Source organism: Sminthopsis crassicaudata, chromosome 4 (assembly GCF_048593235.1).
Source record: "Sminthopsis crassicaudata isolate SCR6 chromosome 4, ASM4859323v1, whole genome shotgun sequence".
In the NCBI taxonomy this organism is placed as follows: Eukaryota; Metazoa; Chordata; class Mammalia; order Dasyuromorphia; family Dasyuridae; genus Sminthopsis; species Sminthopsis crassicaudata.
The window spans coordinates 61127341-61199429 of NC_133620.1; the positions used below are offsets into that span (position 1 = coordinate 61127341).

Consider the following 72089-nt stretch of genomic DNA (forward strand, 5'->3'; position numbering starts at 1 on the left):
GGTTTTGTATCATCTGCAAATTGATAGCATGGCATCTATTCCTTTATTCAAGTTTTTTTTTTAATTGAATATCCTAACTAGTGTTCCCTTTCAGTGGCAGGATTAATACAATGTAGTAATTACTATTAATAATATATATCAACATATAAATATAATAATGATGATAATAATAATTAATACATTATGTAATGTAATAATGACTGATGATGATAGCACTTTTAAGGAATTGATGTTCAATGAGATAAGTTGATCTTAAATTATTTTTCCTTAAGTAATTTTTTTTTGCTACTTTACCTCCCTGCTAAAAAACCTTTAGCTGATCCCTATTTCCTTTCATATTGATTGTTAATTCCTCTGGATAGTTTTCAAGTCCAGGCTTTGTTACTGCAATAGTCTCCTAACTGGTCTTTCCACTTCCAGTTTCATCCCCCTCAATTTAAATACTGCCAGACTCATTACCCTAAAATATCTTCTCACTTCCTTGCTTACAAACCTACAAAGGTTTATACTGGTATTGTTTATTGGAACAAGTACAAAAACCTGGCTCTACTTCATCAAGAGAAACCTTCTCCAGGCTTGAATTCCCTCCTAACATAAACAACATACTAATTTCAACTTCCTTTTTCTATCTGGAATCACACAGCTATCTATTAAATATCTGAGCTAGGAGAATATATAGAAAAAAAGAGAAAGTCAAGGACATAATCTCACAGGACACCCTTAATTTATAAAGTGGCAGGAAGAGAAATCAATAAAGAAGACCAAAAAAGAAATCTTTGCTCAAGTAGAATATGAGTCAAGAAAGAAGAATAACATTAAAAGTGAGGGAAAGTATAGTCAGTATCAAGTGCTATAGAAAAGTTAAGAAGGATGAAAACTGAGCAATTAGATTTTCCAAGGAAGAAATCATGAATCAGCTCTAATAAATTCTCTGAGTTTCAGGATTATGATCTATGAGAGAGAGAGAGAGAGAGAGAGAGAGAGAGAGAGAGAGAGAGAGAGAGAGAGAGAGAGAGAGAGAGAGAGAGAATCACACTTACACCCCCAAATTCAATAGATTTTTGTGAAGAAAAAAACCTTATAAGCCTTAATATACTATTAAAAATGGTAGTGGGAATCAAAGATCCTAGATGACTGAAAACTTTAATGATGCTGAGAATGTGAAGGCAGGAATTGTAAATTACTTTTTCTAGGAGTTGATCAGTGAAGGGTAGAGCATATTTGGGATTCTATATTGAAGGAGAAACAAGGACAAGGAAAGAATTCTTGCTTTTATGTCTAGCTTGGACAGAACATTATGATAGGAAGTAAGAAAAACAATGTTAAAGAATTAGAAATTATAAATGAGGGAGCTAGGTGGGCAGTGGATCAGCTCTGAAGTCAGGAGGACCTGAGTTCAAATGTGGCCTCAGACACTTAACACTTCCTAGCTGTGTGACCCTGGGCAAGTCACTTAACCCCAATTGCCTCTGCAAAGAAAAAAAATCAAAAAAAAGAAAAAAAAAGAAAAAGAAATTATAAATGAGGAGGGATGATCAGTGGAGTAAGATGGTAAGAGGAAATGTGATCAAGAATATATATGGACGGGTTATCCTTGGCAAAGTAGAAGGGCATTTTATCTTCTGACTATGGAACCAAAGAGAACATGGGTTACAATACCATGGTTTTTACGAAAATAGCCTTCAGGAAATTTGATATTGGACTACAAGTGAAATTAATGTTGTTTTTAAATTCAGACATCTCTGACGTGCTATTTCACATCTCTGAGATTGACTAAGATAACAGAAAAAAAGATAGTGATAAATGTCGGAAGGGATATGGGAAAACTGGGACAACTATATTGTTGGTGGAGTTGTGAATTGATAAAATCATTCTGGAGAACAATTTGGAACTATGCCCAAAGCATACCATTTGATCCAACAGTTTCTCTACTGAGTTTGTAACCTAAAGAGATAATAAAAATGTTTGTGGAAGTCCTTTTTGTAGTGGCAAGGAACTAGAAACTGAGTTGATGCCCATCAATTGGAGAATGGCTGAATAAGTTATGGTATATGAATGTAATGGAATATTGTTGTTCTATAGAAAAAGATCTGCAAGATGATTTCAAAACTGATACTAAGGGATTATTCCCAAAAAGTTATCAAACTGTGCATACCCTTTGATCCAACAGTGTCACTACTGGGCTTATATCCCAAAGAGATATTAAAGAAGGGAAAAGGACCTATATGTGCCAAAATGTTTGTGGCAGCTCTTTTTGTAGTGGCTAGAAACTGGAAAATGAGTGGATGTCCATCAACTGGAGAATGGTTGGGTAAATTGTGGTATATGAATGTTATGGAATATTATTGTTCTATAAGAAATGACCAACAGGATGAATACAGAGAGGCTTGAAGAGACTTACATCAACTGATGCTGAGTGAAACGAGCAGAACTAGGAGATCATTATACACTTCAACAATGATACTGTATGAGGATGTATTTTGATGGAAGTGCATTTCTTCAACATAGAGAAGAGCTAATCCAATTCCAATTGATCAATGATGGACAGAATCAGCTACACCCAGAGAAGGAACACTAGGAAATGAACGTGGACTACTTGCATTTTTGTTTTTCTTCCCAACTTATTTTTACCTTCTGAATCCAATTCTTCTTGTGCAACAGGAGAACTGTATGGTTCTGCACACATATATTGTATCTAGGATATACTATAACATATTTAACATGTATAATACTGCCTGCCATCTAGGAGAGGGGATAGAGGCAGAGAAGGGAAAAGTTGGAAACAGAAGTGAATGCAAGGGATAATGTTGTAAAAATTTACCCATGCATATGTACTGTCAATAAAAAGTTAATAATAATAATAATAATAATAATAATAATAATAATAATAATAATAATAAACTTATACTAAGTAAAGTAAGTAGAACCAAAAGAACATTGTACACAACAACAACATTATGTGATGAGCAACTATAATGGACTTGATTGTTTTCAACAAAAAAGCCAATTCCAACATACTTGTGATGGAGAGAACCATCTGCATCCAGAGAGAGGACTATGGGGACTGAATATGGTTCACAACATAGTATTTTCACCCTTGTTGTTGTTGTTTGCTTGTTTTTTTCTCTCGTTTTTTTTCTTTTTTGACCTGATTTTTCTTATTTGGCATGGCAAATGTGTAAATTCACTTGGAAGAATAAAGAAATTAATATTATTTTGCATCCAGAAAGAATGGACTGATGTTTCTTTGTGACAATAAAATGTCATGCCAAAAATCCACTGAGAATCATGAGGGCAGAAAATATGACTCATGGGGAAAGGCAAAAAAAATTGAGTTTATTTATTCAGTGAATAATATGGATTCTATGTAAGAAAGAGTACTTGAATAGAAGTGCGTACCAAGAGGTCAGAATGATTAATAATAATATCAGGTAAAGAGGTCATATTGAATAAAGCAGTCATAAGCTGTTCTCTGTTTCCTAGGACAAAATGAAGTCATTGGTTTCAATGTTAATATAGAAAGCTCTAAGTAAGTTTCTTGACAGCAAGAAATTAGAAGCATCAAGTCCGGACTATTCAAGAGTTTCTCCCTAAACATTATTAATAAGTGCTCACATATTATGGTTACATCTAATGGCATAGGTTATGGAAAACATACATTTTCCTACCTCTCTGCTAGAAAGAGGGAGAAATGTTTCCTCACTTCATCTGTATATTGTTTATGTTGTTGTCCTAGTACTACCTATTAAGGCCATTATGTGAAGGGTTGACAAACAGAAAAACAATAATTATTTTAAAAGTTATCTATTGGAGCCTTTAAGCAAACAACTATGAAAGTGGTAAGAACTTTGATCTACACAATAACCATTCATAATTCCAGAGGACTGAGGATAAATATGTCATACTCATCCTAATAGAAAAGTGATGAACTTAAAGGACACAATGAGACATTTTTGAACACAGTCAATAATGGAATTTGTTTTGCTTAACTGCACATGTTTGTTATAAGGACTATGTTTTTCTTTTTTTCCCAATAAGATGGGGAAAGGGGAAGGAGAAGCATCACTCCAATATGGAATATTATATTGTCAAAATTAATTTTAAAACATTCTAGTAAATCTCCAATTAATTTGAGGCTTGAAACTCTTTAGATAGTCTCTCAATCTCCAGTCCCCTTCACTAGCCCTACCCCATGTTTTTGATTTTAATAATCTTTTGATCCTCACAACAAAGTAGGTTCTTAAAAGATGAATTCTCTTATGCTCATTTTATAGACCATGGAACTAAAAATGAAAGAGACAAAGAGACTTACCCATAATCACAAGGTTAGTAAATATCTAAGGCAGATTTCGAACTCAATTTTTCTCACTCCATGTCCATGACTCAATGTACTGCACATCTTAGCTGCCCAGTTTTAATTACTGATTTGTTGAGGAGGGGGTCAGTATAGACATAAATAATGTAAGTTTGGGAGTTTGTTGGAAAGCATCTGTTCTGAGACACACATATATATGTGAGTAATATATGAGATTATAGATATTATGTATAACATAAAATATGTAGATTATATTGTGATAATAAATATATATGTTAAATTATATTTTTAAAATATTTAAAGGGTTTTTTTAAAAATTTGACACCAAAAATAGTTAAGCCATTCTAGAGTCAGGAACTAGACTAAAAGATCATTATGCTTCTTGATTTATCTGCCTTCCTGTTGACTATAGACACTCTCTCTCTTCTCTCTCTCTCTCTCTCTCTCTCTCTCTCTCTCTCTCTCTCTCTCTCTCTCTCTCTCCATCTCCATTCTTACTCCACTGTCCTCCAAAGTTATCACCTCAATTCTCAAAAAACATGAAAGTTAGATCTGAATAGGTTAGCCCCCAAAATGCACAATTTAAAACCCTTTGTGTGCATTGGAAATGAAGAGTCTGAAGAGAAAAGTAAAAGCACACCTCAGCCTTGAGCAGAATTGCAGTGAAACCCATTTGCTTTGTTGCTCACATCTCCCAGGCCTAGTAGCTTCTACTCTTGGGAAAGAAACACTTCTTGTTATCTTAAACCTGTCAAACACATGCCCCCAGCCTGCATTTTGCAATGCCTCAGGAAGTCTCCAATTAACTAAAAATTCTCTGGAGGCCTCACCCTCAAAAGTTTGACACACTGGCATCAGCCCATGTTGTGATGCAACTACTCTCTATCCCTTTTCCTGTGGTTTTGATAGTATGAGTTGTATTATGTGTAGGCAATCTTTGAATAAAGCTGATTTCCCTAATCTGTCAAACAAATTTATCATTGCATGAAGGGCTTAATGTCTTAACTTTTCAAATAACACTGGCAGTTTTACATTGTCTTTTAATGTCTTGAATCAAAGTTATATATAACAACAGGGAGTTGAGACTTTAAGACTCTCTAGGAGAAGGAAGAATGGGGAGGATGTTTCAGCATCATCCAATGATTCATCCAATCACACTACCTTCTTTCTCCTGCACACATCACTCACTAAAATAGGAAGGAGAAGCAGGTATTACCTAACTAACAGAAATAAAGGGCCACAATTGCAAAAACACTGGGAAATCATTTTAAATAAAGTGATTATCTCCATGATCCTCAGAGTTAAATTGTGCACAAATGAAAACAAAAACAAAATCTCCCACATTGCACAGTGATGGTGTGAAATAAATTACTAGGCTTTTTGAAAAAGATTTCCCTCAATTTCTAATTTTATTACCCCCCAAATACCCCCCAAGCCCTCCTAAATATATTCCCGATCAACACTTAAGCAAACCAGAGTTATAATTAGCATAGGACTAGAGGAACTTTATAATAATCAGTATTAATAAGTCCCTACTATGTGTTGAGCACTGTTGTGCTAGGTGATGGGGATATAAGTACAAAGAATGAAACAATCTCTGCTCAAAATGGACACTCACACTGTAAGGGAGAGGCCAGTAAGAAAGATGATTCCTTCTCTGGGGCAACCATACAAGGCACATAGGACTGGGGGAGGACCTTGAAGCACAGAGGATTACCTATGGTGGTATAATGCCAGACACTAAGATAAAACAGAGATTGGTTTTTAATCTCTTAATATGGAGAGTTTGGGCTAATCAACCAGATGGAACTCATATCCAAATCATTCCAGCCCAGAGAAAGTGAGGCCGGGAACTTATATAGGGTTTTAGCTAACTAGGGTTTACAAACAGATCACATAACCTGAGTATACAAGGCAAAGACATTGGGTGGGCGGACAAGCCATAATTCCAAGAAAGGATCATAACTTAAGCCTGACAGGATAAGGGGCAAGATAATAAGGTCGAGGGCAGGAAACAGTGAGACAAGGGGCAATACTCATACGGAGGGGGAATTATCCTAGCAAGGATCAAGATAATACACCTGGATTTTATGACACAGAGGTATGTAAAGGTGATCAGAGCTCCAAGGTTTTTCCTGACTCAATTCTCCCAATCCTAATGGCAAAGAAGAGGAGGTGCCCATAATAATTTTATTCAGGGCATAACAGTGAAAGCAACTCTACCACCTCCATTCCCATCTTGACACTTGGAGCCTACTTTCCTTCATCACTGCACCTATGTGACTACACCTGACTGAAGCTGAGTCCTCTTCTGACCTAAGGACCTAGGTCATATAGAACACCTAGGATTAGTGACAATTGCAGTGTGTTCATGTTTCAATTTATCTCAAACTATTTGTCTCCACACTTTATTTCCTTCCTCTCCCAACCACACATACTGGTTCAGGAGATTCTGTTGTAAAATTTCTAACATAAGCATTTCCCACTTGGAAACTGGCAAATGCTACAAATCAAGGCTTGATGTATTGTTTCTTGCTTGTTTTTAGATTTAAGAAAGTAATGGTGAAAATTCTGAGAATGCAGTTTAAACTTAAAAGTATCATGGACACATTTTCTCCCCTGAGAGCAGGTACTTAAATATTTGTGAGCACACCCCTATTATTCAACTAAACTTGTCTCAGATACCAGAATTTCCAGTTATAATTCTGAGCAAAACCACCTCCCAGCTGCATTTGTCTAGATGGTGCAAATCACTTTCCTCTTTTAATCCTGTAGTTCACCAATCTTAAACAGAAAATAGAATGACTAACTTTTATTTTAAATATTTGATACCATCATTGCCTATTGTCCATGACCTGATTTCTGTTGTCCTTAATGCTGCCTTTGTTTACATGGCAACATTTTAGTCAATATTTATATTATTTTGGCTCTCTTTTTGTTTCTTTATATTATTCATAGAGTCAACCCCCTATAGTACAATAATCATAAAGCTAAAAACTTAGATATAACAAATACCTTTGAGGTAATGTAGTTCAATCCTCCCATTTTATAGATGAAGAGGGGGAGGCCTATGAAGGTAAGGTAGCTTTCCCAACACTGCACCTTTTCTAGAGGCAAAACCTAAACTCAAATCAACATCTTCTAAGTTCAAATTCAGCGTTTTTACCTACATGATACTGTCTAGTAATATCAATGACTAACAATTTTCTGGCACTATAAGGTTTTCAAAGTATTCTAATTATTTCATGTTATCACCAAAACAAATCTGTGAATTAGATGCTACAGATATTATCTCTGTTTTTGAAATGAGAAAAAAGGCACTAAGAAATCCAGTGATTTGCTCCAAATCATCCAGATTGTAAGAGTTAAAGAGAAGATTTGAACTTATACAACTTCTTTCCTTAAGTTTTGAACTCTTTCCCTCTATCCCTTTCTGTCTCAAGAAATTGGTGGATTTTTTTTTTTGGAATCAGAGAATCTCACAACTGGAGAGGATAAAATGAAAATGAAAAGGGGAGCAGGCAGTTAGGAAGAGAGAAAACAGAGAGCAGGCAGTTAGAAAGGAACAGAGAAAACAGAACAGATAGCTCTAGAGTAATAAATCAAAGTAGTGAAGTGAATTGAGTGCCAGGCCCAGAGTCAGAAGATTCTAAGTTCAGACACTTACTGGCTGTGGGAATGTGAGCAACCCTAAAAAAAGGTGGTTTTTTTTTTTAATAAAAATAGGATTAAGCAACTTGCTTTTTTCCCTAAAAAGAGGGGAAAAAAAGAAAACTGCTCAATTACATAAACTTGAGTTGTTATTGTTGAGCAGAATGATAACAAACCTTGAAGCTTTGGTACTAACCTTATACTCATCTATTCTCTTTGAATAATGTTGCTCACAATACAGAGAAAATGATAAGAAGGAGAAAAATTCAAAAGACTTTGAGTAATAGCAGATCTTGAATTTTGAATTTATTTTTATATGAATATCAATATTATAATTTATATTATTAATAATCATTATATTTATCATTGACACGAGTCAAAACCCATTAGGCACAAAACACAGATTGAAACAGGGACCTTATTTGGTGAGTTTACAATCTAAATTGGAATTAGGATTGTCATATTGGGGCTAAGAGTGATGACTGTTCCACGGGAAAGAAGTCCCCATGAAAATTGATAGAGAGTGGTTAGCTGAAGATGGAGAGAGGTCAAAGAATTAATTAACAGCATAAAAAGAATAAGATCTATGTGTTTGTTCTGCTTAACCAGAGTCCACACACAGTAAGGTACAATGAAATTCTACAAAAATAGAATTGTAGATTCTTAGAGCTTATTTAGTCCAATCCCCTCATTTTATTTTGAATGAGAAAAATGTGTGCTCAGTCATAATTGTGGCATATTTGGAATTAGAACCCTGTTCTCATTCTTCCTCTCTGTTATGCTTTCTTCAGAGTAATATGAACTGTTTCTCAGAAGATCTAGAAAAGGAGAAGATAACATAATGGGGAAGTTTTGATGAGGAATGGGATATCATTTCAATGACAATTGACTATTGGAGGGAGTTATTTTGTGAAAGCATTGGGCGAGGTTTGTTGCCTAAAGAGAATGATCACCCTGCAGAACAGGCAACACTAGAGAGGAAGCATGGGTTTAATCTATTTTACCATTTCATATCACATATAATGCAATACTGATTAAATTTTTAAAATAGTAAACATAATAATATCATAAACATATGTATATGTATATACATATATACAGAGAAATATATTAAAGGCTCACTTAACCAAAAGACACATCTAACAACTCCAGTTCTTTAAGAAATAACCAAGAAGGACCACATAGTTTAAAAGAGAGAAGATGGCACTTGGAGCAGCCTAAACAGATGTCATGAAGTCCTTCCTGAAGTATATTCATCTAATTCATTGGAGATCGCCTTTAAACTTTCACTGAAAGTTAATTTACTCTTATATGTATTTCTAACAACATTATATTTTACCATAAAACAGGCTGGGGTATGTGCAAAAATGCTTGTGGCAACCTTTTTTGTAGTGGCAAGAAACTGAAAACTGAGTGGATGTCCATCAGTTGGAGAATGGCTGAATAAGATATGGTACATGAATGTTATGTAATATTATTGTTCTGTAAGAACTGATCAGCAGGATGAGGCCTGAAGAGACTTATATGAACTGATGCTAAGTAAAATGAGCAGAACCAGGAGATCATTACACATGGCAATAGCAGAATTATATGATGATCAATTCTGATGGACATGGCTCTCTTCAACAGTGAGATGATTCAGGCCAGTTCAAAAAGTCTTGTGATGAAAAGAGTCATTTGCACCCACAGAGAGGACTGTGGGAACTGAATATGAATCACAACATAGTATTTTTATTCTTTTTGTTGTTATATGCTTGCATTTTGGTTTTTTCTCTTTTTTCTTTTTTATCTGATTTTTCTTATGTGGCATGATATTTGTAGAAATTTGTACAGAGAATTGCACATGTTAAACATATATTGGAATACTTGCCATCTAGGGAAGAGGGTAAGGAGAAGGGAGGGAAAAAATTAGAATACAAGATTTTGTAAGGGTGAATGTTAAAAATTATCCATTTATATATTTTGAAAATAAAAAGCTTTAATTAAAAATAAATTTAAAATTACAAAAAAAGGTTGGGCAAGGGTGCTGCTATGGATGCCTGACTACCTACTTTGTGCTACCATGCAATAAAAAAAGAAGCATCTGAGACAAAAAAAAAAAAAACTATAAAAGCTAGACACAAAATAAATCACTCTAGGATCATTTAATATGGAGACACATAGCTCTAACTACCTTAATAGACTGTGAGGGCATTATAGTATTACACCCATTTGATGTTCATAATGAGGACATTGAATCATGGGGTCATGAATCAGAGAAGCCTGAGGTATCCATTTAACTCAACTCACACAGCAAAGGGATCCCCACTATGACCCATCCCATAAAGTAGTCATTTAATTCCTACTTTAAGATCCAAGGACAGAGGAGCCTGCCTCTCCTCTAAGGAAACAATTTGGACAGCTCTCATCTAAATTTGCCTTTCACACAGTTCTCCTGGTTCTTCATTTTAGGGCCAAATATTTAATTTGGCTATTACTTACTAATTAATAATAATAAAAAGAAGCAGAATATATCTACTCTGTGTTTTGCACTTGAAGATACATGAAGATAGTTTTAAGAACTCCTTGATTCTTCTTTTCTTCAACAAATCTATATATGAAGATCACAGAATTAGAGCTAGAAAGCGATATAGAGGTTGTTTAGTTCAACCCCCCTTATCTACATAGGAAGAAACCAAGGCCCAGAGAGGTGTGATACTTGCTTCAACTCACATAAGTAGTAAGTAGCAAGGGTAGGATTGTAATTCGGGATCTCTAGTTTCAAATCTTATACTTTTTCTATTGCATGAAACAATTAAGAAAATAATTACCAACTATGATTAATCAATACTTCAAAGAACAAGATGTGTTTTAGAAAGAGTTTCATCAAAATGGTTAAAAATAAAATTTTATTTTAGCATTTAGAAGTTTTATGATACTGAACAACTCAAAGCAATTTTAAATAAATAAAGTTTGACCACTTCAAGTTAACTAGGCATATATCAGCTGTATCAAATTAATTCCCATCACATGAGGAATGAAATCAGCTAAGCACAAATGTCTCTGCTTCTTCCTGTTACCAACCGTGCATTGTCCATGACATAGTGAAAGTCTTAAGGTCTTTCCAGAAAGAGAGATGTATTCCTTCTCATGGATGATTTGTATTTGTTACCTGCTGGCACCAAGATGCATTTGTCAACATGCTTATATTATTCCTGAAACACAATCATGGCAGTGACAACAAGGGTTCAGGAGTAAAGGTAACTGGACATAAATAAAAGTATGTCTATGTGCCTGAGTACAGCTGTTATTCAATCTTTTTTTAATCATAACTGACTCTTTATGACTCCATTGTGGGTTTTCTTGGCAAAGATGCTGTGTGATTTGCCATATCCTTCTCCAGCTTATTTCATAGATAAGGATACTGAGAGAAACAGAGTTAAGTAATTTTCCCAGGATCACATAGTAAGTGTCTAAAATCAGCTTTGAACTGAGGGAGCGGTCTTCCTGTCTCCAGAATCAACATTTTATCCACTGTACCATCTACCTGCCTCACTTAGTATAGAATAGGTGCTTAATAAATGCTAGTTGACTTACTGACTACATGTGGGAAGAAGGGTATATGTATATTATTCTTCCTCCATATTATAGATCATTTGTTCCTCTTCCCAAAATAACTGCTTCACTTCTTGTCATCTTTAACCATCAGCATCACTCACCCCACCTCACCCTGAGTAGACAGTCTTTACAAGATTATTTTTCCACTTTAGAAATTTCTCTTTCTATTATTTTCTTTGCATTGCTAAGAATGTGTCATAGCACCACAGTCAGAGCCATATTTATGCATCAGGTTTATATCTACACACAAAGTATGAAGCAAAATATGTAATAAGGATGTGTGTAGAAAAGAGGGGACAAGGAGTATAGAAGGACAAGAAGCTAAAGGAAAAAATAGTGTTCCTTATATGACCATCCTCATCAAAACCTGATGGTTTCCCACAATTTATTTTTTCCCATTTAAAGCAGATCGCCAATACTCCCAACATAAATGGCATGCAGATTGCCCAGAAATCAAGTAATACATCAAGTAGATTTCCACTGTACCCCTGAGAAAAAAATTGAGCATCTGGTCATTGCCCAAGATATGCACTTGGTTGGAACTATGGCTCCATCATATCCATGGTAGAATAAGTCTTTCTGTCCAATCCCAGTTGGTTTTTGGTGGTGATGGTAGACTTGGATCTCTTCATCTCAATTCTTCATTTGCCACAGAAGTTATCATTAGTCAATTGAATGAGGCTTATTTCACCTTTATGGAACCAAAGTTTTGTCGAGGACATATTTTGGGGTACCACTCTCTGGTAGATCGAGTCTCCATATCTTAAGTAGACCACAGCAACAGAGTTGACATATTGTTTGGAGAAAACATTTGAGAAAAAGTGAAAACTATCATTCCGATAATGAAAGTCGATATTAGGAGTTTGGGAGAAGAAGCCCTTCAAACTTAACAGGTAAAAACCATCACATCTGATCTTGAGGGAGTTGTTTTGCACCTCAATGGATCCAAAATGACCAGAAGATTGTAAGGTAAAGCCATTCTTATCATCATAATCTAGCAAAAATAAAGGAAAGAGAATGTTCAAGGTTATAAACAGAAAAATCCTGTTTACTTTAGAGCATTAGCTGCCTCTCATTATTGATTATAAAGCTGGGCAAAGCCATAGAAGTCATCTAACTCAAACACCTCATAGTACAGATGAGAAAACTGAAGTGCAGGAAACTTATAAGTGGCTTGTCCAGTGTTACACAGTCAAGAGATGTTCAAGATGGGATTACATGGCTTTAAATGTATCTGAGGTATGATCTGAACCCACCAGAGCTGAATCCAAGTCCATAAGTCTAAATTGTGCTGTTTCATATAGGAATATTATAACTTATATCTTGAGAATAGCAGTGTCAGCTGTAAAAATTAGGCCTGACCTGAGTACATAAAATGGAAAGAAGGCAATGGGTCCCATGGACTTTTGCTAGACTAGACACTTTTTGTTTGTTGTTGAGGTCTCTTTTTTAGAAAACATATATGCTATAGGTCAGTGTTTATGTTACCATGAAGATATAATAACCATATTGATTAGGACAAATTAGAATGGAATTAGAATTCCATTTTGAATTTGGAGGGGGAAGATTGCCAATTTCATTTTTTTTGTTAATTCCTAAGATAAGGCCCAGGAGAAGGAATACATCTCTATGTACACATACACATGTACATATGGTTGTCTATGCATATCTATACAGTGAATATCAATATTTTTAATAAAAGAGGTATGAATTCTTTAATAAAAAGATTTCATTTAATTGAATTAAAAAAAACATTACTTCCAGCAAAACATCACAAATTTCAAATTCTTTAGAAAATATTATATATGTCACTGTAATCAAAAAACAATTCCCTGGGAGAGCCAATACTCTGGGATTGAACCTCCTTAAGCATAGTTGGACTTGTCTTCCAATAACAGACGTAGAATCCATCAACATGCATATGCTCAAAACCTTCCTACAAGGTAGGGCCCACCATTCTTTCTTCTCTGACATAGACTTAAAGGAATCAAGGTGACTTGTACACCATGCCATGATGGGACTTTAGCCATAGATATATAGATATATAGATCTATATAGATCTATATAGATATATATATAGCTATGTGTATGTGTATGTGTGTGTAAAAACGGAAATATGTATGTATTGTTATTGCATGCTATACTAAGTATATAAATGTGATACTTTTTTGGTACATGTTTGTGTGTATGTATACATGCAAATACATACATGTTTTCTAGTGGTGTTGCTGTTTTTAACTTAGGAGGTAGAAAAGAAATTGCTATTATGATTCGACTTAAAAATAAATGTGTATACACACATATATACAACTTGTTGCTATTTTTATGCAGTCATTTCTTCCAAATCTCCATGGCCCAATTTGAGGATTTCTTAGCAAAGATGCTAGAGTGATTTGCTATTTTCTTTTCCATCTTATTTTACAGATGAGAAACTGAGGCAAACAGGGTTAAGTGCCTTGCCTCCGGTCCATGTATACATACACACACACACATATACATTCACACACACACATATATATGTATATAAATTAACTCACAAACATACATATTTTTAGGCAGCATAACATAGTATACAAAGGAATGGCCTTGAAATCAAGAAAATCTGGATCCAGTTAAGCCCTGCCTCTTATTACATAAAGGCTGTATATCTATTAATAAATCATTTGATCTCTCAGTATCCTAGGTAGCCCGGGTTCTTAACCTGGGATCTGTGAACTTTTTAATATGCTGATAACTAAGTTTCAATAAACCTTATCCAGAGTTCCCCCACTATAAGTGTTCTATTTTATATATTGAAAAACATTATTCTTTAAAAAAAAAAAAAAAAAGGCTCATGGGCTTCATAAGACTGCCCAAAAGGTCTGAGATGCTAATAGGTTAAAAACTCCTGCCCTAAAACAGTTATCAACCAGCATCTGTGGGAATGGTTTCCATACTGGAGTCCTTCACACAATTGAAATCATAAGCCCTGACCCATGTGAAAGGGTTACCAGTGACTTAATGTTATAGAGTAGTGAGGATGAGCAGTTTTTCACCTGATGCTACAGTCCTGCAAACTTCAGAGGCCATAAAAGGCCCCGACACTATTCTGAGTGGCTGAAAAAGAATAGAAGAGGTGCTGGCAATAGCACAGTAACTTCAGCCATATTCTGAGCTGAGACTAGGGGACAGGGTCAAAAGAAAGGAGGATGGTATTTATATTCTACCTTTCTGGTCAAAATTAGCTCATTCTTCTTCCTTACAGGGCCAGAAGAGCTGTATAGGGCAAAAATAATAGAGCAAAGAGTGCCTCTGGGACTCATATTGCATTTAAATTCGGACGTCCCCATTGCTGAATTTCTTGCATGCCTGGTACCTACAGTCCATCCCAACTTGTATGTTCCAATAAATATATAAATTTGCTCCCACTGTCTAAAATGAAAGAAGTACACAGTTCCTATGATCATCCTTTTTATTGTGCTCAAACTTCTATGTTGGAAGGAATTAAGAAACAAAAACATGTTTGAAAATTTATATTCTACTGGTAATTTGGGGATTCTTTAATCTTGTGCAATACTTACCCAAAAGATGTACTTTAACACTCTCATTCTTTGACTTCGGAGGCTAAAAAGAAAGAGACTTTTTTTTTAGAAAAACAAATGCCAATAAAATCCACAAATCACATTTAATAAAGAGGTGGAAATAAATCAAATAATCAATCAATAAGTATCTATTGACCAGGCACTGTGTTAAATATTGGGATTACAAAGATAAAATGTAAGCAATCCTAATCTTCAATGAATTTATATGGCTACAGAAGGAGAGGAGAGGAGAAAAGAAGAGAGAGAGGATCTCTACAATAGGGATACCATGATGGTAGAAAGGATGAGATTTCACAGTGTATTACACACAGGAGGTGAGTATGAATGAGTGAGATGTTCAGGATGACCCAGGATACAAATCTGGGTCATCAGTAGGATGGCGGTACCCTCCATAACAGTGGTGCAGTTAGAGAGTGTGGGTTTTGGAAAGGTGAGTTCTGTCTTACAAATACTGAATATGAAATTCCCAAAGAAACAACAAGTTCAAACCAAGACTTAAGTCAACCCATTTCTTGGAACCCAAATTTCATTAGATGGATGACATTTATATAGCTCTTTGAAGTTTACAAACTACTTTACTTGAATTTTGTAAATTGACTATCACAATAACTCTGGGAAGCATGTACCATAATTTTTACTGTCCTTAAATTACTGAAGAGGGGAACTGAGGCTCGAGATGTAAGTGACCTATCCAGGCATTGAGTAAGACACATCAGAGATAGCTTGTTAAGCAACACCTTTCTAACTTCAAATCCAATACTTTACTATATGTCTCAAGGACTCAGAGATGGAAATGATCTTAATGATTTTCTAAGCCAAACCTCTCATTTTATAGAGTCTTGCTCAAAATCACATAAGTCATAACAGAACTAGAGCTCAAATCAATGTTCTCTGACTTCAAATCATTTTCCAGAGTCCAGCTTTAGGCCAGTCTATTTCAATTCCCTATTTGTGTCCTATATCCTCCTTGCTATATTCATTAGTAGTTAAGGCCATTCTGTTTTTCCTATAAGGCTCCCAAAAGTTTATTATCAATTCCACCAATAACTATATCATTGTCTTTTATCTTGTTCTTTTCCCACAATGTGGCAGAAAGAACTTTTTGTAATATATTAAGTAGAGAGCTTGATTTCAGTTCTACAAGACCTAGGTTTAAACTGAATCTTCAGGGATTTCTAAGTATGTGATCCTGAATAAGTCTTTTAACCTTATATGACTCAGACAATGTAATGGATGTGTCCATTATTATTACAAGTTGGAGAAGAGTTTCTCCTCTCTCCTAATGTTCCTCCTCCCTCCTAATGTTCCTCCTCCCTCACCATCACCACTGCTAAAAACACATATCTCCATGTGTTCTTCTATTTATGTTATTTAAAAAGTCATCCCTAGTTTAAAAAGATAAATCCATCAGGCCCTGAGAACTCAAACTTTACTACCAGGCCATGGTAATATCAGTGGCAACTTTTGATTTCCAGATGATGCAAGAATGTTTGATCATTTAAAGATTTAAATGATCAAACTCAAATCATAGCCACATAAATATTTGCAACTTATATTTACTATCATGTGTGAGTAGGAATATAATCTTTTGGGGAACTATATGACTGTTGACCATTGACAAACTAGATGATGTCAGGAGATCATGTCAACCTCTTAACATATCATCAAAATAAACATTTATCATTCAATTCAGAAAAAGCTCTTAGTGAATTGTGATGTGATATCAGGAAATACATCTTTGGCTGCTTCTATATCGTACCTCAAGGCTCCCCCCCAAAAAAACAAGGTCATTCAATTCCAAATAACCTGAGCCTAAAGCTATAAGATAATTTTGATTCAATTGAGAATACCAGAGTGGCTCAGTTTTTGGACTTCCAGATATCAAATGCTGAAACTGAACTAATTGTCAAGGGGAAAAAATAATTTACTCTCTCAAAGTCTGTTTCCTTATCTGCAAGATAGGATTAAAAATACCTGGAACAACTGTGAGGCACAATTAAGATAATAGATACCCAGTTCTGCAAAATGCAAAGTGCCTAATAAATTATTAGGAAGAGTTGAAGGAATTTGGGGTGTAGAGCCGAAAGATTTGAATAGGTACATAGTACAAATATTTAAGTATTTTATAATGTGTCATGTAAAAGTGAGATTGGACTTATTATGTATATCCCTAGAAGGCAGAAGCTAGACCAATTAATAGAAATTCACTTAAAAAAAAATAATGGTAATGCCTAAAGCTATTTAACAATGGCATAGGATGACTTAAAGGATAGCTGGATCCAAATTATTAGTACAAATGTTTAAGAGGAGGATGGATGATCACTTGTCCAAGTGATGGGATAAAAAGAGCCCTGTATATCTGGGTAAAAGTCCTGAATTCTAATACCAACTATGTCACTTACTAGCCATGTGCCTGTGAAAGTCATAACTTCTCTGACTTTCAGTTCTCTTGTCCATAAAATGGCAATTAAGATATTCATATCATTTACTCAACTAGGTAAATTGTTGCTAGAAAAAGATCTCATCCTCCTCATGCCAGGAAACTGAATCACTTCTGTATGAATTGTCTTAGGAAGATTCTGAAAATCACCTGGTGTTAAGGACCACAGCTAAGTGTGAAAGCCAGAAAGCCTGTAAAGGGTTAAAGAGGAGTGTACCATTAAGGGGCGGGCTGGTTCTCTGAAAACCCAAACAGCTGTGAATCATACACTTGAAGGATTGCAAATTAGCCTTTGCTGCCTCAGATGTTGCTTATGAATTGGAAATAAAATAAATCAGAGGCAAGAGGGAAGAGGAGAGAGGTCAGAGAATGCAATTGCCTCTCAGTCTCCTTGTATCCTTATCATCTTCTCACATGAAGAGATCTATTCTGCTGGTCAGAAGTAGATACCCAGCAGCCACTAGCAGGTGGCTCTGGAACACCCAGCAGCCACTAGCAAGTTGCTGCTGTAACAAGCTGGCAGGATAAGATACCAGGCACTGAGGTCCTTGCTTGAACTTTGCCAAGCAGTTGCAGAAAGTGTAACCCTGTTGGGCTGGGCCCATTGTTTGAATGCCAAAGGTATGCTTGCCAAAAAGTTTACTTTATGAACAACTCACCCAAGGCAAGTACTCCCAAGGTGGTCAGAAAAAGTGATACAAAGACACTTCCAAGGTTTCTCTTAAGGACTTTAGAATTGATTTAACATATGAGAGACACTGGCATGGACCATGCAGCCTAATGTTCCATGAGCAAAGCAGAATTGAATCAGCTCAAAAGAACTGGACGATGCACAAAGTTAGAGAATCCACCCCATGTGTTTATAGGGACCTTTCTAAGCTCATACTGTTCTGATCAGCTACAGTCAGACACACTGTAATTAGACTCTAACATAGTGATATCATTTTGGTCCTTCTTGAGAATGAAGGCCAGCAACCAAGCATCCTTATGCCAATGAAATCATGGGTCCAGTTTCTCTTCCTATAGCACAATAATCGGTATGAATGAAACATTATAATTACAGGAAAATATGCATTAAATTACACATGATGAGAATGTGGGGTGGAAGGGAGATTCACATTCTGTTTTGGTGAAGGGAGTAGTCCCACAGATGAAATCACTGATCCATCAAAATGTTTCATTGAAGATTTTTACATCCAGCAGAAGATTAGATTATATACCCCTTACAGTTCCTTTGAGTTCCTCAACATTATGTATAATTGTATGTGCTGTTCAGACACTCCTAGCATGTAAGCGTTTCCTTTATCTGCTACCTGAAGAAAAAAATTAGTCCTTGGCATTTGAGAAAGTACTCGACTATAAGAAGGAAAAAGAATTAGGGAAAAGGGACTAGAGAACAGAAGAACAAGATAGTAGGTGAGAACTTGTCATTTCTGCAAAATTGACAGCTCTTTCACATAGTTGATTTTGGCATTAGGGGAGAGATTTGTTTTCATAACCTAGAGAGTGAGCTGCAGGAAGCCATGTCCCCGCCTCCACCCCACAGTAACTGAAGGCTTCTGAAACATGAGATTTCAGTGGGGGAATACCCAATCAAAGAGAAATCTCTCACTTCTTTTTAAAGTGGAAACACAAGTTGTGTCAACTCCAATCAAAACAGGACAGTAATACAATCATAATTTCTAATCCTGTCCTAAGAGTTAGCTCAAGTCCACATTGCTAGGGGGTGGGCACTCAGAAATACTAAATAATGTGCACTATAACTATGTCCCTTTGTTTGCCTTCCTCCCCATCATAGAAAAATGGATGTTATTCTAACTTTAAAATAAAGCAAATTAGGAAAATTGTCTCATCTTGTCAGACTTTTAAAAAACTGCATTTCAGAAAGACAAATATTTGGATCTTTAGAAAAAGGAAAAGATTGGCACCTTCATAATAAAGGCACATGTTTACATTTTGTTCATTGGCAATATTCTCAAATGTATAATTAAAGGGATGGTAAACAAACACCTAGAGAAGGAAGCCTACCTAAGAGTGAGAATGACTTCATCAAAAACAAGTCATTCAAGATCAATCTCGCTTCCTTTTTTTATGGAGTTCCTAGATTGTCTCTCAAAATAATGCTAAAGACAATAATATAACTAGATTTAAGCAAAGCATTCAGCAAATTTTTGCATGATTCTTTTTGGGGGGGAATGCAAAGACATGGGCTAAATGGTAGTAAGGTAGATTTTGAATTTGAACAACTAGACCCAAAGAGTAGTTATGAAAGGATCATTTTAAGGATCATTTAGAGAGAGGCCTATGCCGCTAGTTCAAGGCATTGAACAATTCGCTGTTCAAATTGTTTTTCAATCATTTAGATTAAAGTATCATTTGGACACACAAAAAAAAATCAGAAGCTAATACATTGAATGACAGGTTATGAATTATTGGACTAAAACCGACAAAATTTTATAGGAATAAATGGTGACTTGTACACTTTGAATTTAAAAAAGAAAGAAATTAAGATAAGAAGTACAGAATGTAAGGGGTAGTATGACTAGACAGATCTGGAGATTTTAAGATATTTTAAGCTATATGATTCAATATTGTAATATGGGCCCAAAGTAGATCTTAGATCTCACTTAAGTGTTCAAAATAGCCTTACTGCCCTCCACTGTGGTCAGACTTTTCCTAGAATATTGTTTGTTCTGGGCACCAGAGTTAGGAAGGATATTAATAATCTGGATAGCATTCACAAGACATCAGAATGTTAAAGGATCTTGAAATCACAGCATACAAGGGTCTTGAAAGAACTATGAAGATGGGACATAGATGACTATCTATTACCTCCAGAAGCAATATGAAATTCTCTGGTTGCCATCGAAAGCCCTTTATAACCCAATCTTCTACTTGTTGGTCCAAGAATGTTGGCTTCCGCAAACAAGATGTTCCTTCTTTCAGCTCTCTCCGGCTACCCCCTAGGCCTGGTATATTCTTTCTCCTCCACTCTGCCTACTGATCTCCATGACTTCCTCTAATTCTCATCTAAAATCCCACCTTCTATAGGAAATCTTCCCCAATCCTTCTTAATTCCAGTGCCTTCTCTATTTTAATTATTTCTTATTCTGTTTACAGCTTGTTTTGTGTATATTTCCTTACATGTTATTTCCCCTCATTGAAATGTAAGCTCCTTGAGGACAGGGATTATCTTTTGACTCTTTTGTATTCCCAGTACTTAGCATGATGTCTGTCACATAGTAGGTACTAACTAAATGTTGATTGATTGATATGATATTTCTTTCAAGTGTGTGTAGGACTGTGATCCTGAAGAGGAATTCACTTACTCTGCTAGAATACAAAAGCAGAACTAGGAGCAAATCATAAAAGATGTCGATATTTGCATTCAGTGGAATGGAATGCCTTGGGAGGCAGGAATTTCTCTTTCAAATGAGTCCATCAATCAAAAGCTGAATGATTACCCATTGGGAATATACAAACAGGTCTTGCTCACATTTGAGTTGAATTGGATAGATTGGATCTCAGACTCCAAATCTGAGGTTCTATGATTTTGTGTGTGGGTGTGTAATTGGAAGGAAGTGACTACTGTTGTTCCTCTACCCACCATCTGAGCATAGGTCATCTCCATAAAGTTAAAGGTTTCATTACCTTTCATGAATATTACTTTAACATTACATATTAGCTACTTGACTCAGAAGTAAAATAATACAGTGGAAGGCTTACATCTGGGCTACTAATCCATCTCATTGACAAACTAGCTATATGACCTTAGGAGATCTGTGCCTTGGTTTCTTCATGGAGATGGATTCAATTTCTTATCTCTATTCTGGCTTTAAGAATGAATATTCATCATTATATTCATAGCTTCTGGTTATTTCTGAAAAATGAGAAAAAACTACTTTTCCCCAAATTATTTCATATCACAAACAATTCCAAGCCACACACAATTCCAAGCTATTTTCTCAATACACATGTGGTTTTAGTTGAATTAGTTGATTTCATCAGAATCCCATTGTTGTTGAGTCATTTTGGACTCTTGTGGCCCTCACATAAAGGCTTGTGATTTGAGGCAAAATTCTCAGAGGCGCCAGGCAACTTTTATGGGCCAGAGTTGCAGAGAGGGTACCCATATGCAATTCTGTATGGACTAAGAAGAGCCAATATTTACTTAGAACATATTGGTGAAACAAAAACTCAGAAGGCATGGAAACATCAACACAACTGAAAAGAATATGGATAAGTTAAACGCAAACTTTCTCTGGCAAATATCAGCAAATAATTCCAATTTCTTAAGCACAGGCCATATGCAATGTGTTGTTTGAGGTGCTAGGATTCAAAGTGCTAAAACAAGGAAAACTGTCTTCAAAGGGTTTGCATCTTATACACGAGCTAGAAGGCACCTCTTGAGCCTTGAATGAAATATCATTTAAAAGCACAAAAACATGGTTTTGAAAACATAACTTCATATGGGCAACAGATTTAGGGATCTCTGTACCCACTAAAAGATGGTCTGGAGTGGATTTGGAAAGTTTAAAGAACTGTCTAGATGTAACAGACATTATTATTCTATATTAATAAGCTTAAACTTCACTGAGTCTTTTGGACACAATAAATACATATATACAGAAAAATGCTTTGAATAGTAGGCAAATACTGTAAAAATACAAGCAATTCTTATAAACAGGAGCCCCAGTTTCTAATTAATTAAAAATGACTTTTTCTAAGTTTGCAAAATTCTCTACATCCATTGTCTCATTTGACAATGCATAAAGTATGTCCTAAGGTTAAGAAGGGAATTTTGAGGCATATTCTTAACCTTCGAGTTTAAATTAAAGAAGACAATTACTACATTCTCCCCAGTTACCTTAATGACATGATAAGAAACAAAACACTGCTCTGTGAAAAACATATTTTATGTTGTAATTGTGGTTCTCTTCCTCCCCACAAACCTTTACCACTGAGTGAAGGCAAGAATGGGGTAAAAGGTACACTTTCCCTCAGGAGTCCAAGAGTCATCATTTACTACTGAATTGCAAATTATCATAACAACTAATATGCTAAGTTATAATTTTGCATACAATTCCTCCAAATTCTCAGAAATATGTCCAAATGCCTAGAAAGTGCTCCCCTTTATTGTCTCTCACAGAACTATCAAAAGTCTCCTTTCTCAATCCTATTTATATCAACCCAAGTTGTCAGATTTAATAGGTTTATGTGACTTTTGCATAATTGACAAAATTTGTGAATTAATGTTTCTTCTTCTGTTTTTAATCATTTCATCTAGATTTGTGTAAAACTGATTTAAATCCATGTTAGATTCACTCAGTTGTAATACTAATATCTAACATTTATATTGGGCTTTTAGATTTAAAAAACCATTTTGTAGTAATTATTTTCCTTGATGCTGACAATAACCCTATAATTCAGATCCTACAGATTAATTTTCCCCAATATTCAGATTAGTAGACTAAGACACAGAAAGATTAACTTTGGCAAAGATCTTTTGTCTAGTAAGTGACATATTCTCAAGTCTAGAGACCAGTGTCCTTTCATTAAAGCGCATTACAGTGGAGAAAGGAGCTATGATGTACCTGTTCTGTTACTAACCCACACCTACTACCCCCAAATTTTCATGGATTGAAACAGAAAACAGCATCTAAAAACCTTCAGAGGCGGTCTAAAAGAAAAAACAAATGCTGGAAGCTGGATTTTGAGCTATTCCCATCAGTAAAGAACTAGAACTCTGGTCCAATTTCAGTAGCTCATGTATGAAATGGAGATGGTGATCAACTAGAAACTCAATTGTTTGGCTTTTGAAATCCTTCATAACCTAAGCCCAAGCAAGCCTTCCAGTCTTATTACATATGACTCCTCATCCTCAATCCAGCAAAAGGAATTTACTGTTCTTCACACATGGCATATTCTTTCCCATATCTAGGTCTCTGCACAGGTTGTCACCAGTGATTAGAATTCATTCCCTTATCAGTTTTTCCTTTTGGTATCCCTAGTTTTCTTTAAGAATCATCTCAATAGAAGTAGCTAGTTGGTATAGTGGATAAAGCATCAGACCTGAAGTCAGAAGGACCTGAGTTCAAATCTAACCTTCAGAAACTTAACATTTCCTGGCTGTGTGATCCTGGACAAGTCACTTAACCCTGATTGCCTCAGGAAAAAAAATTAAAATTTAAAAAGAAGAATCATCTCAATACAAAGTAATACTATATTGTTCTAAGAACAACTTTCAATAGTTAAGTCATTTTGTTTATTATAAATACTCAGACTAATCACAAAGGACCTATGAAAGATGATGTTATCTACATCCAGGGAAAGAACTGTTAAAGAGAAGTATGGATAGCATAGATTATATATATATATATATATATATATATATATATATATATATATATATATATAGTGATAGCCTTCTCTAGGGTAGGATGGGGAGGGAGATAAAAAAATCATTAAAAGTACACAGCAGAGAATAAAAAAAATTGGAAGAAACATAGAAAAGCAGGGTAGCTTTGAAAATGATGCATAGTATTTATTACATAGCTATTTTTAAGTAAATTGTATAAAGTTAAAATTCATTGTTTTACACTGAATCCTCTTTTATGTTGTGCTGTGTACAAGGAAATGTCCTTTATTGTCTTTTTTAATATTTACATCCAAAATGAATAATTTTTAAAAAACACATTAAAAAAAGGATTCATCTCAAGTCAACCTTCTTCCTCATGAAACTTTTCTTGCTTCTCTTTGTCTCTCCCCTTGCATCTTTATTTTGTTCACCTTTTGTATATGTTTTTTTTGTCTCTCCCAGTATGCTTATAATCTCCTTGAGGGCAGGAACTGTTTCATCTTTGTATCCTCAGTTCTTAATAATTGTCTAGCATGTAGTAGGTGCTCAATAAAAACTTGCTTATTGAATGATTATAAAGTTACAGGTGATAGTACTTGTGTTATAGAGTTATAGGAGGCTCAAAATAGACAATGGATGTAAAGAATTTGGCAAATTTTGAAAAACTATAAAAAGTCATTTTAATTAATTAGGAAATGGGGCTCCTGTTTATAGGAGTTTCATGTATTTTTACAGTATTTTCCTACGACTCAAACCATTTTTCTGTGTATATATATTTATTGTGTGCCAAAAGACTCAGTGAAGTTTAAGCTTTAATAACTATTTTAATGGGATACATAAAATCTCACTATCAGTCCTCACAATTATCTCTGTAAAAGTAGAGGTGGAGGAGAACAATTTGTTCCAACTAGTCCACTAAAGCAGGTGCTGTGGAGTGCTTAGAACTTGGTCAGGCATTGAAGATGACTAGGTCATCCACTTCATCCTAGGCCACCACCAGTCTTTTTGGCTTTTGTATTGCCACTGGCTTTTGATGACTCAGGAAGAGAAAGTGAGGTAGGTGATTTTGTGTAACTCTGCTTCACTTAAGGCAAGTCAAGACAAGACTTATACTGTCACTAATCCTCTTCCAAAAAAATATGAACAACAATGAAGATACCTTCCTTCCTTCCTTCCTCTTTCTTTTTCTTTCTTTCTTCCTTCCTTCTTCCCTATTTTTCTTTCTTTCTTTTTCTCTTTCTTTCTTTCTTTTTTCTTTCTTTCTTTCTTTCTTTCTTTCTTTCTTTCTTTCTTTCTTTCTTTCTTTCTTTCTTTCTTTCTTTCTTTCTTTCTTTCTTTCTTTCTTTCTTTCTTTCTTTCTTTCTTTCTTTCTTTCTTTCTTTCTTTCTTTCTTTCTTTCTTTCTTTCTTGACTTGTGACTAATTGACATAACAAACTCCCAATGAGGAAATTCTCTTTACCAATATATAAATAAATAATATTTATTAAGACATTTCTATGCACAAAACACTCGAGAATATCCATTCATCTGGTGAATTTGAATAGAGTCCTTCCCAGAGAACCAATGTTGGCTACATAGCACATTGGACTTGAATTCAGTATGAAGTGGGTTAAAATCTTGCCCCTCATTATTTGCTTTCTCTATCACCTTGGACAGAAAAGCAAAATTGTCCCTATTCTCAAGGAGCTCACATTCTAATTGGGGAGAATCACACAAAGGAGGTTGCTGCTGCAAGGCAGATGGAAAGGCCCCAATTCTTTGAGGTATTATTACTGAAAAGCAAATGACAACGCACTTCCCCAACAGTTAACTAACATTGAAAAATCATGTATAGGTTTACAAAGATCTTTCCAAATATTAACTCATCAGATCCTCACAACTGCCCTGAGAATAGTATTATTAATTAGTAGTATTAGCATTAGTATATCCATTTTACCGATGGGGAAATTGGCACCAAGGCATTAAGTTGCTTGGCTGGGATCACTTCCTAAGAATTAAAGGCAGTATTTGAATGTTAGTTTTTGTTTCAAGTTCAACTGCTCCACCTAGTGGTCCACAATCTCATATCCATTAATTTAAAAAAATTAATCAAGTCTTTGGTGTTACCATAATTTGATAGTGTAGGATTGTGGTAGCAGGAACTTTCTGTTCTGGGTCTTTCATAGCTGTGGCTGCTAAGAAGGTGAGGGCTGTGTCACCTAATGAGGAAGTTGCTGGGTAGCAATCTGTACAAGCCAATCCTTTGCTGAGCTATGATAGTGGACATAAAGTAGTGTTTATTTCATGGGCTCTTGGGTTCAAACTCCTGGGCTGACTCCATCAGAGCTAGAGGGGACAAGCTGGTCAAGAGGGTAACCAGGAGTTTGATCTGTCTTCCCTTAGGGCAAGTGTTGCCCTGTAATTTATTATCTTAAACTAGAGAGTTGGCCTAGAGCACTGAGTATTTGAGCAATTTGTCCAGGAGTATGTACTGTCAGTAGGTGTCAGAAACCAGACTTACATGGAAGTCTTTCTGACCCTAAGGCTAGAGCTTTAAACTCTAGGTCAAGTTCTGTCTCTGGAAAGCTTAAAAAAAAAAAAAAAGAATAACTTATTCAACCACATTTGAAGAGAAAAAGATACAAAAATCCCCAAAACTATCTATGTTCAGAATATTTCTCATACTGTAAAAAAAAAAAGGTGCTTAACCATCTGCCTCCTCTTAATGCTTTCCTTGTGACTAATTTAATTTTCTGTCCCATTTAGTAATTTGTCATATGAGAATTAACTGTAATATATTAAGAATGGGCTGAGGAAATTCTTTTTTAATGTCTCCAGACCTCAACAAGTACAGCCAAAGAATAACACAGGTAGCCTGTCACCCTTACTACCTTCACAGAGTCTATTTCACTTTTTCTTTTGCTCCACATGCCACCAGACTCTTAAGTAGAAAAAAGATGTCTATTAACCTTAAGGCTATTTCAGGATGGGAGTCTGGAATCAGAACACTGGTAAGGAAGAGAGACAGGAGTTCTACCCCTCAACCAACTGTAACTCTATGATTTAAACAGGCCACATTTTCCCTCATTTCCCCATCTCTAAAATAAATGAGGTGAACTATGATCTCAGAACCTTCTTCATACTAGTGTTCTATGAAGTCATTAGTTGACCTTCAATTTATAGAGAAGTCATTCACAGCTCATGAGGAAAAGGCTGATTTTTTTTACCTGTTTCCTGAGATCAGACATGTGGTTTAGGGCTTTTTTTTACTGCAAGGTAGTTTACCAAAGAAAAGATTGACTTCACTAGTACAAGAATTCAGAGTTTGTTAGGAGGTCCACTATTTTGGAACAAACAAGTATTGGCTATCATTAAATCTAGTTATGATCTTGCATGAGCCAGATCTTAAATTTACATGGGGCTTTGAATCAATCCAGAAAGCCCTGAGTTTTCCTCGTGGGTGAGGTAAAGTCATGTCTTTCAACAAACATTCATTTAACATCGTCTGTGTGCAGAACTCAATGCTAGTCATGAGGGAAAGACTTAATTGTAAATTAGACATGGTCTTGCCTCATCTCGTACAGAACATAAGCACAAAAACCATTAAGAATCCTAACAACTTTCCTAATATCTCTTTAAGGTTTATAAATAGCTTACTTCCCAACAGACTTATGAGATGGGTAGCATAGGCAGTGTTATCTCTATTTTATGGATGAATTATACAAAATATTACACTATAAATGTTCATTCAAAGAGTTATAAAACCAAGCTTTAAGAGCTCCTTTTTTTCCCCCTCTGGTCAAACAGGGTTAATTAGCACTTGTTCCCATCAAATTTTTTTTTTTTTTTTTTTTTTTTTTTTTTTTGGTGGCAATCAGAGTTAAGTGACTTGCCCAGGATAACATAGCTAGTAAACATCTGAAATCCAATTTGAATTCAGGTCTTCCTGTCTCCAGGGCTGGTGTTCTACCCACTATGTCAGCTAATTGTATCTGCTTCCATTAATCTTAAGAGACTCCTTTGGGTCAATATTCTGACATCAATGAGTTCTCCTTTATCTTCTTTTCTCCTTCCCAAGAAGTAAAGCATGCTTATAATGGAAGTGATAAAAGTTGTCTGAATTTCACAGAGGAAAAGATCTCCTCTATTCCTAGTGAATGGCTAGATATACAAGACATCTTTTACCAAAGGTTTTTTCCCCACTAAAAAATAGTATGGGGTCTTAGAAAAGAGCTATGGATCTGTAGTCCAGAGAGGCAGATTAAAAAACTGCCTCCAGAAATTACTAGTTAAGACAAACTACTCCACCATTCAGCCTCAGTTTCCTCATCTGTAAAAAATGTAAAAAAGCAAAACAAAACCCTGAACTACTGATATATCGGGATTGTTATAAGGAGTTTGTTTTATAAAACTTAAATTGCCATGAAAATGGATACCATTAAAGGTATGTGCAGAGACATGAACTTCACTCCATCAGGACCTTTATTTCCTTCTACCTTTTTCTGTTCTAGCTATTCAGCAGAATCTACTGAGAATGGACCAGAAGACAGACAGTCCCTGAAGCTGGAAATAGGAAAGAGAATGAAATAATTGTTAGAAGGTAGAGATTTTGAGTAGCAATCTCAGAACCTGGGACAGAAAGCTAACTTGATTTGGGTCCTGCCCATTTCCTGTTAAGAAGTTCTTTGAAAGCAACGACATGCTTAATTACATAGAGAAACAAGCCATTTCCCAGGGGACACTCATTGAGACCTGTTTTAAATTCTGAGAAAGTAAATTTTCCTAAGCACTTAAATCTCAGTAAGTAGTTTCCTCATTGAAGGTTTCCATGAAATAAAACATAACATAGCAAGTGGTAAATTGAGAATATATTATAACAGTGGTGTCCTCTGGTGCTACTTTGGATTAACTCACAGTCTAAATTTGTCATCCTGAAATTCTTTGTTCTATGAAACAGTCAGTGACTTATCTGGGAACATGCACAGGCAGGGACAGGATTCTGACATAGAAATTACTTAAATTTAAAATTACACCTTTTGCATTTTTTAAAAATAAAGTAATTGTATATTCCTTACAAGAACTTGGAAAGCAGAGAGGGAAGGAGAAAGGAAGAGAGGAAGGGAAGAAGGGAAGGAGAAAGGAGAGGAGGAAGGAAGGGAGGGAGGGAGGAAGGAAGGAAGGAAGGAAGGAAGGAAGGAAGGAAGGAAGGAAGGAAGGAAGGAAGGAAGGAAGGAAGGAAGGAAGGAAGGAAGGAAGGAAGGAAGGAAGGAAGGAAGGAAGGAAGGAAGGAAAGTAGATATGCTTCAAACACTTCTGACTATATGAACATGAATGAGTCACTTCATCTCACTGACATTCAGTTTTCTCATTTGTAAAGTGGGAATACTAATTGCCAGCTACCTCACTGGTTTGCTATAAAGATCCATGCTTTGTATGGAAAGCACTTTGAACCAGAAAGTGATCTATTAAAATAAACTAGAATCACACTTTTCCAGCACAAAAGCAGTCTTTCCATTGAATAATGTAGGTTAAAACCTCAATACAACACAAAATATTTAATAGTTTGGACAAATGCTAAGAGCACTCAGGATATGTGGCTTCATCTTTATTATTCAGATTCAGATTTAGATTTATTATTCAGATAAGCCTATCTGAAATAATGTCCATGTGTTAATTTCTATCCTACTATTACTGAAGAGGTAAGGTCATATATCTGAGATCTCATAGCTTAATAGAACTGAAAAACTAATGAGTAGGACAAGGGAGTCTCCCAGTTGGAGTATCCAGAGAGGATCCCCAAAGCAACAATGCCCCCAAATGTCATAGTATGCTCACAGCCCTGCCCAAAATCCATTGAGCATACTCAGTCTCACTGGCATCCATTACCTCTCTTTTCTGCGTAATAGATCACTTACAAACCACTTTTCTCCCAACAACCCTTTGAAGTAGGTACCTTTAAATATTCTTATATTGATTTCCAGATAAGGATATTGAAGCCTACAGAACATTATTCCTTGACCAGAGCCTAACAAATCTCCTTGTCCTTAATAGGCATTCAATAAATGTTTGTTAAACAAATGTCACATGGTTACAAAGTAGCAGGTTTAGGATTTAAACCCAAATCTCCTAATTCCAAGTCTGTCACTCGTGCCTCTGACTTCTTTTCAGAGCATCAGGGCAGCACAGTGGGTAAAGCATTTACCCTGGAGTGAAGAAGACTCACTTCACAGATATCTTGATATTTCCTAGCTGTGTGACCTTAGGCAAGTCAATTTACCCCTACCTTCCTCAGTTTCCTCAACCATAAAATGGAATTTATAATTGCACCTATTTCCCAGAGTGGTTATGAGAATTAAATGAGGTAATATTTGTAAAATGCTTAGCATAGGGCTTGATAACTAGAAGATCTATAGAAATAATAGCTATTCAGTAATGAACTGAACCAGCTACACCCAGCAAAAGAACTCTAGGAGATGACTATGAACCACTACATAGAATTCCCAATCCCTCTAATTTTGTCCGCCTGCATTTTGGATTTCCTTCACAGGCTAAATGTGCACTATTTCAAGGTCTGATTCTTTTTGTACAGCAAAACAATTGTTTGTACATGTATATACATATATATGTATATATATGTATATATATATTGTATTTAATTTATACTTTAACATATGTAACATGTATTGGTCAACCTGCCATCTGGGGGGGGGGGGCAAGGAGGGGAAAAATTAGAACAAAAGGTTTGGCAGTGCTCAATGTTGTAAAATTACCCATGTATATATATCTGGTAAATAAAAACTATTATAATTTAAAAAAGAAATAATAGCTATTATATATACATGATTATCATTATTATTATAATTGTGAGCACTTAGGAATTTAGGTATCAATCCTCTCTGAAGGCAAGAATTATTCCTCTTTTGTTTTTGTATTCCCAATATTTAGCATTAGTATCTGGCACATGCATAGCGGGGACATAATAAATTCTTCTTGCTTAATCATTTTGTACCTAATAACCATTCTTCCCCTCACTAACTTTAGCATCTGCCTGGTTATTGATAACTTTAATTGTAGACAGTTGCTTAGACCATGATTCATGCATAATTACTATTTCCTACACACATTCCAGGATACTCCCTCAATGCAACAAGACAGAAAGACATTGAATCAACTATCTGTAGGCTATCTTACATCACTGCACCATAGTAAAGAAGCATGTGTCCTTGTGGTTATTTGATGAAGTGTTGACAGTTTACAGAATATGATGAAAATACTCTGCTGTGCTATTTCTGGTTGTCATGTTTATTTTCTTCTCAGAGAAGTTGAATTGTGGTATATGTCATGACTATCTTCCCATAAATCTTTTCTTACTCACTTTCCTTCCCCTCTCTCCTACTCTTCCCTACTTTCAAGTTTACTTAAATGAATCTATGTAAATGTAGATAGGAGGAAGGAGAAGTGTTTTGCCTTGAAGATCTGGAAATATAAAACTGTTGGACCTTTTAGCTCTCCTCATATAATTGCACAAGCAAACATCTTTTTGTGGTCCAGAAGAAACCACACTTTCTCCTAAGTCCCCACTGCTCTTATACCTCCATTTCCTGTGGGTAGAGTAAGGCCCAGGCATATTCTGGAGTTGTACCCCTCAACTACTACCACCTTCTTCTCGTTCTGGCACAGCTCAGATGGCCCAGCTTTGAGGTACACCTCAGGAAAGTAGTTTCTTCCTTTGTTGACTCTGTGCCAAGAAGGGGCTCATCAGTCCCAACAATCTAAATAAAAAGTCACTTAAGGAAAGTAGATACTCTCCAAAATTAGCCATTGATCTGAATTGATATATTTCATTTGGCTGAGCCAATAGGAGTTCTCTGGTTCTAAGAACAGTGTTCCCTAGGAAAAGAGAGTCATTAGGGAAGAGAAGAGGACAATGGTACTCTAGGAAAGAGAAAGCAAACATAATAGAGGAAATAATATAAATTCTTCATCAGATAATAGGGAAGGGAAGGAAAAGAAATTTGAGGAGAAGGAGAAAGGAAAGGAAGAAGAAAAAGAAAAAGAAGGAGAAGGAAAAGGGGGATAGAAGGAGGAGGGGAATGGAAAGAGGAGGAAAAGGAAGAGGAGAAAGAAGAAGGGAAGAAAAAAGAAGAAGGGAGAAGAGAAAAAGAAGGAAGAGGGGGGAAAAGGGGGGAAAGAAAGAGGATATGGAAAACAGGATAAGAGAAGGAGAAAGAGGAAAGGAAGAGAAGGAGAAAAAAGGAGGAAGTGAATAAAGAAGAAGTAGAAAAAGAAACAGAAGAAACAAAGAAAGATGTATCAGCTGCCCATTCATTCTGCATCACATAATGGACAAAGTACAATAGAAAACAGTGATTTAATTGATATTTTCCACCCATCACTGGTAAAGGTGGGTTTTTATTTGGATTATTCATTTAAAAGCTTTATAGTGGATATGTATATACAAATATTAGTCATTTTGTAATTATAGCAACCAAAAAGATTTCAGGTTAGGATTCCCTTAATTTTTCTATTTATACCTTGTGCTTTTTGTGGGAGAGGAGGAAAACATCATGCCTTCTAAGGTTTCTGTTATCCCTGTTGTTAAAACTCTTATTAGACATGTTACTAAAAAAGAATAAAAATCCAAATATAGAGAGTAGCACCACAGTTGAAGATTTGGCAGGGAAAAAAAACAAAGACAAAGAAAATCAAACACACCCATAAACTAAATATGTCTTAGGGGTTTCGAGGCTTCCAAACTACTCCCTAGCCTTACAACTACCAAAGGAAGAAAGAAGGAAAAAAGGAAATAGCCTGAGATTAATATTTTAGGAAGAAAAACTTTCAGCCTTGGCCTTTGGATTGTTCTCGGTTATCCCTTTTTTAGCTGAGCTTTACAAGGTTTAAAAGAAAAAAAAAAGAAAAGAAAAAAAGAAAGGGGGGGAAAAGGTGAGTAAGAAGTCTTACCTCAGAAGTCCTCCAAATGTAGATCAAGCATGCAAGCAATACTATCCATTGGATCACAGAAGACACCAGCAATAGTTTATTAACAATGGAGCTCTGCTTTGGCAGGTTCTCACTTCTTGTCTGCAATGGTTGACCCCCTTCCATTTTCTAACTCCAACCAAAGGAAAAATGAAAGGATGAAGGGGAACCCTGAGTCAGTAAATGGTGACCTCTTCCAAGGGAAAGGAAAAAAAAATGATCAAGCAAACTAGCCAGTAGATAATCTCAGAATCAAAGTTAAAGAAAATGAGTGGTTAAAGGGGCAGCCTCAGCTTTATATGCTATGTCTCTTGCAGGCAGGCGGGGAACTTCTTTGTGACTAATCTGAATTTCCCCTTTACTTACTTTCTTTTTTTTCCCCTCTGGGCTTACAGAGAGGTTGTTTTTGTGGCATTCCAGTTTAGAGTTGAGTAGCCCAAAATGATAGAGTCATAAAAGTATGCAATTTTCTTTATTTCTCATTACCATACTTTGGTGATGGGTCTTTTGAAGATCATTGTCACTCATTGATACAGGCATGAATATAGCTGTCCCTTCTAGTTGCAAGGCATGTGTTAGCCATTTTTAGAGGTCTTTTATTTTTTTAATAATAGGTTTTGATTTTCAAAATATATGCAAAGATAACTTTCAACATTCAAGTGGTCTTTTATTTTATTTGGGGATTAGGGAGAGAGAGGAAAGGATGTATGTCATTCCATCATTCCCAATTTCTCTGGTATAGAAACTGCAGTTCTTATAGGAATGGATGGAAGTGAAGAAGAGAGAAGAGGTAGGATGGTTTACATTTCATTTGAGTTGAATGAATGATAAAGAGAGACACGTTCTACATAGACCCAGTTCTTTGAGGAAGGTTTAGAAAAGGATAGTTTCAGGTTCTCGGGAAAGGAACTGAGACAGTATCTTGCCTCTTTTCCTTATCTTACACCTCTTCCCCAATAAGTGCTGGTTGAATGAATGAAACAATGCAATCCCTTCAGTTACTTATTTTCCACAAAGAAAATAAGGTAGAAACTAGAATTCAAATTTTGAAAATATAAGCATTCTATTTACCAATCAAATTTTCACCACTGAAGCAAAAAGCATATTGCTAGAATGGTGTTAATGCTTTTAATGAAATTCAGCTTGTGCAATACCATACAAAATTTTACTGGGAGACTACCAGGAACTCATAAGAAAATATTCTATTCCTAACTGGCTATGTAACTTAAAGCAAGTCACTTAAACTCTATGAGATACACCATTATCTCATCTACTAAATAAAGAAAAACTTTTACCAGAAAAGAGAGAGGCAGGGACAAGCAGGATGAGATAATCTTTGGACACTTCTAATTTTATAATGTATAACCCTGATTTCTGCTTTTGGGTCTTATAATCAGAAAGCCCTGGATTTGCACTTCATTCTCTAGTTACTTATGCCAGTTATGCTAATATGCTCTTACAAGTGATCCTGAAGCAGTCACTTATTTTTAAAGCCTTGTTTTTCTTATCTGTAGAAATGAAGATAATAATACCTGGTTAACTTCTCACATGATTTAAGAGCATTGTAAAGATTAAATGAGATAATGTATAAAAAGTGCTTAGCAACCTTAAGGCCATATGAAGACTGGTAATAAATAATATCCATAGCCTTGCAAATGGAGTATGCTGGGTGTGTCCAGGTATATCCTAAAGTTCTAACAGTTATCTTGCTACAGTGGAGCTACTTGGGATCCAGCCTCCACCAGCAATAGGCTGTTGTGACCCATTGTCTCTAAGAATAGCAGTCACACCCAGAGCTGCAAATCCAGTTTCTGTCATTTACTTCCCACTTGTTAATCCCCTACTTTTTCCCTAAGGTTCTGGTACAGAAGAAGATTCAGTTGATGGATTGAGGAACCACAGGCTCTCCTTGTGGTAGGTGTTGTAGTGCTTTCTCCAGCAGCAGTTTGACAGAACCCAATTCCTGTCGGGCTCAGTCCTTCCTCCTCCTCTTTTTCCTCCTTCTTCCTGCTGCAAGGTTCCCAGTTATTTTTTTTTTTTCCATAGTAACTACTTCTCTTTCCATCTATTGAATCTAGCAGGGAAAGATGAAAGGGGGGAAGGGCAAACCTAGACTGTCTTTGTGGTATAGCATAAACCACACTTTCCCCCCCAGCTTCTATTCTTCATGTATTTCCTGTGGGTAGAGACAAGCCCAGACTCCTCCAGTGCTTTGGCCTCAATTATCCCTTTCCTACTTCAGGACTCAAGCCATTTGAGAAAAACTCAACTGTGAAGGAAAAAATACACTTGGCTTTTAAAATTTTTCTTTGGCTCTGCTGGCCACTTGAAATTCTACACAGTGGGCCCTAGAACACTAGATGATGTAGACATAGAAAGCAAAAAAGCTAAAAATTATCATTGTTAAAGAATATACTTCTGGTAACCAATCCTTAAACTCTACTGCCAGGCCTTTATGTCAAAGTTCAGGGCCAGGAGACTGTTCAGTCTACAAAATGCTTTTTTTTTGGCCAAAAAGTTAAATTTTTAAAAGGTTGTTATTCTGTATTTTACAGGAAATGAAAAGGTTGATTAAAAGTTTAACTGGTAATTTTTTTAATTGAATGTGTTTTAATTTCTTCAGTTTCCTTTATGAATAAAAGTAATTTCATTTGTGATTTAGTGTAATATATATATATATATATATATATATATATATATATATATATATATATATATATATAAATCCTTAAAAGAATTTGTGATGTCATTGATTAAAGAGACTATTTCAACAATGCAAATCATAACTCATCCTTGTCTATCCTTGTCTATATACTCCCATATGGTCCTTTAGTGAGATTTTTTTGACATAGAAACCAATAGAACAAAGAAGTATTAGGTAGACTCATAGACATGAAGAATATATACATACATACATACATACAGCATTGCACACACCTGTGTCAAAAGACATGTCAACAGAATTATTATTACAGGCTTGGTGAGAATATAGAACTTTAAGCACATACTACATAACCCTAAATTCACAGAATCAACTTTGAAAAGGAATCAGAAACCACCTAGTCCAACCCTTATTTGAACAGGAATCCTCTTAGCAATATCCCTAGTACTCATGAGTTTAGATTTGAAGGGAGAGGGATCTAATACCCATTTCACTTTTGGACAATTGTGTTAAGAATATTTGCTTTGCTTTGTTTTAATTTGCTTTCCCAATGAGGTAGAATGTGTCTTTGTAACTTCTCCTCATGGCTCCTGGTGCAGCTATTTGGGGACCCGAAAAACAAAGCTAGTATTTCACTGTAACATAAATACTATATAGCATTTGTGAATTGGGTATCATATATACATCTCCAAAAATTCATATCAAAAAGAGGGCACTGGAGAAACACATGGTGAGTGAGACCAAGCTACCATATGTTACCAAGGAAGTCTTTGAATAACAGAAATCAAATATGTTTTCAAAAATGTATATATAGAAAGAGCATTGGTTGAGTCCATTGGAAAGAACAAAAGATGACAGATAAATGGTCAAGATGCTCCAGTAATATCACTAAAACATCAGGAGAAATTGAAGGTCTTTATCATATAATATGGAACCACTTCCATCTCCAATGTGATATGACTGCATTGCAATCTCATTCACTAGAGGGAATTTTCTAATTTAGATCTGTGATCTCTGAATATGTGTCAAAAACAGATATGAGAGGTCCTGTATCTACAGCCAAGTTAGTATATTCATTTCTGCAAAAACTTTCATTAAATAGTAATTAGTTTTATTACTACAGTAATGTTTTACATTTATATTCATCAGAATGTAGCTTCCCTCCAGTTCCTCCACTTTCTGAGAGAGAGAGAGAGAGAGAGAGAGAGAGAGAGAGAGAGAGAGAGAGAGAGAGAGAGAGAGAGAGAGAAGGAGAGGGAGAGAGAGAGAAGGAGAGGAGAGAGAGAGAGAGAGAGAGAGAGAGAGAGAGAGAGAGAGAGAGAGAGAGAGAGAGAGAGAGAGAGAAGGAGAGGGAGAGAGAGAGAGAGAGAGAGAGAGAGAGAGAGAGAGAGAGAGAGAGAGAAACTTTCAGTATATGTATGGGAAGCAGTTAAAGAGTTTCATAATCAGACTAAGGACTGCTCTCTGTCTCTTTGTGTGTGTGTGTGTGTGTGTGTGTGTGTGTGTGTGTATAGGTGTGTGTGTGTGTCTCTCTCTCTCTGTCTCTGTTTCTCTCTTAAAATAACTGGGGAAGAATTCCCCCCACAACAAGAATATGGAGGTGTGACAGGTTTCTGCCAGAATCGGTGACCATAAGAACGAAGAGTTGAGCTGTTAGAAGTGGTTTTCAATGAGCCACACTTGAAAAATTCCTTTGTCTTTTTAAAGCATTTCCCAAAATACCAGGAGAGATAGTAACTGGAAGGTCACTTGAAATCATTCAGAAAGGCATTTTGACATTTTTTACTTCTTCTACCAGAACAAAAAAAAAAAGGTATCACAAAGAGCTGGTGAGGAAGGGAGCACCTGCAAGGTCACAATCTTATATTTACACCTAAGGGCATGATAGAAAGTACTAGGCTTGGAATCAGCACTCCTGGGTTCAAATTCTCACTCTACATCTTATTAAATGTATGGTATTATAGCAATACAATCTATTGCTCATTAACTCAATTCAGATTATGAATGTGACCATATAATGCAAACATATTATAATAGAATGGCTTGCAGAAAGTAGAAAAGATTAGGAGCACTGCCCTACTGAATGATGTGGGAAATTTTTAACAATGATCTTGTAATACATACTTTCAAAGAAAATGCTTTTTGGTTTTATAGGCATAAATCTTAATTAAATTCAGATTGAGGAATGCAAACAGGTAAATGTAAATTGATGCACCATGAAAGCAGGAATAGTGGTTAGAATATAGAGTGCAAATGAGACTGATTCCTATGGGCCAATGATCCTAAAATGTCTGTCATCTCAGGATGCTGTAAGAAAAATTTCCCATATCCAAAGTCAAGGCAAGGAACTGGGATTTCAGAAAGATTATACTTTTTTTTTTTTTTTTGCTTTGCTCACATAATTCCATCAACTAACAAATTATGATTAATCTAAAATCTACCTCAACCAAGTGAGAACCAATTAACCCTGTAATATTCTCTCTAAAATGTAGTATTCTCTGTTGAGGTTTCCTTGGAGTCTCTGGAAGGAGCCTTCTTTTCAGTTCAGTAATCACCACAAGTGCAGTCAGGGATTAAAGTCCAAATCCTTTATTGTCCCCTTCAAAGTCCTGTTTCCTTCACTTGGGGCTCAGTTAGTTTTCTGCAGGCCTTCTGGATCTTGGTTTCAGTGGAGAAGCAAGGAGGACAGTCTGCCATCACTTTTCTGTCTTCCTCATTCTTCTTCCAGCTGAGTTTGTCTGAGCTTATGTCCTCTCTCATCATAGGTGTGAATCTTGTGGAATTATAGTAAGTACTAAGTACATGTACTGAACTAGAGAACTGTTAAGCGCCTTGCTAAACAATCATTGTTTCTATCAATTCCACTGACTTAGCATCTTGTTTCAAGTTCTGGCCCATAACAGACCCCATGGTCGAACCTGTTTTACTTAGGTTAGGCTGGTATCCCTAGAAATCAACAAGCATTTATTAGGCACCTGTTGTGCCAGGCAGTGTACTAAGCACAGAGGATTCAAATAAAAGCCAAAAATTAACTTCTGATCACAAGTGGTTAAAGGAGATCTGTATAAGGACTCTCTTTGGAGAATCATCATTGACAACTTCCTTTCCTCCCCAGACACATAAGGCTTTGAGTTTATGCAGTTAATTTTGGAAGTTTTCTGATCTAATGTGACTAGTTGCTGTGATAAATACTGAAATTAAGGAAAGGAGAGTGACCTTTTATCTGAATTTCTGTTTCTTTTTTAACCTCGGGAAATAGATGATAATTTATTCTATATTGCTAGTAATGTCATTTTTCTTGTATCCCATGGTCCACAAATTTCTCACTGTATATATTTTTTTTCCTGAGACAATTAGGGTTAAGCGACTTGCCAGGGTCACATAGCTAGGCAGTGTTAAGTGTCTAGACTAGATTTGAACTCAGGTCATCCTGACTTCAGGGCCAGTGCTCTATCTACTTTCTCACTTTATTCTAATCCCTATCCTGAATCACTGAATTTCTCTATTAAGCCTGGACTAGAATATTTTTCATGATGGGCAAGTGTTCTAGAATCATAGATTTTGAGAATTATAAAGGACCTCATGAGCTTTCTAATCTAATCCATATGCCAAAGGAATCCACATTATAATATATCCAACAAGTATTCATTCAGGCTCTGTTTGAAGGCTTATAAGGAGCTTAAACATCTCTATAGTTGGACAATTCCAATAGTTAGCCACGTTTTTTCATTTTTATTTTTTTCCTGAAATTAGGAGCTGTCTCTATGTATATTTCAACCATTGTTCTCTGTACTGTTCCCTGAATCCAAATAAAACCAATTTAATTCCTCTTCTATTTTCTTTCAAATTCTTAAGCACAACGATCATGTCCAGTTCCTCAGCTGATTGTAAAATGCCTTGGTTTGTAGCCCTTACAATATCCTGGTTACCTCTTTTAAATATTCTCCATCTTATATTGATGCCCACAATTGAGCATAATACTCCAGGTAAGGTCTGAAGAGGGCAGATGATACATTGGACTAACACCTCTCTTCTTCTGGAAGCTATGCACTTTGAAGATTTCATTTACTTTTTTGCCTGCTACATCATACTTCTAATTCAACAATTACTGAATTAGAATGAATCAGTGAATTACAAAACCACAGAATTGGAGACCTCACACTCAGCAGACCGCACACTACAGGAATTCCCACTCTAACATATCCCACAAAAGTTTATCTAACCCCTACCTTCTTAACCTGTGGGTTGCAGTTCCATATAGGGTATTGTAAATGAATGTGGGGATCACAAAATTATAATTTTATTTTCAGTAAGTGTTTGATTTGTGCTTATATGATTTTACTGTTTGCAGGTGTGTTTTCCTAAACTTATGGGTTTATGGTGGTCAGTTTCACAAGATTTACAACTATTTACATGAGCTGGTATGAGTATTCTAAGATTTGTACAAAGAATTTCACTTTCCAAACCCATCAGATCTTCATAAACTAAATTCAGGTTATAGGTTCAATCTACCTTAGTTAATAATTTTATAAGAAACCATATAGTCCCCCACAATAAGGAGATTTGTTTAGAGGTAGGTAATCCGTTAAACTAGAATTCCCAAGGAGACTTAGTTTACCTCAGGCTTCCTCAATCAACAGTTTATAGATCTCTCAGAATATCTTCAGCCCATTAAATAATTAGATTCTTCTCTAAACAGTTAAATAAAGGTCCTGAAGATTACCTCAGATATTTCTGTTAGAAGGGCAAGTCTTTTGTTCTCCTTCCCAGAACCAGACTTGAAATTGGGTCTGGAATTATCAAGTGATTAATCTGAGAAAGTCCTCAGTTTCCAGTTACACTCATCCATGTCTGTAAGGGCCCTTTAAATGGGCGGACACAGTGCATCGGGATTGAGGCCCAGAAGTAATTTCTGTGGATATTAGGACTGCCCTTGGGCGGGATCCTGGCCATATTGAGATAGCTTCGTAATGGGTGACTCTCTCGCTGATTGGCTGTGTGTGTGACCTCACAGGCCCTATGTAAGCCCACTGCAGGCAGCAACCGCCCTCTTTAACCTCGTGCTGTTCACCCTGGCTCCTAGCCTGGGTGGCCAAGCCAAGATGGGTAGCCGAAAGAGGTAAGGATTTTGGTAGTGAACACGTGGGTCTTCTGACCAGGTGTTCACTCGGGAACCAACAAGTCAGGGCATCAGTTAGGGCATTATGTGAGTAGGTATAATAAAGGCTTTTAAGATTACATGTGGTTGTTCTTGAGTGCGCTACCGGTTACTAAGCTATAGATTCAAGAGATTGTGGCCAGAGACCTTAGAAGGCCTCAGAGGAGGCGAGCCGGGTAGAGCTCACACTGCAAAGGACAGTGGTCAAAGGTACTCTGGTGGGTCTAGGACAGACTAGTAATTGTAACTGCCAGGAGAGCACGTTACAAATGGCGCCCAACGTGGGGCACATAAGGAATTATCAGGTTTTGAAAATATTTAATATTCAGAATTAAGATTCTGAAAGATCCGGTAGAAACGCCACTTAAGAGGGAAGACAGAGAAGCAATATGGACCCAGGTAAATCTGGGATCAGGCTCAAGGACACAGCTGAACATAATGCTTATTATATAAAGAGGTTAAAGAGCCAGATGGAAGATCTTTTAACAAAGATCACCACTGAAGAACAGCAGGAAGCTTGTAATCAAGCTCCACAAAGGCTATCCCCACACCTATTAGATATAGCTCGGAGAGGGAGCAACCTAGAGCTAATGCGTATGTATGACAGTATAGAGTACGAAATGCCACAGCAAGAGTTGCTGGAATTGCAGGTTAAACTACAGATGGAGATAGAGAAAGAAGAAAAAGCTAGGTTACTACAGATAGAACAGGAAGAGTTCAAACCAGTGGCTGAAACTAAGGAAGGAAATAAACGAACCACATGGACTTCAGTTGTAGAAATTCTTCTTAGCATTTTGTTGGTTTACCTTGTGCATTGTTGTTTTAAGGAATTTATTGATTACTCTTTCATTGAGAAGAAGTTTAGTTCTTTTTATGTGCAAAGCTCAGGTTTGATTTTAAATCAGCCTTTGGGGAATTTTCCAATTCTTCTTCCCTCTGCCTCACCTTCTTGGGCCAAGGGAGAAGGGGGAGGAGGAAAAGGAAGGGCGATAATATCATCAGCACTGCCCATTAATCCATTCAAAACTCCTGTGTCTTCATTTCAAAGGACAGGAGTAGGCTTTATGCCCCAAGGCAAAAAGGAATTGTGGGGTATTGAGTATAATCGGAAAAGTTTTAAAAATACAGTTCAGTTAATTTCTAAGAAACCTTACAGGGACAAGACCTTGCAGTTAGAGAGAGTGGAGTTTTATACTTGTAAAACTGCTAGGATCGTCTTTGGAGAGTTGAAACTCCTCTTTTCTTACCTCGTGGATTTTCCACTTCCACAGGTGAGCTTGATTTCCCAACCCCCTACGGGTACTTATAAAACAGTGTTTATGTCTAGAATGGGTTGGAAAATTGCTGTTTTAATCACTAGAATAAATAGACAGTGTGTGATCTTTGACCCAGGAGGAAAATATCAGATTTATTGATTCACACTCCTGGAGTACAATTCGGTATCAGAAACTCAAACTTTGATTTTTAGGCAAAAGAATTCAGGGATATAGCCGAGTGTTCTAGTAAAGTCATTACTGCACAGACTATGCCCAAGATCTTCTCTTCTAAACAAGAGAAGGGAATTTTGGGATATGTGATTGCTTACAATTTTTAAATTTTGATTTTACATTTTTAAACATTTTTGATTTTACATCTTCAAAGTATTTTGATTTTACATTTTAAAGTTATTTTGGTTTTATATTTTTAATCTATTTCGGTTTTACACTTTTAAATTATTTTGTTTTTACATTTTTAAATTCTTTGCATTTTACCTTAGCAATGCACTTCGGGCATACACAGAAAGTGCAGCTAAGTGACAGACTGACTTTTGTCTGACTTTTGATCTTTTTGACAACAACTTTGTTTCCACTGTGATGTGGAAAGGCCTGGATGGCATTTGGAAAGGCCCAAGTTGGGCCCCGGGGACATTCCTTCCTAGGTGCAGATCCAGCAGCAGAGTTCATCCCCACCAGAGACATTTGTAACCTGGGGATCCAAGAGAAGGACCAGACAACAGCCCAGAGAGACCAGCCAGATGTCCGCAGCCCTTCAGACACTGATGGCAGCGATGCCCCTCCTGACCGTGACACCAGAGACACCAGACACAGTTCCAGTGTTGCAGCTGAAATGGACTGTTTTGGGTGATATGCAATATAAAGACTGTAAATGGACAATGGGCCTGCTTGCTTCTCCCGTGGCCACTTGCCATATGGTGGCCTGGGAAGAGGCTTTGCCCTATGCTTTCTATTGAAGGACTATGCTTTTAAATTAGTGGGTGAAAAACCAACACACCCACCTGTAGTGAGCTGTCGTCTCTAGAAGCTGCCAGATCGCTCTCTGGGAAGAGATCTGCTGTGTCTACTACTCAAATCTCTCCGACAGATTCTTCTTCCTGTAGTGAACCGTTGTCTCCAGGCAGTTGCTGTTAACTCTTGTCCTTAGAAGTGACTTCCCTTCCTGCAGAGAGCCCCGTCAAGCCTGATGCAATGCAGAGTCTTTCTTCTTGAATCGTGGCTCTGAATCTCCTCCAGCTCTTATCCTTCTCCAGGCCGATCTGCTCTGCGCCCAGTGCTGTCCTCTCTTTTATTCTCCCAGAGAATGGGCGTGGGATAATGCAAGGGCTTCTGGGAAGAACCACCTCAGCCAATGAGCTTGCCCCCTCTTATCAAGTCAACCTGAGTTCTCACCTTGTAACTATCCAGACAACCTCAGTTCTCACTTAGTAATCCTAACATCTCCCCCTTTCTTTTGATTTAGAACATAGGACAGTCATGACCTTGAAACATAAATCCATCAATATGGGAAGTATTACAGATAATTACATAAATGACCTTGAAACATAAATCCATCAATATGGGAAGTATTACAGATAATTACATAAATTACATAAGCACATAGTAACATAGTAACATAACACATGCTAGAAGTATATAACATAATCATAAATTGAAAATTTATAAATGTCCATAAGTCCATTGTCCATTAGTCTCATCTTGTGTGAGGAAGTCCAATGATTCCTGCTGGTTTTTAAAGTTCTTTAACAGTCTTCTTATTATCCATGCTCTTTCAGTGTCAGATGTTTCTTAGATCTTCTCCTTTATTTTGAGGTCTTTCTCTTTTTCTGTCTCTCTCTGATGGACAAGGCGAATATGACTTGTTGGCACCCATCTGATTCCTTCTCCAGCTGAAGAAATACAAGCAAACCCTCTCTCCCAGGCAGTTAACCTATCTAATTACCTTCTATTTACGACTTTCTAAATCTCTTCTCATCATCTGGCAATTACATTGGAATTGTTTGCACTGGACACAGCCATGTTGGTTTAAAAGGCCTGTATTCTCCCCAAGTGTAATCCATTTTTGCAATCTGATTGCCTTTTGGCTCACTTATCAGGTAATCCCTTTCTGCCATGTGATTACTTTTCTGCTGATTGATTAAATCAGAGTCCTGGCCTTCTAAAAGTTCTTTGGGTGTAACATCAGCTGCCATCATGCCCCAAGTCTTTTTTGCCTGGGGCCCTGGATTTGGGCCCCTCATCCTATTTCCCTGAATTAGTTTACACTCTGATGCCCAATGGAGTCCTCTGTTGCATTTTGGACATGGGGTTTTAGGTCTTCTCTCACCCTGTCTTCTCACTGTATCTCCATACCTACACTGAGCTCTTAGATGTCCAATTTTTCCACATTGAAAACATCGCCGAGTTTCTCTAGAAGTCCCTTGCCATGAGGGACCCTGCCTTTCCACATTCATCATTGTCCGGGTGTAAAAAGCATTTGTTCCCACTGTAGCACAGCGTCTTATGATCTCCTCTAAAGGAGCATCTTTGTCTAATCCCCATATAATTCTTTTGCAAATCTCATTGGCATTTTCCTTAGCCAGATGTCTGGTCATTATTTCTGTAGCTGAATTTTCTCCAATAGTTCTTTTGACAGCAGTTTGCAAACGTCCCACAAAATCTGCAAAAGGTTCATTGGGACCTTGCTGTATTTTAGTGAAAGCCTCTCCGCGATCTTTCTGTCCAGGGAGGACACCCCAAGCTTTTATTGCAGCCTTAGCAATTTGTTCATATATTGTCATGGTATAATTAATCTGTTCCGAATTCTCTCCATACTGACCTTCACCAGCTAAGTGCTCAAAAGTGAATTGTGTGTTAACTCCTATTTCCAAATTGCATCTGACTTGAATTTTACATAATTCATGAAATTCCGAAAGCCATAATAAATTTTCTCCAGGTTCCAGGCATATCCTTGCTATGGATTTCCAATCATTCGGGGTTAGGACTTCATAAGACAAACCATCTAGTAACATTTTGACATAAGCTGATGTAGTCCCATAAAGGGTACAACCTTTTTTCAAATCCTTAATTTTATTCAAATCTAAAGGTGCATATCTTCTCATTTTATGACCTACAGAATCAATATTTTCAATCACAGGATATGCATGTATAAAATCACTTATATCCTGTCCTTCTCTCTTAGCTTTAACCAATGCTTTTTCTAATCTTGTCATAGGCTTAGGCTGCTTCACAGGCAATTCTGTTTGTGTTTCTGCCTCTTCCCCTCTTTCTTCCTCCATCTCTGAAGGTGGGGTTGATGTGGGCCTGTCAATAATCTGTTCTCTAGGCAGGGTTGAAGCTTCTTCAAGAGAATCATACCATAATTCCTCATTTAAATCTTCTTGCTCTAGGGAAAGATCTTGATCTTTCCTTTTTTCCTCACACTTCCTCCTCTGTTCATTTTTCCTTCTCCTACAACTTGCTTGATAGTTTAAGGCTAATTGAACTATGTTGTAGATATAAAATACTTCTGCAGAAATTGAACGAGGCCCATTTTTTGCTTGAAATTCTTTCATTTCATATCCCACTAGCTTCCATTTATCTACATCTATCTTTTCTTCCTCTAAGAACCAAGGGGATGTACGTCTTAATGCAGCCAAGAGTTTAGCAATCTGTACCCAGGTTACAAGTAAACTCTGCTCCTCAATTATCTTGATTATACTCTCTATAGTACCACTCCTGAATGGAGCTGAGGTTGCTTCTGGGGCTGGGGTTGAGTCGGCTGAGGTCCAGGGATTGAATTTAGCTAACATGTGCCCCATTTCAGCTATAAGAGATTCCTGGTTTAGCCCTCAACAAGTTAAGTTCCTTATTTATCTATTAGCACGCTCACTTAATCTTTAACAAAGTTTCCTCGTTACTCACGGTTCTGGGTCAGAGAGACTGAGATCTAGATCGGAAGCTTTTCCACTGGAATCAGGACTGTGTCTGTCCCTGTTCGGGCGCCAAATTGCAAAGGTCTGGTCTAGCTCCTCTTGTCAGGATAAGCAAAAGTCCTTGCCCCACGTGTGGACGCCAAATGTAGTGAGCTGTCGTCTCTAGAAGCTGCCAGATCGCTCTCTGGGAAGAGATCTGCTGTGTCTACTACTCAAATCTCTCAGACAGATTCTTCTTCCTGTAGTGAACCGTTGTCTCCAGGCAGTTGCTGTTAACTCTTGTCCTTAGAAGTGACTTCCCTTCCTGCAGAGAGCCCCGTCAAGCCTGATGCAATGCAGAGTCTTTCTTCTTGAATCGTGGCTCTGAATCTCCTCCAGCTCTTATCCTTCTCCAGGCCGATCTGCTCTGCGCCCAGTGCTGTCCTCTCTTTTATTCTCCCAGAGAATGGGCGTGGGATAATGCAAGGGCTTCTGGGAAGAACCACCTCAGCCAATGAGCTTGCCCCCTCTTATCAAGTCAACCTGAGTTCTCACCTTGTAACTATCCAGACAACCTCAGTTCTCACTTAGTAATCCTAACACCCACCTGCCATTGTTATTGAGACAATGTTACTGGACATGACTTTGCTTATGTGCACCTGTGAAACTAGAATTGTTCTAGAATTGTGAAAAGTGCAATAGAGAATTGTGATAAGCTAGAATTGTTCTAGGATTGTGAAAAGTGCAATAGAGAATTGTGATAAAGCTAGAATTGTTCTAGAATTGTGAAAAAGTGCAATTGAGAATTGTGATAAACTAGAATTGTTCTAGGATTGTGACAAGTGCAATTGAGAATTGTGATAAGCTAGAATTGTTCTAGGAGTGTGAAAAGTGCAACAGAAAATTGTAAGAAACTAGAATTGGTCTAGAACTGTGATAAATGTAACTAGAATTGTGACAACCTACCTACTGATATTTGTTAACTAGAATTGTGATGTTTTACCTTGTTGACTTCCCACCTCAGTGTTGACATCCTACCTCATTGGCATCCAATCTCTTTGGCCTATTATCTCGAGTATGACTTTGATGAATGGGCTGAACATTTGGGCCACTGTTGAGCCTGGTTCTCATTGTCATACTTCTGTTTACTGATCTGCTGCTTTGTACCTTCTTGGGCATAACACTCTGTCATCTCATGGACCAAGTGAACTATAGCTGGTGCTAAAAGTTTAGCTTGGTGAGATGTGCGGTTCCCGCAAAACAAGAGAAAGGGAATTGTAAGGGCCCTTTAAATGGGGCGGACACAGTGCATCGGGATTGAGGCCCAGAAGTAATTTCTGTGGATATTAGGACTGCCCTTGGGCGGGATCCTGGCCATATTGAGATAGTTTTGTAATGGGTGACTCTCTCGCTGATTGGCTGTGTGTGTGACCTCACAGGCCCTATGTAAGCCCACTGCAGGCAGCAACCGCCCTCTTTAACCTCGTGCTGTTCACCCTGGCTCCTAGCCTGGGTGGCCAAGCCAAGATGGGTAGCCGAAAGAGGTAAGGATTTTGGTAGTGAACACGTGGGTCTTCTGACCAGGTGTTCACTCGGGAACCAACAAGTCAGGGCATCAGTTAGGGCATTATGTGAGTAGGTATAATAAAGGCTTTTAAGATTACATGTGGTTGTTCTTGAGTGCGCTACCGGTTACTAAGCTATAGATTCAAGAGATTGTGGCCAGAGACCTTAGAAGGCCTCAGAGGAGGCGAGCCGGGTAGAGCTCACACTGCAAAGGACAGTGGTCAAAGGTACTCTGGTGGGTCTAGGACAGACTAGTAATTGTAACTGCCAGGAGAGCACGTTACACATGTCCCTGAAGGAATGACCACCTTAGGAGTTAGCATGACTAGTTCTTGTGGTAAATGCTAAAGTGAAGGTGAATATCCTATTTGTATAAATTATTTTGTTTTTCATGTTAGAAACTGAATCGTTTTTTCTTTTGCCATTAGCAACAATTTTAATTATAATTATTGGTTCATGAATATATTATTGTATTCTAACTCCAAACTTGCATAACCAGACTGACTTGAGTTAAGCAATAATATATATATATATATATATATATATATATATATATATATATATATATAGTTTCCTGGGGAATGGTGTGTTTGAAGCAAGACAATCTAGAAGAGAAAAATAAGAAAGACTGAGACTTAGCTCATTTTAGTAAGCTGTAGTTTAAAATAAATAAATAAATAAAGATAAACCCTGAGGAAATTTAGCCTCTACTGTGGCATTTACTTCTGGTGCTGCAGTTGCAAATATTGAAGATCCAGAAGAGAAAATTCTTTTCATCAGTCTCAGAAGCTGTTTCATGGTTCATTATTAGAATACATTATGATTTTATAAGAGGAAATAAGGACCCTAGGATCTTTCCATCTGACTTGTATCTGAAACTTTCTCTATGTGTACTATCCCACATTAGAATATGATCTCCCTGAGAGCAGGAACTATCTGAATTTTCTGTTTGTATCCCCAGTGTTTTGCTGTAATAAGTACTCAATAAATGTTTTTATCATGCATACATTCATTCATTGTTCTTGGCATTTAAGGCCAAAATCAAGTCTTAAGACCTTGATTACTTATACAGTTTCCATTTAAATTTCTTATTTTAACTGCCCTTAAAAGAAAAAGAAAGAATAAAGCATGTTGCATTCTGTCTTCTTGTTGTTTTTCCTTCATTCTTAAAGTAGACCATGACCTCAGGGAGGTGATGCCATAACATACAAGTGAATTAGATTTAAATGAGGGAGGGCTGGGCAAGATTACATGTCTCACTTTCTCCTCTGGAGTCATTGGGGATTATGGCAAGATATAGATCAGAATGACTGAAGATAGCTCTGGAGGCAGTGGGGGATGTTAACCTTTTTTAAGCTAAGGTCTTTAGCATGTTTCATTTTGAGTGAGGCAATGCCTAATTATTGATTAAAGCTAGGTAAGAAATAAAGTAGGAAATGGCCTCTTTTACCTGGTTAAAAAAAATCCAATCTGAGAAGGGAAGATCCTCAAGATTTCTGGTCAAAAGAGAAACAATTGCTATTTACTTTCTCTCTGAGTCAATCAGAACCCAAATAATAATGACCAAGTGGGACTTGACATGGGACCTACTGTAGGCCAATCAATGAGAGCTAGAGTGATTTGGATTTAAAGCATGATCCATAAAAAAGAAATCTAACCTGTAAACTCCAAGATATCTTGTGAGAGCATCTGTGGTGATACATCATGTATGCTTAATGTCTAAAGAGACAATTTTGTGGAGTCCAATTGGAGTTGACATAAAGTTTTAAATCCTGGTTTTTCCATTTACTAGGAATATGATAATAGATAAATCACTTAATCTCTCACTATAATGAGAGTTAGGGAAAGGGGAACCCTTCTTGGGTCAGCGCAAGGATAGTCCCGTGAAAGTCCCCTGTAAATGAATTTACAGTCCCGAAAACCTACATTGATTAAAAAATGTTTATTGTAAGGGTTTAGAAGTAAAGTTTAGTTAGTAAGTAAAGTTGAGGGTAGAGGGTAGAGATAAAAGGGCACCAGATTAGGTCCGGTGGGTAGAAACCCTTGGCATGACCAACATAAGGATGCCATGCTTAGGACTTCTGCAAACATGGACTCCAAAGTAGCCCCTTTTATAATGGGGGCTCTTGGTGATCTTGAAGGTGGGTGGAGTCCCAGGCTCCTGGCAGGCTTTCAGCTAGGGTTAGCATTGAACAGAATTCAATGGGTTTAAACTGTGGGGGTTGGGAAAACTCAAGTTAGCTCAGATCTGGTGGGGGGCTGGGGAAAGCCCACTGACCAGGATTTGTAAATCAAAGAGGTTGGGGAATCAGAAAAGGATCTTAAAAGACCTCAATCCCCATCAACTATAAGCAATAATTACTTCAATTAATTAATTAAGGCTTCTAAATATTGTTTACATTTGTATGGGATGTGTGTGGTATCAATAAATCACAATATAATAAAGCTCTTTGAGAACATTAGAAATAGTACTTATTTATATAACAATTTAATCAAAACAATCAATATGTAGGCACTCATGTGAATGTTTAGAGCACATTCTCTGAACTCACTCTTTTCAATCCTTACATTGCTCTAATAGTTGGGTCTGAGGAGCTAGGCTATTGCTTCATCTCCTGTCAAAATCCTCAAGTTTCTTAAGATAAACGCCTGATGAGTTAATTTACCTAATGTCCTAAGCCCCCATCTAGTGTATTCTTCCCAATATCATTGCCAATAATTAGCACAATTTCATATGCAGATGATGGACTATTGTCTATTTCTCCAATATCATTTAAATGATTAATGTCTCCTTCTATAAGGAATAAATTATACATAAAGGGCCCATAAAAAATTCATAAGGATACTGCATACATAAAAAATACTGAGAATAAATAACAAGAATATAATTACAAACAAACCAAGACACTCTTTCCCTTCTCATTATCTCCATAAAGCATAAAGCTTGATTTAACTGAGTTTATTGCAAACATGCCTCCCAAAAAGTTCTCTTCAAATTATGAAATTGCTGATAGACAAGTCATTCCTTATTTGAATGCCAGCTTGATTCTGATGCCAGCTTGATTCACTACTGAGTTCAGTCATACACATTTCTCCTTAGAGTTTTTCTGATTCAGCTATCTCATCTCTATGAGTGTCTATCACAGATTACTAACACTGGATCACTGTTGTATCTTCCAACTATCCAAAACTCATAAAATCTATATACAGAATCAGAGAAGAATAAATATAACAATAACAAAATAATACACAAGAGTGATCATGGATCATATGACAATCATGGTAGATACGGTATATTTAAGTAGTGCTTGCTGTTGATAGTGATATTAACTCTTTCCCCTGAAGCATTGCTGCCTATAAACTCAAAAGCTATCCGAAAAAGAAAAAAATCAAGTTCTTCTTATCCTTTCATTTGCCCATTCAATAAGGGTTCCATAGCTAATTAAAGTGTTTTTTTCACTAGTGAACAGAACAGCAGTCACAGAATGTCTGCCCAAACTGAATCACAGGCAATTTTAATACTTGATATCATGTATTTTCTGTAGCTTGACTGAAGCAGAACAGATTGTACAAACATAATAGACAAGACCCTTATGGGTTCTTCCCCTATTATACATTTTCATTTTAAAAAAAAACACCACTTATAAAATATTTTAAAGCAAAGATCTTTTGGAAAGCATATAGAAAAGTCTTCAGAATGGAGGGGGGAAAAGTTGAAAATCATTGAAAAAATGAAATTAAAAGTTGAGAAAATAGTAAAATTAAGTATATTTTAGTGAGATCCTACTACATGATTGTCATGTTTTGCTTTTTTTTTCCAAACACAATTGAGAGAGATAATTCTAAGCCAGGATTCTTGGTTAGGGAAAATATTACTCTCACTTGATATTAAAGGTTTGAAGATCAGAGGTAACATTCTAGGGTGATATTTTTTTTCTTCTATCTTTTGATTCAACTCAACAGTTTTTTTTTTTCAAGTGCATAAATCTAGGCAGAATACTCTGCAAGGTGCTGAGAGTGGCGAGGTGAGGGATATAAAGTTATTACATGGAATTTATAGAATAATAAACTTAAAGCTAGGTAAGGGAAGAGAGGCGAAGGGAGAGAAGGAGCAGTGTCAGAAGAGAGAAGGGAGGCTACTTAAGAGATGTTGCAAAGGTGATTTCAATAGATTGTGGCATCAGATAGGGTATAAGAGTAAGAGGTAGTTAGAAATCAAGTATGCTACACTCAAGTTGCAAATCTGAGGAACTGAGTAGATGGTGTTGCCTTCTACAGTAATAAGGAAATTGGAGAGGAGAGATTTAGGGGAAAAGATAATGAGGTCACTGTCTTTCCTCAACAATGTGGAGATTCAACAATTTTAATAGACTTGGGGTGGGAAATGCTATCCACAACAAGAGAAAGAATTATGAAGACAGAATGTAAATCAAAGCATACTATTTTCATTTTTGTTTGTTTGTTTTTCTTTCTTATGTTTTTTTCTCTACATTGATTCCCCATTCCTTTTCCCCTACTGTTAATTGCTGTTTCAAACTTTGTCTCATAAGCATCTTAAACTTAACATGTACTCAACAGCACTTGTTATTCCCCACCCCTACCCTTGCCCAAATCCTTGTGACCTTGCAAATCACCACTTTCAAATGGAGAATAATGATTTGCATAAAGAACAAAATTTTATTTATTTATTTTTATTTTTGAATTTTAATTTTTCCAACTAATAAAAATCTATTTTCTCTTCCATTTAACCTTCTTATCTTTTACTAAGTGAAAATCCAAATCTAACACCCTTATTAATCATATCTATTAGCTTACTTAATTCCCCTCTTACAGTGAATCCAAGAGAACTGATGAAAATATCAATTGAGATCATATAGAGCACAAAGAGAATACAGGACATTGCTTTGGGGGACCCCTACAATTAGTCAGCATGGCACAGCTAAAGATTTTTTAAAGTAACTTGAAAAGGAGCAATAACACATATAGGAAAAGAACCAGGAAAAAGCAGTATGATGAAAACTCAGAGAAGAGAGAATATATAAGATCAACATATGATCCCACAGAATCAAAAATGTCAAAAGTTATGTGGATTTCAAGAAGGATGAGGAATAGCTATCAGATTTAGCAATTAAGATAATAATGATAACTTTGGAGAGGACATACAGTTGAACTGAATGGTGAGATGAGAAGCCAGACTACAGAAACTTTAGAAGAGAGAGAAAGGAAAGGAAGTAGAGAAGTCACATGTAGATGGTTTCTGAAGCTATGAAGAGAGAATATATAGAATTATAGCAAGCAGGAGTAGTTGGATCAAGGGAGTGTTTTAGTCTAAAAAGTCTATGGAATGTCAATGGAATTTCTAGTGACTGCATGGAAGAATAGGTTATGGGAATTGAGCATATTGAGAAACTGAAAAGTTTCAGCATAGATACATCTTTTGCAGTCCCCAAATTGAGGAGATAAGATAATCATTCACTGAGTTCATTAAGAAAGGAAGAAGAATGTTCTGAATGTGGACAAATATTAACCATTAGAACTTGGATTAGCAATAAAGCTGGATAATATGAGTCTCAAGGGAGGAAAAGTTTCCTCCGTTGTGGTGTAGTGTGGTAAAGGGATAATCTGGAAGTGGAAGGTATGGTGGTAAAGAGATAATCTGGAAGTAACAATGGGGAACAAGAAAGATTATGACTTTCTAACCATACCAAGAGAATCAATGGAGGTTGAGGGGAGGGGAGATAAGAACAGCTAAAAATTGGAAAGTAAAACTGCATCATGAAAAGGGAATCATAAATATGCACATACTTATAACACAAAGGATAATAGAATTATATATTTAGAGATGAAGGGAACCAATAAAGACATTGAGTCCAAATACTTCATTTTGCAGTTGAAGACACTGTTACAAATGACTTGCCCACTCATGAAGTTAGTAAGTGTCTGAAAGGTATCCAGTTGTAAAGAGTTTTAAAAGCCAACAAAGGAGTTTTTATTTGATACTGCACATAATAATAGGGAGTCACTAGAGATCACTGAGGAGCAGCTAAGTGGCACAGGAGATCAAATACTGGGCCTGGAGTCAAGAGGACATCTTCCTGAGTTCAATAGTCTAATAGTGAAAGAATCTAGGAGAAAGAAAAAATTTTAAGATGACGTTTTTTCCTTTGAGGCAGACAATACAGAGGGATTAGTAGTATGAGCAATCAGATCTGGAATAGAAAATATGGGACATGGCAGGCTCAAGGGGAGAGACTGGCAGTGTTAAGGAATATAAACATAAGTGTGCCCTTGAAGATGAGGAACAAAGTTTCTACCTTGGTACCCAAGGATTCAGAACCACTGGAATGTGAAGGGGATTGAAGGAATGGAGATATATTAACCATTGGGGAATGCATCCATACTCAATTATCAATGGTTGGAAAGATGTCAGTTGAGTCATGTTATTAGAATGTTTGAAATCCATCCTGGAACTCCAACCACACTTCATCCTGTAGAAGAACAACAGGAAGCTCATCAAAGGAAAGTCAAGAAATGACTAAGGAATCGCAGCCTGGTCAGGAAGCAGAAGTGAAGGACTTTGTTGGAGAATACTAAATATTTATCTATTCAACTTGACCAATATTTATCTATTCAATGGGAGAATCCTATTGAATTGTCTCATTCAGAATATAAAGCAACACATCCCAAATTCCACAAACTTTAATCATCTGCAATATTCAAGTTCTGAATTAGATACAAAGACATAGTTCCTATTCTCAAAGAGCTTAAATCTAATAAGAGAGAAATCATAAATATGCATATAATTATAACAAAAAGGATAATAGAATCATATATTTAGAGATGAAGGGAACCAATGAAAACATTGAGTCCAAATATTTCATTTTGCACATGAAGACACTAAGTTACAAAGGGAATAAGTGACTTGCCCACTCATGAAGTTAGTGAGTATCTGATTCAAAACCTGGGGGAAATTTTTCACATTTCCGGGACTTGGTTACCTTATTTCTTAGACTAGTTAACTTTTGAGGATTGTTAAAGTTCTAAATCTGTGATTCTCTGCTCCTACTTAGGTTACATCCTTATAGGTATCCTAAAACAGTAGGTTAAAGGGATAATAATGCTAGCCACTTCCTAACAGAAAGTGGATATTCTCAGTGTACATAATAAGACATATATTTTTGTTTGGGCAACTGTGTAACACAGTGAATAGAATGCCAAGCCTAGAGTCAAAAAGGTTCGTCTTCCTAGGTTCAAATCCAGCCTCAGAGACTTACTAGTTGTATGACCTTGGAAAAGTCATGTAATCCTGTTTCCCTCAGTTTTTTCATCTGCAAAAAGAGTTAGAGAAGGAAATGGCAAACTTCTCTAATATCTCTGCTAAGAAAACCCACAAAGAGTTGGACATGATTGAAAAATGACCAATGAACAAATTTGTTACCAGATTTTTGGTTTAGATTGGTTTGGATTTTCAATGGGAGAAAGAGGGACAAAGTATGATGGGAAATAAAATTGATTTTTGTTCATTGAAAAGATAAATTTTGAAAATAAAAATGAATGATAAATCTTTTTTTACATAGATCATTGTTCTCCCTGGAAAAGTAGCTATTTGCAAGGCCTCCAGAAATTATGGGAAACCAGAAAGTTTGAGACATACCCAATCATGTGAAGTTCATAAGATTGTGGAAGTTTAGGAAGATTCCCACAGATCAGATGATAGGCTGATAAGGTTGAAATTTTGAGTATGTACAAAATATGTGTCCTATTACTTTTGGAAGCACACTAGCACAAGGTCTAAACAAAACTAAAAATATTGAAACTAAATAGTAAGGTATCCTATCACTAGAATTTTATCTCAAATACCAAATATCTGAAAGTGATTCTTCCAGAAACTTGTATTTTTTAGTGAAACTGAATGCATAATACTAAGTCAAATGTGTAGTAGGACAAGAATGTGGTTGTGCTTTGAGTTTCAGCCTTACCAGTACCTAACCCTTCATCTCTTATGCCACCAACTCTCCTTCTCATTCTCCCTTTTGCTTGGTAGTTTTCTTATCATTCTTTACCACCAGTAGTTATTTTTGTTTCTGCTGACAGGATATAAAACCTAGTGGCAAAAAATGACCGTATTTATTTCTGTAAAAGTGAGACCCCAAAAGCTATATTATTATGACAGTAATTGCAGACATGTCTAGACAGATCTATGGTTACACATTTCCACTAATTTTCTAGTTGCATGAAGAAATCATAATTTTAAATGGTTTTATTGTGGAATGGAATGATACACAACATAAAGTGTATTTTAGATGAAAATGAATTTTTAGCAGTTATCGTATTGATAATTCTATGTTAAGAGGATGCAAGAGCAATGTGGAAACACAGTAGTGTGATATTTCATCATTTGCATTTCAGATAAGTGCAGAGAAAATCATAATTTCTAGGAATAAGAAAAGGAGAAAGGGAAGGATAGAAAGAAGAAAAGAAAAAAGGAAAAATTTTCATCTCAGCCCTGGTAAAAATTCTGCACACATGAAGTATATGTAAGGCATTTTGCTTCATAAGCAATCAATTTAAAAAGTTTGTGTTTTAAATGTAAATATGTAAATAACCATAAGTAGACCAGTATGCTTGAATTGTAGAGTATATGAAAAGTAGCAGTATATGAGAAAAATAGAAAGGTATCCTACAGTTGTAAAGAGTTTTAAAAGCCAACAAAGGAGTTTTTATTTGATACTGCACATAATAGGGAGTCACTAGAGATCACTGAGGGGCAGCTAAGTGGTACAGGGGATCAAATACTGGGCCTGAAGTCAAGAAGACATCTTTCTGAGTTCAAATGTGGCCTCAATACTTCCAAGTTGCATGATTCTGGGCAAGTCACTTAACCTTAATCAAAATGAAACTAGTCTTCCTAAATTAATATACTTGCACCTATAATGATGTGTGGTCAAGACTATGTTCTAGAAAAAAAATCACTTTGATAACTGCATGGATGATGTCTCAGAATGAGGAGAAATTTAGGTGAGGGACTCCAGTTATAAAGTTATTTAAATAATTTAGGCAAAAAAATATAGATGGAATAAGAGCTGTGTAAATGGAGAGGAGAGATGTGGCCATTAAAAAATGACAAGATTTGGCTACTGGTTAGATATATGGGGTGAGCGGGAGTGATTAGTCAGGATATCACGTAGTTGTGAACTTGGGTGACAGAGACGATGAAGATACTATCAATACCAATGGAAAAATAGGGAAATAGGAAGAGTTGAATGAGGAAATAAGTTCTACTGGGGGAAAATTAAGTTTAAGATGTCTCTAGAATACAAAGTTTGAAATGTCAAAATGCTAGCCTGGAACTAAGGGCTAAAACTAAGCCTTGATATATAGATCCAGGAATCATCTTGTAAAGGTAACAATTGAAACTATGATAACTAATGAGATCATGAAATGAGACAAAAGAAACCCAAGAAGAATACCAGAACATAATTCTAGGAAACATCTGGTTAGTGGGCAGCCCTGGAGAAGAAAGAGAAGAACATACACAAGAGGAAAGAGAAGACCAAGGAATATTGTGAGGAGACAAGGTAGATATAATTCTGAGAAAGTATCAACTGCCTAAGCCATTTGGAATGCTTTGTGCTTTTATTCCTGCTGCTTTCTCTCTTGGCTGAGAAGGCCTTCTCACCTCCTCCTGACCAACAAACATCCATTATTTTCTTTAAAATTTACCACATGACCTCTGATTCTCTAAAGAGCCTACTCTAATTGTACTCATTATTGGCCATTCCCTCAAAATTTATTCAATCCAATTTGTAATAATAATAGCATTTGTATTACACTTTAAGGTTTGAAAGGCATTTACAAATATTTCATTTTATCCTCACAACAACCCCATGATATATGTGCTATTATAATCCTCATTTTATGGATAGGGAAACTGAGGAAAAGATTAAGTGAAATGCTCAGACTCCTACAGAGAGTAGTATTAAATGGTAGCAGCAGTATTTGCTAGCATTTATACAGTATATGCTCAGTGCCAAGTACAGTGCAAAGTGTTTTACAAATATTTGATATGTATCTGCATCATATTTATGACCCAATCTTCTTTACTCCAAGTCTAGCACTCTAGCCATTATGCCATCTGGTTGCCTTATGGTTGTATAGTATTATTTCAACCAGACTTTGCTTACTAGTTCTTTTTATGTGCATCTAGCTTATTTCCCCAAATATGTTTCTAAAAAGAAGTAGCCTGCCTGTTTTTTTCAAGTTCTGCTATATCCCATGATATCAAGGACATTTTGTACATAGAATAGCCATTCAGCAGATACAAATGACCATGAAGGTACTGACCAACTATTTTCTCTCCTTCCCAACTCCTACTTACACACTAAGATATTTCACCATAATATTGACTATCCTTTAAATACCCTAACCACTTAGTTCCTCAACCTACTCACTTCCCATGACCTACTCCTCCAGCCCATTACTGTCATGCAAAAGATGGTCATATCCTTTATCTTGTCATCACCCACATATGTACACATAGAATAAAAATTCTGAAATCTCATTATCTAATCATAATTTATTACTTCTCTCTCTCTTCCCCCCATATCCTGATCTCTGTTTCCTCAATCTTTTAGTTCTTCCCTAGGCTACCTCTCCTGCACTAGTCCCTCTCTCCTATTTTCCCCATATTGACCCTTTGAAGAACCAATTCAACTTTACCTTGTTCTCTTCTTTTGAGTTCCTAACTCCCTTATCAGATCATTGAATGCTCCCTACCAAGCCCCAATTTTGAATACTCTCACTGTCTGCCATCTTCATCCCTACATATAAACTGCTGAACAAAGGTAGAAAAAAATCATGCAACTTTTCTGATTAAGTCCATCACAAATTTATGATGTATAATTTTAACTGGGCCCTCACTGCGGCTCACTGCTATATTTCCCTTATCAATTCAGTACTCCACTCTTCACAATAGTTCTTCCAAACCTACTCATCCGTCCTCAAAACTCCCATGGTTCCTCCCTTCCTCTAAGTCAAGAACTTTGCTTCATATTTTATAGGAAAAAAAATTTTAAAAACTGGTGCCATTTTCAATGATCTCTCTTCTCCTCTTTCCCTTATCTGTCAATCATACTTTTTACCACTATTCCTGTCAGACATGAAGATGTGGCCTTATTCCTTACCAAAGCTAACATCTACCTGTGAAAGTAATCCCACTCCATCCTTTCTCTTCCAACAGATAGCCTCCTCTGTCATTCCCACTATATCACTTATTTTCAATCTTCTCCTATCTACTGGCTCCCTCCCTACTGCTTATAAACAGACCTGTATCTCTCTCACCCTGAAAAAAAAACTCTCATTAGATCCTTCCATACCAGATAATTATCATATTTTCCCATATCTTTTCTGCTCTTTATAGCTAAACTCCTTGAAAAGATCTACCATGCTTGCCTTCACTTTCTCTGCTTTAACTCTTATCTTAACTCCTTAAAGATTAAACTTAAAGGCAGCTTCAGAGCTCAGCATTCCACTGACACTACTCTTTTCAGTTACTAATGATGTAATTGCCTAACCTAGGGGCCTTTTCAATCTAGCTGTCCTAGAACCTAGCTCTCTATGACCTCTCTGCAGCTTTTGATGGTGATGATCATCCCAATATGCTAGTCTCTAGATTTTTAGGATACCACTCTCTCCTGGCTCTCCTCCTACCTTTAAGATGACACTTTCTCTGTCTCTTTTGTTAGATCCTCATACAAATCATGCCCTCCAACTAATGGCAAATCACAGGATTCTGTTCTGGGCCTTCTTTCTTTCTCTATACTACTTCACTAGTTGATTATCATCAACTCCCAAAGTTTTAACTATTAGCTCTATGCTAATGATTCTCAAATCTTCTTGTCCTACCTCAATATTTCTATTAACTTCCAATCTTGCATCTCCAACTGACTTTCAGATATCTTAAACTGGAGGTCTAGAAGGAATCTTAAAGCTCAAAAGGTCCAAAACTGAACTCAATTATCTTTCCCCCTAAACCCTCCTGACTCCAGCTTCCCTGTTATTGTCAAGGGCACCTCCATCCACATTCCCAACCTAGGTGTCTTCTTCAACTCCTCAGTATCTCTCATCCCCATATCCAATCTTTTGTAAAGACCTGTTGATTTTACCTTAGCAATTTCTCTCAGTATCTTTTCTCTGCCACTACTGTGACAGCAATACAAACCTTTATCCTTTCATAACTGAACTATTACAATAGCCTGCTTATAGGTCTTCTTGCCTCAAGTCTTTCTTCTGCCATTCAGCCACAAAAGTGATTTTCCTAAAGTTCAGATCTGATCGTGTTACCTCCCCTGCTCAATAACCTCTAATAGTTACCTATTAAATCCATAATGAAATATAGTTTCTCTGTAAATTTTCTAACCACAGAGGTCATCCCTGCCCAGTCTACTCAATATGCAAGTTTCTAGTTCTATCCCTGTTTGCACTGGTCTGTTCCCATTGCTCAGGACAAACCTTTTCTGGTGATCTTCCAGATTATCTTCAGCTGGTAAGTTGTTGTACTTCTAATCTTCATGAATTTTACCAGTCTAGCGCTCATTTTGAGGCTGAATTTAATAATTGGTTGTAAGGGTATGAGAAGAGCTTAGAAAGTCACATGTGCCTTCTCCACCATCTTGGCTCTGCCCCTAAGATCAAAAATTTCAAAGGAATTAATGAAGAGAAAAACAAATGAAGGCAGCCTAGCTGTACCGGTTCTAAAACTATATTATAAAACAGCAGTCATCAAAACCATTTGGTAGTGGCTAAGAAATAGAGAAGTTGATCAGTGGAATAGGTTAGGTTCATAAAACAAAGTAGAGAATGACTATAACAATCTAGTACTTGACAAACCCGAAGGCCCTACCTTTGGGAATAAGAATTCACTATTTGACAAAAACTGCTGGGAAAATTGAAAACTAGTATGGCAGAAAGTAGGTTTAGACCTACACCTAATACTATATACCAAAATAAGGTCAAAATGGGTTCATGATCTAGACATAAAGAATGAAACTATAAACAAATTAGAAGAACATAGGATAGTTTAACTCTCAGATTTGTAGAGGAGGAAGAAATTTGTGACCAAAGAAGAACTGAGATTATTATTGATCATAAAATAGATAATTTTGACAATATTAAGTTAAAAAGTTTTTGTACAAACAAAACTAATGCAGAAAAGATCAGAAGGGAAGCAATAAAGTGGGAAAACATTTTTTACATTTAAGGGTTCTGATAAAGGCCTCATTTCTAAAATATATAGAAAATTGATTCAAATTTATAATAGTTCAAACTATTCTCCAATTGATAAATGATCAAATGATATGAACAGACAGTTTTCAAATGAAGAAATTGAAACATGAAAAGGTAGTCCAAATCACTATTGATCAGAGAAGTGCAAATTAAGACAACTCTGAGATATCACTACACACCTGTCAGATTGGTTAAGATGACAAGAAAATACAATGACAACTGTTGGAGGGGATGTGGGAAAACTGAGACACTGATACATTGTTGGTGGAACTGTGAATAGATCCAACCATTTTAGAGAACAATTTGGAACTAACCTCAAAAAGTTATCAAACTGTGCATACCCTTTGATTCAGCAGTGTTTCTCCTGGAATTATATCTCCAAAAGATTCTAAAGGAGGGAAAGAGACCCACATATGCAAAACTGTTTTGGCAGCCCTCTTTGTTGTGTCCAGAAACTGGAAACTGAGTGGATGCCCCTCAATTGGAGAATGGCGGAATAAATTATGGTATATAATGCTATGAAATACTATTGTTGAAATATGAAATAATATTGTATTGTAAGAAATAGCCAGCAGGATGATTTCAGAGAGGCCTGAAGAGATCTACATGAACTGATACTAAGTGAAATGAGCAGAACCAGGAGATCATTATACACAGCAACAAGAAGCTTTAATAAAAAAAAAAAAAAAAAAACATCTCCTATAGGAAGCTTTTCTCACCTCTTGATTCTAGTGCCTTCCATCTTTTAATTAGTTTCTATTTATCCTGCATGTAGCTTGTTTTTATAAATTTCTTTGCTTTTTTGTCTCTCACATTAAATTGTGACCTCCTCAAGGGCAGGGACTCTTTTTGTATCTGCAGTGCTTAGCACAGTGCCTGGCATATAGTAGGCACTGAATAAAATCTTAATGACTAATTGGCTAAATGACAAGCTGTTTATTATGCTACCCTGATAAGGCAGAGATAGAGGAAGTTTCAGAAACATTTTTAGGGAAGAGCAAAAATATCTTAGTGTAGGGCCACTTTCATTCAGTGGAGTCTTCCTATTTTAATCTAATCCAAACAATTCTGTTGTCTATTTTCCCCTGGTGACTAATAATAATCAATTAATCAAGAATAAAATTTATTATGGCACTTACTGATGTCTGTGACAGACACAGGCATTGTGTTGGGTACTAAGAATTATGCAAACATAACAATGAAGAAGTCTCTGCTTTCAGGCATTCTTCATTAGAGATAGATAGATGGATGGATGGATGGGTGGGTGGATGGAAGGACACACAGACAAGACAAGATCTGCTCTCCTTAGACTAACTAAAAATGTATGATGTCTGCAAATGAAATTGTTAGTTCTGTTAGTTGAATGCTAGGCAAGTCACTTAACCCCCAAGAGCCACCAATAAATAAATAAGCCTAATTAATCCTCTTACCAAGAAAACCCCAAATGGAGTCACAAAGAATCAGATATGATGGAAATGAGTGAATAACAATTAATCCTCAGAGAATAAGACATCCAGAAGGATCCAGCAGATTAAAACTTGAGCTGTTTTAAGTTATAACAGTAAAAATACAAGTTTAAAAAAAAAAGTTGTTAACCATTGCTAGGAAGAAAAGATTGTTGTCATGGACAAAGCAGCACAAAGATTGAAGTTGTAAAGATTTTTTAAGCAATTTTTAAATTATGAAATTCATTTTTCACTGTAAACATCTACCTGTTAAAATGTTTGGAGGATTTTTTTCTTTCTAATAGACCTCAAAGTCTTATTGTCATTAAAGGAATGACTGATGAATTCTGATAAATATACAGATATACAAGGAAAAATAATTATTCTGCAATTTCTGACATTCCCAAACAGATGGAGTTCTACAACATAAACTTCCATAATGACACAAATTACAAAAGGATAAGTTACTTATCCAAGAGGGAGATATAAACACTTGACAAATCCCATTGAAAAAATATAGGCTATAATCAAAGGCTAAACTTGAGGAAAATTGACAGTTCAAAGATATGTACAATATCCAATGCAATAAACATTTGGTTTCGTGGTGAAGAGTTGAACATTAAGTGTCAAAATCTTGTAATATAAATCAATATCAAATCATCTAAGGTAAGTGATTTCAACAAAACTAGGAGTGCTGCAAATTAGAAGCTTTTTTTCAAAGGTATAAAAAGTTGTTAGATTTGCTGTATTGGTAAATTTACTTGTTTCTCTTTAACCAAGTTTGTTTGAACAACCTTATAAATAAATAAATGTATGTGTGTGTGTGTGTGTGTGTGTGTGTGTACATATATATACATATATATATATATGTATATATATATATATAATAGGAATAGAATAACTACAAAGGTTTTTTTGGGGGGGTGGATTGTGTTCATATGTGTGTGTGAGTGTATGTGTGTGTGTGTGTGTGTGTGTGTGTTGGGTTTATTTTTGAGACTAGAGTAATTAGCAGCTATGGGAAATCTAGAAAGGCCTTGTTTGAGCTAAATTTTGAAGGAAACCAAGCTTTCTAAGAAACAGAAGGACAGAGGGAGGAATGCAGACAATCCTGACACCAATCCCTACTTTCCCCTTTGGGGGAAATAATAATAATAGTTTTCATTAATATATTGTGCTTACTCTGTGCCAGATACTATTCTGTTAAGTGCTTTAAGAGCTAAGTGCTATTATTATTCTTATTTTACAGATGGAGAAACTAAGGCAAATAAAGTTTATGTGACTTGTCTAAGGTTATACAACTAAGAAATATTTGAGGCCAGATTTCAACTTAGGTCTTTTTGATTTCAGTACTGGTACTCTGTCTAGATATAGTATCTATCTTCAGAGTTTCAGGCTCAGATGGGTAGTTTTAGAAGAATTAATAATTAATCCCACAAAGGGTGAGGAAAGCAAGGATTCCCAAAATTGCACAAAAAGTCATTTAGTTTTATGTAAACGATCCTATGGGCATTTGTTTCAAAGAATTCACTACATCACTAAATAATCATCTGTCTCATGAAATGGAAACAAAGAACCAATTCATGACATAATTAACTTCAGGGATTTCCTCCCTCCAGATATTACTAACTTCCTAGCATGGAGTGGAAAAATGTTTGATTCCTTCTTTTGAGATCCTTATTATTTAAAGAAAGCACAGCAATGTGGATAAAATTCTGGATTTTGAATTAAGAAGACTAGAGTTTAAATATTGCTTTTAAAATCTGCCAGCTTTAAAATTTGGCCAGTCAGACCACTTACATTTCCTTGGGCAAATTTTCGAAAGCATGAATTACGCTCTCTCCCAGATTTCTGGCTTATGTGACTAAAGCTAGTTTGTTGGAGTTTGTTTGTTTGTTTGTTTGTTTGTTTGTTTGTTTGTTTGTTTTTTGGGGGGTTACCATACAAACCTTAGTAGTCTACACCAAATACCCACTTTCCCTGGGTGGAAAACTTCATTCAAATTTGGGAGTCCCCCAAACCAAATGGAGAGATGGAGGATCCTAGGATACCCTCTGGTTCTCTTTTTAAAAAGGACCTCCCTGAGTGAGCCCAGTTCCATCCATCCTTTGATCTCATAGCTCCTACCTTCTACCCTATACCTATAGAGTATAGGGGAAAAAAAAAAAACACACACACACACACACACAGAACCATAACTCTGCAATGAACTAGGTCTGTGATCTTTGGTAGACCATACTTACTGTGCCTCAGTTTCTTCATATGTATAAAGGGTTCAGTTCTCTTACTTTGTTTCTCACTAGATTGTTATGAGAACAAAATCATAAATATACATGTTTTCTAAATCTTTCTTTCTTAAACCATGGTTCACAACCCTACATGTGGTCTTGTAACAATGTGGGGGTCATGAAGTTATAACTTATTAGCAGGAAATGTTTGATTTATATACTTATTTTATATACCTATAAACCCAAGGGCATGTAAAAATTTATTGGACAAAAAGGTGTCACTAGTGGGAAAAGTTTAAGAAGCTCAGTTCTAAAGCATAAAGACTACATAAATGTTAGCAAGCATGATTATTTTTAATACATATGATATAGTGGAAATATCAAGGGATTTAGGATCAGAACATCTCTGAGTTTTAATCTTGGTTACCAGCCAGGAAAATATATAAGAAAAGACTAATTATGTGGCAAGCGAAAGAGATGGTGGGTAAACAATATAGATTATTGTTGTTATAATTCAGCTGTTTTACTCATGTCTGATTCTTTGTGACTCTGCTTGGGATTTTCTTGGCAAAGATATGTATGTGGTTTTCATTTCCTTTGCCAGTTCATTTTACAAAATGGAGAAATTGAGGAAAATAGAGTTAAGTGACTTGCCCAAGGTCACATAGGTACTAAGTGTCTGAGGTCAGATTTGTACTCAGTAAGATGTCTCCACTTAATCCACTTCACCACCTAGCTCAATCAATAAAACATTTATTAAGCACAACTATGTGTCAGTCACTGTGCTAAGCAATGGGAATACAAAGCCTTCAAAGAGCTCACAGTGTAATGGGAGAAGATATATGCAGATATGTACAATAAGCTATAGATAAAAGGCATTAGGAATTAGGAGGAATTGCTAAAGGCATTTCAGGGAAGGTCACGTTTTAGCTGGAATTTGAAGGAAACCAGGAAAGGAAGGGGATGCAAGTGAAAAGGACAGCCAAGAGAAATGCTCAGAGAGAGGAGATGAGATATCTAATGTGAAGAATAACAAGGATGCTAATGTTCCTGGGTCACAAGGTACCCAAAGAAGCTGTTTAAAATACAAGGACCAAGAAAAACATTATAAATACATCACAAGGATTTCGTTTGCCATTAGATTTTTGTCTATGAGTCATTTACAATTACGGTTTTTTAATCAGGATTGGAGGATTTCAAAGAGACAATCTGAGATCATCTAGTACAAGCTGACCAGTAATTTGCAGGAATTATCTAGGTCTCCTAATAATGCTCCCAATCTAATGTTTTTTGCTGATGCTTTTATCATATTACTTCTTATCCATTTTTCAAGGTTGTTCTCAAAGAATCGTGTCACAAACCTTGAAATTCTATACAAATTTACATTAGAATAGTCATTATCATAGGTGGTACAGTGGACAGAATGTTGATACAGGAGTCAGGAAAACCTGAATTCAAATCTGGCCTCAGACACTTTCTACCTGTGTGACTCTGGGAAAGTTAGTTGACTTCTATTTGCCTCAGTCTCATCTGTAAAATGGGGAAATCAGAGTATCTCCTCTCAGGGTTGTTGAGAGAATCAAAAGAAATAACTAACAATTACTTAGCACAGGACCTATCACATATTGAGCACTATATAAAAGTGTGCTATTCTTCTTCACCTCTTGTTTTCTTTCCCCCCCCCTTATAGAAAGGGTAAAAGAAAGGTTGCCCAGATTGTTCAAGGAACTGGGGGTAAGAGAGGGAAAGTTAGAGAACTATTATCATTTATTCCTCTCTCCACCTTTACAATTTGACACCAGACTTCATTTCGTTGCTTGATTTGATCTTGAGGACTCAGGGTCTCTTTCTTCGCAAAAAATGGAAGTACCCTATGAATAGAGTTCTCCAATTTTCTTTACCTGAAAGAATCATTTTAGGAAAGTATTTCTTCCTTGCCTCAACAAGTAATCTGTTTGAGAGTGATTCAAGACCCTGTTTTCCATCTTCCTGAGTTAGTATCATATGGATCAGTGAGGTATCAGCAAGCATACTTTCACAGAGAGCCTTTCCAGAAGGGCACAACTTTAAGGATCACTCCTGAAACAACAATGAGGCCAGAATCAGAAATTGTGAATGAAACCTCTGTGATCCCCTTGCTAAATAAAGGAAAATAATAACATCACAGTAAATATTTCAAAACTCCAATGTCTGAAATGACTCCCAAAAAAAGTCCCTTTTGACAGGAAGTCATCAAGTGCTTTAACCAGGGAAAGTTAGCTGCATTTATGAAAAGCAACGAGGCACACACAAACATGATAAAGCAATACAGTTCTTAACATAGGAGATTTTAAAGGTAAGTTGTCACATATGACTTCCCAAACCTGACCTCAAAGGAAGACTTAATCAGAAATGAGCAAGACTTCAAAGTTTCAGTCCCTTGAAATTTTTCTTTCCTGAGTTCACCTAAAGATAACCTTTCTTCCACCCACCTCCCCTTGCATAACAGCTCCTCCTGACTTCCTACAAAAACATGTCTTTTTTTAGTAGTACTCTCCACTATAATGCCTTTTTACTTTGATGGAAAAAAAAAAGAAAGAGAGAGAAAGAAGGAAAGAAAAAAGAAAGAAAGAAAGAAAGAAAGAAAGAAAGAAAGAAAGAAAGAAAGAAAGAAAGAAAGAAAGAAAGAAAGAAAGAAAGAAAGAAAGAAAGAAAGAAAGAAAGAAAGAAAGAAAGAAAGAAAGAAAGAAAGAAAGAAAGAAAGAAAGAAAGAAAGAAAGAAAGAAAGAAAGAAAGGAAGGAAGGAAGGAAGGAAGGAAGGAAGGAAGGAAGGAAGGAAGGAAGGAAGGAAGGAAGGAAGGAAGGAAGGAAGGAAGGAAGGAAGGAAGGAAGGAAGGAAGGAAGGAAGGAAGGAGGGAGGGAAGGAGGGAGGGAAGAAGAGGGAGGGGGAGGAAGAAGAGGGAAGGAGGGAGGAAATCAGGGAGAAGCAGGAAAGAAGGGGAAAAAGGAGAAAAGAGGGTGAAGGGGGGTGAAGAAAAGATTCAATTGAGAAAGAAGAGCAGCATTACTGTGGTTAAATGAAGGAGGAAGATGTTAATCCAATATAGCCTCTTAAAGGTACTTTCAGCAATCTGGAAGCTCAATCTAGATTAGCTGGGGATTTCAGAGGACTTCTGTCCCCAGGAAAAGGGACTCCTGATGATGTTGAAAATAAACCAGGAAATTATACCTTGAGAAGTACCATTCTCATAATACATTAGCCATAATGGAGGTTCTCTCATTCTTGGTCAAACAGATCTGTGTGTAGCTGGGAAAGTGAGCACACCCCAGCATGATATTTCTTAGGTTCTTTGACATTTACTAGGTATGTGATTTTGGTGGGGTTCTCTCTGGTCTTTACTTTCATCACCTGTCAAATCAAAATGTTGATAGATGAGCACTTAACTGTCTCCTGGCTCTTAAAGCCCATAATAAATGATCCATGAGTATTTTGCCATATTTCTGTCACAGGTCCATTTATTTCCTTACTGTTCCCACTGTTGTGACTTATGTTTGGAATTTTTTTTTTCCTGAGGCTGGGGTTAAGTGACTTGCCCAGGGTCACACAGCTAGGAAATGTTAAGTGTCTGAGACCAGATTTGAACTCGGGTCCTCCTGAGTCCAAGGCTGGTGCTCTATCCACTGCGCCACCTAGCTGCCCCTATGTTTGGAATTTAAGAAAAAGGTCAATGGGAAAGTTCTCCCAGGTTATGCCAGCAGTTCTAATCCATGCATGTTCTAAGTATTTCTGTTCTCAAAAGCAGTGATAATAATTATAATAATGAAGGTGATAATAACCCACATATTTATGCCACTTGAAAGTTACAAAATGTTTAGAATAGAAATTAGATTCATTTTAATTGCACTCAGCTAGAATGACCATATTAGGCATGAAAGTCAATTATTTAGGTTATATTTCAAAATTTTTTTTAAAATCCTACAAATCAGAACTGTCTGGAAATGAAATAGTAATTCACTCACCATCAAGATAATATAATTCTTCAGACATATTTTAAACAAGATTTAGATTTTGACAATACCATTGTGCCTATTGTGTAGTTTGCATATAGCCATAACTACAGTGTCATGTGTTTTATATCTGTGAGGTTCAATCAAAGGTTACTGCCCAAATCAGACTTTTCTGCAACCCAGTTCTTACCTTCCTGTGAATGGACTTCAGTACACATTGATGTCCTAACTTCCAAGTTCCTCAAATTCAATTCCTTACATGTCCTTCTTCACCCTATCTCAGCTACACATAAGATCATCATACTTTTGACCTTGCTATCACCCAAATGTCATTTTCAGGTTCTCATATTCTGAAATTCCTTTATTTTATAACACTCTCTTGTTATTTTACCTTTCCTTATGCCTTAACCCCTTAATTCTATTCTCTGTTCTCTCCCTGATCTCTATTCTGCCCACTCCTTTTCCCAGATCTTTACTTGTACACTAATTGTATGTATTCTGCATTTTTGACCATTTCAGCTTCTCAGTGAACCATCTCAATTCTCTCTTTTTTTATTTTATTAATTTTATAATTATACATTTTTGACAGTATATAAGCATGAGTAATTTTTATAACATTATTCTTGTATTCATTTTTCCAGATTTTCCCCTTCCTCCCTCTACTCCCTCCCCTAGATGACAGGCAATCCCATACATTTTATATGTGTTACAGTATAACCTAGATATAATATATGTGTGTAAATCCAATTTTCTTGTTGCACGTTGGATTCCGAAGGTATAAGTAACCTGGGTAGATAGACAGCAGTGCTAACAATTTACATTCACTTCCCAGTGTTCCTTCTCTGGGTGTAGTTGTTTCTGTCCATCATTGATCAACTGGAAGTGAGTTGGATCTTCTTTATGTCGAAGATATCCACTTCCATCAGAATACATCTTCATACAGCATTGAAGTGTATAGTGATCTTCTGGTTCTGCTTATTTCACTCAGCATCAGTTCATTCAAGTCTCTGCAAGCCTTTCTGAATTAATCCTGCTGTGAACCATCTCAATTTTCTATCCTCTCAAATCCTTACCCCCCTCATCCTATCATTGACCATGATTTGCCAAAGCCTGAATGACAGTGAAAGAAAACACAAATCTGTGCTGGCAAGTTCTATTACAATTTATGCTATCTAATCTCATTTGGATTCTTACTGCCTCAAGGCAAATATTTTATTCCTTCTTAACCAATTCACTATATGTGAGTTAGCTTTCAAAACATTCTCATTTCTCCTCAAGACTCCATGATACCCCCTAACTTCATTTTGACTGAGAACTGTGTCTCATACTTCACAAGAAAAAAAAATGAAGTTATTCACTTAGAGCTTCCTCTTTTTCCCTCATATGACTATACTCAGATGTTTTCTCACTATCTCCTCCTTCATTTTGATCTCAGATAAAAAGGTAGTCTTTCTTTTTCTCAAGTACAACTTCTTTATCTACAGCTATAATCCCATCCCATCCCTTCTTGTATTTTGTCCCCATTTTTATTTCCACTTTATTATCTTCAGTTTCTCCCTCTCTATAGACTGCTTTCCCTAAAGATATCTATAAACATACTAATGTCTCTCAAAAAACCTCATTCACAAAAACCCTTAAAAAACCTCACTCAATCCTACCATCCTATATATCCTATATCTCTCCTCTCTATAGATTAAAAATCTTAAGAAAGCTAGTTATATTTGAAACCTCCAATTCTTCTTTCATCTTTAAATTTCATCATTCAATGGAAGCTACTCTCTCCAAAATTATTAATCATCTCTTAATTTTCATATCTAATTTGACAATTCTCAATTTCTCAGGACTAATCTTTCTTCAAACTCAGTTCAGTCCAAAACTTCTCTTCCTTGTCCCAACAACAGTAGCTTGCTACTTTTTAATTCTCCTTTATCAGTTGTCTTCCTCCATTAGGATGTAAGCCCCTTGAAGGGAGAGACTGTCTTTTTTGCTTGTATTTAGATTGCCAGGGCTTATCAGAGTGCCGGACATATAACAAGGGCATAATAAATGTTGTCTCTTTATAACTATCTGTCAGCCTGTCTGTCTGTCTACCTAGAACTCTTAGCTGAAGTTGACATTGTTAATCACTTTCCCTAGATAGTCTCTTCTCTCTCAGTTTTCATTATACTGCTCTTTCCTGGATCTTCTCATCCTCAGCTCCCCAGAATACTTTATGAATTCTCTATCTATGTCATATCCACCAATAGTAGGGGTCCCTGAAGCTTCAAGCTTAATGTCTTTCTGAGCCTTCTTATCTTTTCATTTTATATTTTCCTACTTGATGATCTCATCACTTCCTAAGGGTTTATCATCATCTCTAAAATCTGTATATCTAGCCCTAATCTTCAGTCATGTCAAATTTTTCATGACTCAATCTGGGGTTTTCTTGGCAAAGATATTGGAGTGGTTTGCTATTTCCTTCTCCAGTTCATTTTACAGATGTGGAAACTAAGGCAAACAGGATAAAGTGACTTGCACAGGGTCACATAGCAAAAAATATCAGAGGCCAGATTTGCACTCAAAAGAAGAGTCTTTTAGATTCCAGAGTCCCTAACACTCTATCCACCCAGTTACCTCCTCTGCTGTGCATTACAATCACAAAGATACTCAGAAGACATGCAACAATATCAACAATTTTTAAAACCTATGAGTAGGTTTAGTACAAGATGTATCTCTCAAATGTATGAAATTCAATGCATTAAGTATATACTAAGTGCTTACTATGCATAAGGTACTGTGCAAGGAGTTATAGATATACGAGCAAAATGAAAAATTGTTCTTGCCCTTATTAGCTTATATTTTACTGAGAACATAACAACCAGAAAATACCTTTTCAACCTGGAGTAAAGCAGAATTTGAAAACCCAAGAAATCACAATAACACTGGCAATTGATTTAGGGATCTCTATTTCCAGAAAGATTGTCTTAATTTAACTTTTAATGTTTTAAAAAATATTTAGATGAAGTCATCATGCTTGCTAAAACCATAAGTTATTTCTAGGGAAAGACAAAGAATTTGGAAATATATCTTTAACTTTTAATCTTCTTTTATAGAGGACAATGACCACGTTCTCCCACATTTGCCTTGGTGATACAATGAGAAACAAAGTACTGTTCTGAGAAAACCATATTTTATATCGTTATTATGGTTCTCTTCTTCCCAAATAAAGAGTGGCATGAAAAGGTGACTTCTCACCAGGGAAATTTCCCCAAAATTAATCATTTACTGCTGAACTGCCAATCATTTTGCAAATTAAATATGTTATATTGTTGCATGAATTCTACAAAATTCACAGAATGATGATCAGATGTTCAGAAAGTAGCTCCTGTTTTGTGCCCCATACATTGATCAAAGGTCTCTTTTCCCAGGCTTGTCTAAGTCACATTATGTTGAAAGAGCCAGTATGTAGGGATTGCTTAGATAGTCAAAACTCTAGTAAAAAGGCAATGAATCACCAAAAGTGAATCTTCTGAGACTATTTAATCATATACATATGATTCACTTTGCCATCACCCACAAGTGTTCAAGAAATCTGAATCATCTTTAACTAATCACAATCTATTGTCATTCCTTCTCTCCTTCTGCCTCATATTCATTCACTGAAAATTACCTCTTTCCTGATGAGGTAGGTTCCTAACCATTTTTTTTT

General features: G+C 36.3%; 1 protein-coding gene across 1 annotated transcript; it reads right to left on the bottom strand.

Annotated features, from left to right (window-relative positions):
* Nucleotides 1-10837: 10837 nt before the first annotated feature.
* Nucleotides 10838-33134, bottom strand: TNFSF4 (TNF superfamily member 4). Its single transcript, XM_074264634.1, has 3 exons — nucleotides 32887-33134; nucleotides 15124-15166; nucleotides 10838-12557 (listed from the first exon to the last, which is right to left on the bottom strand). Exons 1-3 carry the CDS (start codon nucleotides 33028-33030, stop codon nucleotides 12205-12207), a joined length of 540 nt encoding a protein of 179 aa, XP_074120735.1. The 5' UTR covers nucleotides 33031-33134; the 3' UTR covers nucleotides 10838-12204.
* Nucleotides 33135-72089: the final 38955 nt, after the last annotated feature.

What these genes read in the sequence shown, in the direction of transcription:
- TNFSF4 (XM_074264634.1), bottom strand. Translation starts at nt 33,030, where the DNA reads ATGGAAGGGGGTCAACCATTGCAGACAAGAAGTGAGAACCTGCCAAAG. An exon ending in ACATTTGGAGGACTTCTGAG is followed by an intron (nt 15,167 to 32,886) that starts GTAAGACTTCTT and finishes CTTTCTTTTTAG; the next exon opens with CCTCCGAAGTCAAAGAATGA. An exon ending in TGTTAAAGTACATCTTTTGG is followed by an intron (nt 12,558 to 15,123) that starts GTAAGTATTGCA and finishes TATTTTTGCTAG; the next exon opens with ATTATGATGATAAGAATGGC.